The 66,473-nt window shown below is 48.0% G+C and overlaps 2 pseudogenes across 1 annotated transcript; one reads left to right on the plus strand and one right to left on the minus strand.

The window, feature by feature from the left end:
• Positions 1-25,388: 25,388 nt before the first annotated feature.
• On the minus strand, positions 25,389-31,636 carry LOC126937269 (uncharacterized; annotated as a pseudogene). The gene is made up of 4 exons (XR_007719695.1): positions 31,543-31,636; positions 30,713-30,788; positions 30,358-30,583; positions 25,389-30,272 (listed from the first exon to the last, which is right to left on the minus strand). The product of XR_007719695.1 is annotated as an uncharacterized LOC126937269 (transcript).
• A 3,860-nt stretch (positions 31,637-35,496) lies between these two features.
• Positions 35,497-36,742, plus strand: LOC126937270 (uncharacterized; annotated as a pseudogene).
• The last annotated feature ends 29,731 nt before the right edge of the window (positions 36,743-66,473 follow it).

Below are 66,473 nucleotides of genomic sequence, written 5' to 3' on the forward strand. Positions count from 1 at the left end.
TTGTTCTGCATATGGTTCCACAGGCTAGTGATATATATTAGTTAGATATATATTTCTATAAAATGAAAGCATATGTTCACAGAATCACTTGTACATGAGAGTTCATTGTTGCTGGAAACAACCCAAATACACATTGACAGGGAAACTGTATCTACACAGTGGAACCCTACTCAGCAATAAAAAAGACCAAACCTCATAGCTCAGTCTAATCTCAGAGACATTGAGTACATACTGTATGATTCTATCTAGATGACCTTCCAGAACAGACAAAACAAAACTGTCTTGTCTTGAATAGTTGTTCAACCATCTCTGCATCTCAGTTTCTAGCTTGTAAAATGGAGATGTAAACTAAATAAATGAGTTTATTTATACACAATTGTGTATAAATATTGTATATTGTATACTGTAAAATGTCTTGTACATTATAAAATGGAGATGTAAACTAAATACATACATACATATATATATATCTCTCTAATATATATCGCTAACCTTTGGAACCATATGCAGAACAAAGTGTGTGAGTGAATAGAGTTATAAGGAAAACATTTTCCTAAAGTAACTCTTGCTCTTTCCTCAACTTGGACTTTTAAAAATGAAGTATAATTTTTAATAATACTAAAGAAGTTTAGTATTAAATATTATTATTTAATACTAAATAATAATACTAAATAAATAAATAATTATTAAATATTTAATAATACTAAACAAGTTATAACATACACTTTGGTGAGCATTGACAAATGTATACATCTATAAAACTATCATCCCAAACAAGATATAAACTTTTCCATCACCTTAGAAAATTACCTTGTGCCTCTTTCTAGTCGATTATTCACACAACCCCTCCTCCCCTCTACAACCATTGTTCTGATTTTTATCACTATAGTTTTTACTTTTGTCTGTTCTGGAAGGTCATCTAGATAGAATCAAACAGTATGTACTCATTTGTGTTTGGCTCCTTTTGGTAAACCCAGTGTCTCTGAGATTAGACTGAGCTATGAGGTTCAGTCTTTTTTATTGCTGAGTAGGGTTCCACTGTGTGGATATATTTTTGCTGTCAGTGTATATCTGGGTTGTTTCCAGCAACAATAAACTCTCACGTACAAGTGATTCTGTGGATATATGCTTTCATTTTTATTCAGTAAATACCTAGGAGTGGAATTGCTGTGTCAGGCTATTTTCTCTGACACTCAGAGGTCCTTTGTAATTCTTAGAAATACTGCTTTATTTAAAAATGTGATTACTTAAAATGGCAAGTCATCACCATAGGGCCTGGAGATTTCCTGGAGCACAAATGCTTGTGATCCTTTAATTATATTGAAGGGCTCCATTCCAGCACATGAGGCAGTATATTCAGGGCTCTGTTGTAGTTTCATGATAGCTCACAGTAAGCACAGAAAAACAGAACAAAGAAAGACTATGACCTTCACACAGAACTGTATAAAACTTCTCAGAGTATTTATTATTTGAGTCGAGCAATGGAAGACACTAAAATCACTTGGTCAGTATAGTCCTTTGGAGAGAAAACTTGGACAGGACTATAAGGAATCAAAAATAATAGTTTGGGTCTTGGCTAAGTTGTATCCTAGCTGCGTGACCTTATATAAAGTTGTTCAACCATCTCTGCATTCAGTTTCTAACTTGTAAAATGGAGACGAAATCTTGTGAGATGATGACAGATATTCTCTGTCCCCTGCACAGGGATTCTGTAGGGATGAGGTAAGATAAAGTCTGCCTAAGTCTTACTCTGGATAAACTGTAAAGTGCCATGCAAAATGAGATCGCATCATGTGAAGAGAGGCAGGAACTCATACAGAGCTTGTTTTGTGCTCTGATGACTGGCATTGATTGTCATGAGAACTCAGCTGCCCTTGTTTCAGGGACGTTGAACAAGGTCAGACACAATGACAATAACTCTTTGTGAGCTGCCTGCTGGGCCCGGATGTCCCTCTCCATTGTGTTCATCTCTGCAACAGGGGACTGTTGGGCTCTGGATTCTTCTACATCTGTAGGAGAATCTTTCCCAATAGCACAGATACCTTCCCACCTCCCAAACGACAGGCCCTCAACTCTCTCAGCCCTCACTCATCTTTGTTTACCCAACCTATTCTCAGTTCCCCACTGCAGGTGACAAAAAGTTGAATATTTTATGAAAAGTCTATTTGGGGTAGTTCTAGCCAAAGATGTCATGGATAAACCTTCAATGGATATAGAAGGTAGTGCAGGCAGCATCCTATAATGGCTGTTATTGATTGAGAGTTTATCTCTAAGTGCTAAGGGCTCACAACTACCCTATGAGTTGGGCGCTATAATTAGCCTCAGCTTACAGATGATGAAATGGAAGCAGTTTTATGGGAAGAACTCGGGACTAGGAGTCTTAGAACCTGAGGCTTCCACCATTGTCGCTACCTGGGCCTCAGTTTCATTATCAATAAAATGACAGTGAGGATTATCTTCTTTTAATCTCTGACATCTTTTCTAGCACTGACATCCCGTGAGTCCATGTCTGACTTTGAGTGAGTTATACAGCCTCTCTGAAACCCTTTCCTCGTCTGTAAAATGGGAGAACCATCACCACCTGGCTGCTCTTTCCCAAAGTGCCATTGTGACAGTGCCCGGTAGGGAAGGAATTATGCTGAGATGTTAAGTGTATGTCTCTGTTTTCTCCCCAAGGGACCTGAGCCCATAAAAAATGAAGGGTACCTGTGATAAGCAGAAATCAGGCACTGCCTTAGAGGTTCCCACATTTGCTTGGTAAGGAGTGAATAAATAACAGAGATTATGAGACACTTTAATATGAGAAAGCCTTAGGGATCATTGTGTTAAATACTTTCTATTTGATACTAGAGAAAACTGATGCCAAAAAGAGAGTACCTTCCCGGAGGACACTTAGAGGGCAAAGGAAGAGCTGGGGCTGCAGCTCTGGCTCACTGACTTCAGGTATTCTGGTCTATCAGTAATACTTCCAAGCTTCTTCTTTTTATTTATTTATTTATTTATTGAGACAAAGTCTCCCTCTGTCACTCAAGCTGGAGTATGGCGATGCAATCATAGCTCACTGTAACTTCCAACTCCTGGGCTCAAGCAATCCTCCTACCTTGGCCTCCCAAAGTGCTGGTATTACAGGTGTGGGCCACTGTGTCCAGTTGAAGCTTCTTACCCTTCAGACACCGACCCAACGTGAGATCTAAATCTCCAACAGGACACCAAAGTGGGGACAATACCTTGGCTTCAAACTTTTGGAAGGCTGATGGGGGTCATTTTCCATTTGTATCCCTTTTTAGGGACAGTACAGAACATCTGTTATGCTCTGTGAAAGAAAGCACAGTGTGAGCTCCACACCTGCACTGTTGCCCTTCTCTGAGGTTCTTGGATGTGGTGGAAGCCTTTATTCAAGCTTGGATCTCTCCTAGGAGGCAGCCTGTTTCCTCGAGCGTGACTTTCCAGGCGTGGCTCTACAGATGAGCCCACGGCAGTGGTACAGCACAGGGAGGGAGGAGTGCTGGCCTGGGATCAAGGGACCTGACCTGCCAAGGACACAGCAGCACTGGTGGCAGAGCAGAGCTGGAAACCAGCCCTGATTCAACACCAGAAGGCCTCTCCACCTGCCTCTGACTGCTTCACAATTGTACCTATTCCCACACCAGTGCCATGTGTTGAGGGCAGCTGAGAGTGTCTGAGGAGCAGCAAGGGTGAGGGAAGAGCTATTCAAAGGCAGACTTTTGCCTGGACTGTCAACTTTGGTAGGTCTGAACTGAACATTCCCTGGAGATAAACCAGAAGTTGAGAGACAGGGAAGGCTACTGGCACTGTCTAGACTGGCTTAGCCAGTGTAATCAAGGATCATAATCTTGGCTTCTGAGATGCTTCAGAGTTCAAGCATTCCTTTTCTGGATTGTTGCAACCCGGATTCATAGACTTCCAGGTGTAAAACAGCCACAGAAGTTATATGCAAAACTTTATGTGTGTCAGTGCAGGGGCTCTTCTCTCTCGAAAGGATCCATAATTTTAATCAGATTTACAAAAAAGAAAATGGCAGCAATTCCTGCGTTAAATATTTCTGAGCAAAGGAGAGAAATGATCTCAGAGGGTTGTAGAAATACCATCTTGACAATTCTTCAAGGAGTAATGAAGTTCTACCAGTTTCCTTTTTCTTCTCAGAAAAATGGGCTTTGTGAAAGATAGGGTGTAAATATTTAAATTTCAACAGTTGAAATTCAACTGTTTGAATTTCAGTTGAATTTCAACTGTTGAAAATATTTAAATTTCAACAGTTGTCTGGTTGAACATGCTTTTTTTTTTTTTTTTGAAACAGGGTCTTGCTGTGTTGCCCAGCTTGGTCTCGAACTCCTGGGCTCCAACGATCCTCCTGCCTCAGCTTCCTGAATAGCTGGGATTACAGCATGCACTCCTGTGCCCAGTTTAGGAATCTACTTTTCATCTGTATTGTCTCACTGAGCATCCCAAAGGTGATAGTCCACAGAGGCTAAACAGATTTTCTAGGTTGCACAATTTCTAATGACCAATTTCCAGATCTTCTGACATGTGTTAATAATCTTTCAACTCCAATTCTGAGACCTGGGCTCGTCCTCCCGCCCTGGGCTGCAGCTGGCCCTCCTTGTCCTGATTGTGAAGCTGAACCAACTCTTCTCTTACAGAAGAGATACTAAGGAGGGACTGGCCTGCACAGGGTCTTGCTGCTGAGGTGTCTGGAACACTCCTGAGTTAAAAGAGACACTGAACTGTGGCCTGATGTGCCCAGCATGGCAGTGGCAATTTTTCATTAATATTAAGCAATTATCTCCCATGCACATGGAGAGGGGCTGCTTGTGTCCCTGAGACAGAGATGTCCTCACATGCGTGCTCTGGATGGGCACCTGGGAAGGGAAGGGTGAGAAGGGCCACGGAGCCTGTGTCCTGTGCCTGGACCTGTCTCAGCTCATGTAGCTACTTTTGCCACCTGGAAACAGAACAAGCTTCCTGGCTCCCAGACCACAGAATTTCCCCTCCCACCAAACCACGCCTCTGAAGTGTCTTCCCTAAACTACTTGAGTAAGCCCAACAGTTGGAAGAATGACGCTTGATCTCAACTTCCACACCACCCCTCTACTTTCCGTGTCATTTGAGGAATGTGTGAGTAACCTCTGAGGTGCAAGAATATCCCCAGTGGAGAAAAAAAGACAAAATAAGATCATGATTTTAGCTGAAGCCACTTAGTTTTATGAGTAAAAGTGTCCTTTATTTCTAAAACAGTATTCTAGAGCAGATGAGATACATTCACATACTTTAAAAATCTCTATGGAGCGTACCTATGTGCCAAGCACAGTACTACGTGATTAGAATTCAGTGGTGAATGAGGCATTTACAGTCCCTGTCTTTGTGGATTCACAGCCTTGAGAAGAAAGTCTGGAGGAGAAATGGCTGGTCCAAGGTCACACGGTTGCTGGTAAAGACAAAGGCATCCTCTGAAGGTGGATCATCCTCGTATTGTCTCCTCTGGCCAGGCTGCGGCAGATGGGGTCATAACCTCCAGACTGTCTGTCTCCATTATGTATTTCCCAAGCCAGAGAACACAATTCCCATCATGGTTGGAAGCTGAAACCAGGTTTGGCTAGGAAGGGCATTTCCTCCCTCAGGCACTGGGCTGGATGCTGGAGCTGAACGACCTGCCTGGTTCCATGAGAACGGTTGTGTCCCTATCCAGGTGTTTCATCCTGGCAAAGGAATGAAGCCCCGAGCCCTGGGCAGGTTTCAGCAGCTCATGGGGAAGCCACCTGACCTTGCTGGCTGGCAGGGCTTCTCTGTCCCTTCCCAGTTGTCAGGCCACTTTCCCTGCCCCAGGCACCAGGTAAGGACTGCACAGTGAGCAACCGCACCCGCACCGTCATGCTGAGGCCCAAACATGTGCAACTTCTGCATCTGTACCCTGTCACCAGCTTATTAAAATGATGTTTTAAATTTCTGTATTTTTCACTACACTATGAGACCCCAGAAGGGATTAAATGTTACTTGCCTTAATCAGAGGGAGGATGTGTGTACTCATACCTCAAATACAGGGGAATGAATGCCCAAAGCTGAGGAGCCATTTCAGATCAACAGTACACTGAGACGTATTAAATGCTTGGTACTAGACCAGATGGTGCAAATGCAAAGATAGATAAATCATGCTTCTCATACACATGAGAGGCAGGTATTCACATGACTACATTACAGTGCGCCAAGATAGAAACAGTGCATTGGGAATGTAGTGATACATTTAAACTTGGGAGAAGAGGAGGCGGAGAAGGCTTCCTGAATGCAACATTGTCACCGGAGCTGGGCCCCAAACATTGAGCAGACATTCCAGGAAGGAAAACTACTAGAGCAAAGTCATGGAGGTCTTACAAAAGGGAAAGACCACCACTGTAGCTTGTAACACTCTGGTACAACCTAGGGGCCTGGTAATTGTGTGTGCTGAGTGCCCTGCCTAGTCTGCTGGGTACTGATGCTGCTGGTCCCTGGATTAATAGAGGCAGTGATGGCCTCCACCCCAGGCAGCCATCTCCCTCTCCACATCAATCGGGGAACAACTCTCTTGAGGATTTCTTAGGGGTCATCCAACCAACAACCAGTTGGCTTATGACCAAAGATATGAACAGGGTCCGCTCACATACCAGTGGGTTTGCTTTGAGGAGCACGTTGTCCCCTGGATGCTAGGATGCCTAAAATTACCAAAATGTTCTCCATGTAACATTCAGTATGTGACACTGCAGGTATGGACCTGTGCATACTTTTGTCCACATGTTCATATATACACAGGCATTTAATACACATACACATTTGTGTTCATAAAGACATCTTAATGCAAACGTATACATGCAAATGTAATTGACCATGTGCACACATGCCCATACCTGCAGTGTTTGCAATATGCAGTATTGATCCAGTACCATATGTACATGCAACCAACCTCTTGTGCCCAGGGTGGGGATAGCTGCTGCCCTTTGGTCTTGCTCTGTGCCACCGTCCACTCAAGTTTCTGCTCTCTTTTACATTTGGTCTCCTTTCCACCTCTCATCTCATTGCCTTTATTTCAGTCACTGCTTACATCTGACTGTCTTTGAATTCTCTTTTGAAGAGTCCTCTGAAAATGCTATAGGCTCAAGTGAGACTTTAGGGAGCAGAGGAATACTTCCTAGATTCACTCCTTTAGTTGTACCTTTTCCTGTGTGTGGTGGTGGTGGTGGTGGTGGCAGCTACTTCTTCATTCCTGACCTATAGGCAGAATAAAGATGTCTGTTTCCTCACACTCAGGGGACAATGGAGGGTCATGAAAAGATGGCTTTAAGAGAGGTTCCTGAGATGTGGTCTCTCTCCTTGGCACAGCTAGGTTGGCCTGTCCTTGTCAAGTCACTTGGAACCAGCGTGGTAGGGATCTCTATATTTAAAGTGCATCACCAACCTGAAACTGCCATTCCTGGAAGCAACCTCTATCTGGTTCTTCTTGTAAAAGAGCCTCTTGTGAGGGGAAAATGAGGAAGATCCACACTGGCTGCCTCAGACAGGGATCTCCACTTGGAAAGTTGCACCAGGAGCTTCTCACCTTCCTCTCCTGAAGGGTGGACCCACAATCCAGGATGGCTCCTTTCCTTCTGGAACCTGTGTGCCTCCCTGGCTCCCATGAACTCTAAAGCTGGTATTTAAGATGTTTAAGAGGAAGACATAATACAAAGGATTATTCCTAATTCTGAAAATTAACTCTTTAAATCTAGTGACTTTATCCACTGTTTAGTGGCTAAAATGTGTGTGTGTGTGTCTGTTACCCACTGTTTACTGGATAAAGTGTGCGTGTGTGTGTGTGTGTGTGTGTGTGTGTTGGGGGGTAATCTAGTATGTCTTTACTTAAAAATATTAGGTTCCCATGAACTTTATAGATGTAAAGATGAACTTCAGGTATACTTTTTATAACGGAATAATTTGATTGAGCTGAAGAACCACATTTGTTGCTACTGTTTTATGGTGCCAGATTATGAGTTAGTTCAGAGACAAGAATATCTAAGTGCATTTGTTTCCTCACAGTCCCAATGCTTCTTTCAGAAGATTAGGAAAAGTGGCATATTTTATTTTATATTTCTTTAACTGCTGGTGAAAGTGTCATTCTTCTCACCACTTGAAGATCTACAATCTGTGTTTTGTCTAACATGCATATTATATATAAATTTGGTATATATTTGAGTGGGAACCTTTATTTTTGAGATGAAGTTTCACTCTTGTTGCCTAGGCTGGAATGCAATGGCGCTAATTTTGTATTTTTAGTAGAGACGGGATTTCTCCATTTGGTCAGGCTGGTCTTGAACTCCTAGCCTCAGGTGATCTGCCTGCCTCGGCCTCCCAAAGTGCTGGGATTACAGGTGTGAGCCACCATGTTTGGCCGAGTAGTAACCTTTTATCATATCAGCTCTTACAACTTTTACCCATTCTGTTCCTTTATTTTATACATTCCATTATATTTTATATTAATAGTCTCAGAGAATGTTAATTGCTAGGAGCATACTACTCACCAAATATTTATGGACTGAAGATGTGTTGAGTTAGAACAGATAGGGGGCATTGAGGTCATCTAGTTCAGGAGCCTAAACATTCACACATAGAAAATAAGGCTTAGCAGTCCCAGCTACTCAGGATGCTGAGGCAGGAGAATTGCTTGAACCCAGGAGGCAGAGGCTGCAGTGAGCTGAGATTGCACCACTGCACTCCAGCCTGGGTGACAGAGTGAGACTCTGTCTCAAAAAAGAAAGAAAGAAGAAAGAAGGAAAGAAAGAAAGAAAGAAAGAAAGAAAGAAAGAAAGAAAGAAGGAAGGAAAGAAAGAAAGGAAGAGAGAAAGAAAGGAAGAGAGAAAGAAAGAAAGAAAGAAAGAAAGAAAGAAAGAAAGAAAGAAAGAAAGAAAGAAAGAAAGAAAGAAAGAAAGAAAGAAAAGGCTTAGAACAGTTTAGTGACTTATGACTTAGCCAAAGTTATAATGGTAAATCCAGATCAGTGAGCCAGACCTATGTCCAGCAAAGTTCTAATTACTGCACCAACTGCCTCAACTCTAAGACATGGTTTCTGTTTTGGTGCTACTCATGTTTTGGGCCCGATTGGCCAGATAATTCTTTGTTGTGGGGAACTATCCTGTGTATTGCAGAATGTTCAGCAGCATCCCTGGCCTCTATCTTCAGGAGCCACCAGCAAATGCCCCCTACCTCTGAACTGTGACAACTAAAAGTATCTCCAGACATTGCCAAGTGTTCCCTGGGGGACAAAATTGGCCCTGGTTGAGAACCACTGCTCTAGCAAGAGCTAAACATTTCCTATGCATTTGTGGGAGTGATGTGAGTTTCCACGGCAGAAGTTCAGAAGGGGAGCCCGGCACTCCTCTCAGGCAGCTGGAGAACATGGAAAAATCCATCAAGTTGCTGGCTGGAGGCAACAGTTCAGACCCCTGCAAAGTGACATGGCAGAGAGCCAAGCAGGCTTTCCCAAGAAAACAAGAGTTAAGCTTTGGTGAGATCAGAACCAAGGACAGCTCCAAGGACACTGGCTTTTCAGACACTTCGAACTAGAGTTCCTTTAAGCACAGGCAGTTTGGATTTGAATATCCTTTCCCCTACTCACCCACTCCACCAGAAACTGTCTGCTCTTTAATGTTTCCATGTGGAGATCCCTGTCTGAGGCAGCCAGTGTGAATCTTCCTCATTTGCCCCTTTACAATGGGCTCTTTTATAAGAACCAGAAAGTGATTGCTTCCATTAATGGCAGTTTCATGCTAATGATGTGCTTTCAGAGCTAACCAATGTAAGCTTCACCCCTACAGTATGAGATTACTATTATTATTCTAATGTTACAGATCTGGAAGCAGGCTTAAAGGTTACACAGCTAGAAGATTCTGGGCTTCAAGGTTGGAAAAAGAATATTGGCTTCAATGTCTGCTCTTTCCCCAATGCCTCTGCCAGGCAAAGTTTAAGCATCGTATCCTCTATGAAGAACTTCCAGAAATTCCTTATCCTCATTAGAATTGGCCACTCTCTTCTCTGCCCCACACCTTAAACACACACACTTCACACCACCACAGCATCTATAATCCTTTATGGCACTTGTTTCTACACCTTCCTGTGCTAAACTGTAGACCTCCCTAAGGACAGGTCACGTGTCCCCAGTTACTAATGTGGCATCTGACACACATGAAGGACTTAATAAACGTTGTGAATAGATAGATTTGGAGGAGCTACTGAATCAATAATACAGACAGGCTTCCACGATCAAATCCTTTATAGGCAGGTCCGCAAGAACAGTTCTCTAATTCCTGATACTGAACCCTTTTCTTTTAGTCTTAAAAAAACATGACTCAAGGGATGATTTTGGTAAATGTGGAAAACAAAGACTACTGACTCCTAGTATGATTTTCTACATTGTTCACACCACTGTCAGAATGACAAATTAAAATGAAAACGTGAAAGCTACTGAACAATGTAACAGATTTAGGTTATTGAATTTCCCATTTTTAAGATTAGAAAAGAAAATCCTTAGAGACAAAAAACAATAAAGGGCAGAATTAGTCCCTGAGTATCTCTCTAAGACAGGAAGGTCAAGCTTTGGAGAGAGTCTGGTTGATCTTTGGGGTTGGATACTGCTCTTCAAGGCATGACAAGCATCAGTTGACGGAGAACAGGCTCTCTTGTTTGTAGGGCAGCTGGTCTCACTTATGTCAGATCCTTAGCCCCTGTGTAAGGTGGTGCTCAGGTGTGCCACCCACACAAGCCGTCTGTCCTGAGGGAGCACCTATTTTTAGGCTACAGAAAGACAACCTAAGGGCCAACTATGGCCCGGAGACCTGTTCACTCCGGAGTCTTGGACAGCCCTTCACCTTTCCTGTCACCCAGGCTGGAATGCAGTGGCTTAATCTCGGCTCACTGCAACCTCCGCCTCCCAGGCTCAAACGATTATTATGCCTTAGTCTCCCAAGTAGCTGGAATTACAGGTGTGTGCTACCAGGCCCAGCTAATTTTTTGTAGAAACGGGGTTTTGCCATGTTGCTCAGGCTGGTCTCGAACTCCTGGGCTCATGTGATCTGCCTGCCTCAGCCTCCCAAAGTGCTGGGATTACAAGTGTGAGCCACTGAACCCGGCTGCTATTCATCTTTCTTACTTATTTACCTTCTAGCTTAGATGTCCCATATAGAAATGCCTTTCCACTCCAGGATTATATAAATATTTATTTCCTTCCTTCCTTTCTTCCTTCCTTCCTTCCTTCCTTCCTTTCCTCCCTCCCTCTCTCTTTCTCTTTTTCTTAGACGGAGTCTCACTCTGTTGCCCAGGCTGGAGTGCAGTGGCACGATCTAGGCTCACTGCAAGCTCTGCCTCCCGGGTTCATGCCATTCTCCTGCCTCAGCCTCCTGAGTAGCTGGGACTACAGGCGCCCGCCACCATGCCCAGCTAATTTTTTGTATTTTTTTTAGTAGAGAGAGGGTTTCACCATGTTAGCCAGGATGGTCTCGATCTCCTGACCTCGTGATCCGCCTGCCTCGGCCTCCCAACGTGTTGGGATTACAGGCATGAGCCACCACGCCCTTCCTCCCTCCCTCCCTCCCTCCCTCCTTCCTTTCCTTCCTTCCTTCCTTCCTTCCTTCCTTCCTTCCTTCCTTCCTTCCTTCCTTCCTTCCTTCCTTCCCTCCTTCCTTCCTTCCTTCTTTCGAGTTTTGCTCTTGTTGCCCAGGCTGGAGTGCAATGGTGCTATCTAGGTTCACTGCAACTTCCGCCTCCCGGGTTCAAGCGATTCTCCTGCCTCAGCCTCCTGAGTAGCTGGGATTACAGACATGCACCACCACGCCCGGCTAATTTTGTATTTTTAGTAGAGACGGGGTTTCTCCATGCTGGTCAGACTAGTCTTGAACTCCCGACCTCAGGTGATCTGCCCGCCTTGGTCTCCCAAAGTGCTGGGATTACAGGCGTGAGCCACCGCGCCTGGCCACCATTTTGTCTTCTGTTGAAATTCCCTCATAGTATGAGCTGGGACTCATACTATCCCTGTAGATAGTACAGATGCCTGTGCTGTTATTCGGGATTGTCTTGTGGTTAGTGCATCAGCTAGGTTTCTCTTCTGTGTGGGCATGCTGATGACCTCAAATGATAAACTGAGGCTTCGCACTGTAAATGTTTTCACCATCACCATAGCCACAGGGCTGATCCAGGGGCTCTCTGAACAGGGTACGGTGGCAGAATATGTCACGCTTGAACAACAGAGAGGTTTGTTAAACTAAGCCAGTCAGATGCTGAAAATGGAGTTTCTCCAAATCACTTTCCATGGGAGGGCTTCCCGCAAAGATCCAGCAAGGATTTCCTGGATTACAAAGTGCTCTTCGTGTCGCTGAAAAGTCTTTGCCTCACTGTCCTTCACAGAGTGGCAGGTGAGTATCTGTGAGCTTTCCAAGAGCTTTCCAAAGTACAAACTCCTGCTTTTCTAATTTCATGGAGTCACCCTTTTGAGGGTTCATATCATTCTCATTTCTTTCAGTTGCTGAACAAGACACCCTTCCCCATTATTTTTAAGGAGGAAAGGATTCCACAAAAAAAAGTCCCTCTCATCCTTCCCTTTGACAATTTCCCATGTTGTTTTCATTCCAGTTTTCTGTAAGGACAAGCTAGATTTTCGTAAGGAGAAATACTAAGTGCTTTGTTCAGATTTCAAATGACCCACGGGCTAATTTTTGACGAGGAGTGGTTAAAGCATGAAGTGTTTCTAAAGTAGGGAAATACTCAGCTTTGTTTCTAGATTTTAAGAAAGGAAAGTAATAGACACTGGTTCTTAGGAACAATGGGAAAGAAATACTAACATGACTCCACTAAAACTACTAAAAGCCACAAACTAAGAATTCAGAATGTTCAAAGCAGTTAGAGATGCCCAGAGAAAGTTTTACAGACAGAACTCACCCCCTGCCTAAAGGAGGAGTCACCAAACATCCCTTTCCTTTTTTTTTTTGCAAAAGAATTCTAAAATGTAAAGAATAAATTCTAGGTTTTGATCTTTGTCTATTTCTTTCTACAATTCAATTTGCATCTTTAATTTCCTTCATGTTAAATTTACATTTATTCAGTACATACAGAATGACAAATTCTGTGAAGCTCCAGGAATATGACAGACATGTAGAAAGCTGAATGGGGACAGGCATGGTGGTTCATGCCTGTAATCCCAGTACTTTGGGAGGCCGAGGTGGGTGGATCACCTGAGGTCAGGAGTTCAAGACCAGCCTGGCCAACATGGTGAAACCCCATCTCTACAAAATACAAAAATTAGCTGGGCATGATAGCGGGCACCTGTAATCCCAGCTCCTCAGAAGGCTGAGATGGGAGAATTGCTTGAACCAGGGAGGTGGAGGCTGCAGTGAGCTGAGATCGTACCACTGCACTCTAGTCTGGGCAACAGAGCAAGACTCTGTCTCTTAAAAAGAAGAAAAAGAAAGAAAGAAAGAAAGAAAGAAAGAAAGAAAGAAAGAAAGAAAGAAAGAAAGAAAGAAAGAAAGAAAGAAAGAAAGAAAGAAAGAAAGAAAGCAAGCAAGCAAGCTGGATGGATAAATGGATTGAAGAATGAATGGAGAGAGATCAGTCAGGAAACCAGTCCTGGGTAAGAAATAAGGCACAAACTATGAACAAATGGCAGTTGGAGTGGGTAGAGGGACACCTCTTCCCCATTTGTGAAATTTCCTTCCAGGGTAAACTATGATTTGCATGCCCTTTCTCCACCCTTTTGTTCTTCCCCAGGGAGAAGTAACTTGATATGATTTGGAGAATAAGAAACTCAACTCAGCTCCTCCCTTTGCCCTCTTGGAATCAAGCTGCTCCCAACTGCCGTGACGCCCTGGGTCCTCTGCTTCTCCTCTGTGTAATCGGTCCAGGCAGTCTTCTACATAGGAGTCTTAACCAGGTCCACTGCTGCCTCTGATGGTGGGAAGTATGTCTTCCAGGCTGCAGGCAGTTGGCTCATTTGGTTCTTACATTCTGCTATAGCCTCCAACTTAACTTACTCTTTTTTTGTTTTTTTGATGCCACTTGTCTTTGTGTTACTTCTCAGCTTGTTAATAACCGGGGCTTGGAAGGGGATGCTACTGATTGACTACCTTCTATAGCCTACAACAGGAAGTACAGATAGAACAGGAGAGAGCCCAGAAATATTAAGGAGAAATAATGTGTTTATTCAGCAAATATTAACTAGCTCCCATTAATGTCAGGATCAGTGCCAGGTGTTAGGGAATCAGCAGAGACCAAAGAGGCAGCATGCCCTCAGGATGATTACAGTCAGGCTGGAAAGTTAAATAAGTAAATAGTTATGGCAACATGCAAAAAGCATTTTAAGAAAGGAATGTGTTCCAGGCAGAGACTAGAAAGCCACCTAATCAGAAATAAGAATTTACATTTTTGTTTTTAATTCAAAAGTAACACATGCTTACTGTAAAACTGTAAAAAAAAAATCAAGTAATGCAAATGAAAAGTAAAAAGTTTAGAATATCACCTCCTCATCCCATTCCCTAGAGGAAATGACTATTAACAGTCTGGTATATGGTCTTTAGGAATCTTTTCTTTATAACCACAAAGACAAAATGTATTTATAGAAAATGGGAACATACCATACTTATTGAACTAGAATATTTGCGTTCTTCATTTAACATACTGTGGTCCCCTTTCCAAGCCCGTTAATAGTGATTTAATTATTTTTAAAGACCTGCCTTGTATTGCATATCCACATCTTATTATATGGATATGCCATAACTTATTTTACCAATCTGACAGGTGAATGAATCTTATTCCCTTTAGTTGTATTTCTTTTTGTTTTCTTTTAATTCTTTTTTAGACAGAGCCTCTCTCTCTCACCCAGGCTGCTGTGCAGTGGTGTGGCCTTGGCTCACTGCAACCTCCTCCTCCGGGGTTCAAGTGATTCTTGCATCCCAGCCTTCCACGTAGCTGGGACTACAGGCATGTGCACCACACCCGGCTAATTTTTGTATTTTTTTGGTAGAGATGGTGTTTCACCATGTTGGCCAGGCTGGTCTTGAACTCCTGGCCTCAAGTGATCTGCCTGCCTTGACCTCCCAAAGTGCTGGGATTACAGGTGTGAGCCACTACGCCTGGCTGTTATTTCTTTATTATTGAGCTTGAACGTTTTTTCTGTGACCTGCCTGTTCGTATTTGTAAGTATAAATACAAGGTAGACACAAAAGAGGTGAATTGCTCAAGCTTAGGAAATACCTGGAATGCCAAATAAGCATTCTTCTTTTCTCTGAAGACTTCTTGCACATTCTAGTCTTGAAAGTAGTGGGGGATAATATTGAATCTAGACACCTGAGAAGACAATGTACTTGGCTAATCAACAAATTTCTTTATTATTTTAATAACATTCCAGTATGGGATAAAATCTGGGATTGTCATCCCTTCATAATCCTGCAGTTGTTACCAAATAAACCACAATGAACAGTGATATGTCCTTTCAATTGTAGTTAGAGCTTTATGGATATGTACACACAAATGTCTGTATGTGTATGTACATCACAATTCTCTAACATATTTCATAAGCATCTTCCCAGGCTGTGTAATACTGCACCGTATGAATGTAATATAATTTATATAATTTGCTCCCTTAAGTAGGACGATTAATTTACTTTCCATCTTTCCCCATTATAAATAATGCTGTGAATGCACATGTCCTTTGGACCAACAATCCTGCTTCCAGGAATTTATCCTGTATATAAAACTAGCACATTTACAAAATGGCATTTTACACAAGATTGTACACTACAGTGTAATTTTGCTGTTACAAACAATCTAAATGCTTGATTATAAGGATCTGATTAAATAAATTATGGTCCATATTTTCATAAGTACAAGGAAAACATCTGAAATCATTTCCAAAATACCCCGTTAAGTGAAAAAAAAAAAACAAGACACATAGTCACATGAATAGCATGTCACCATTTGTATGAAAAAAGAAAGAATATGTGTGTATCTCATAAATGCACACTTATGTATTTGCTGGATATGTAAAGAGTACTTTCAGAAATATACATAAGAAACTGATAGGCCGGGTGCGGTGGCTCACGCCTGTAATCCCCACACTTTGGGAGGCCGAGGCGGGCGGATCATGAGGTCAGGAGATCGAGACCATCCTGGCTAACATGGTGAAACCCCGTCTCTACTACAAATACAAAAAATTAGCCAGACGTGGTGGTGGGCGCCTGTAGTTCCAGCTACTTGGGAGGCTGAGGCAGGGGAATGGCGTGAACCCAGGAGGCGGAGCTTGAAGTGAGCTGAGATTGCGCCACTGCACTCCAGCCTGGGTGACAGAGCGAGACTCGGTCTGAAAAAAAAGAAAAGAAAAGAAAAGAAACTGATAACACTGGTTACTTCCAGAATAGGGAAACTAAATGCGGGGGAGACAGGTGTGGGTGGGAGATCATTCTTTGAAGTCTTTTGTACCTTTGGAATTCTGAAGCTTGTAAATGTGTGACCCCTTCAAAAAGTTAGAATTTATTTTAATTAAAATTAAAAGACAAAAATTATGCACAGAATTATTGATCTGTATTTCTGACTCTTTCCTTAGGACTTCTAGAGATGAAATTGCTAGGTGAGAGTGGAGCTATTTTTAAGGCCCTTGATGCATAATTCCAAAATATTTTCCAGGAAGCTTATGCCAATCTAACACCTACCCAAATTTTCTTTTTTGGACAGTTATGGCAGATATCGCTGATTGTCTACCCAATATCTACTCTTTCCTCTTCCCTGCAGACAGACCCTGATTTTGTTCAGAATAGCAATGTACCCAACTTAAAACTTCTCAGCCTCTCCTGCACCCAAACTGGCCACATGTCACAGTTCTGGCCAACGAGATGTAAACCTAATTTGTTGGGTGGGCTTCTAGGAAAGTTCTTTACAAGGAGGCAAACTCAACTGGAGCAAGATTTTTGCCCTTTACCTTTTCTTTCTTTTCAGGCTGGAAGTGGGATCCTATGCTATAGGTTATGGGCATCTTGTAAGCAGAAGGAGATGAGCATGAGGACACAAGCCACAAGGTCAGCCTGGGCAGGCAGAAACAGAAGGAAGCAGAACTTTTGGTGGCACAGCAGAGCCATCATTCCAGTCCTAGACTGCCTGCCTCTATTCTCCTTGTTACCTAAGAAAAATAAAACCTAAGTCACTATAAATTGGGTTTTCTGTTGTGAGCATTCGTACCTATTCCTAATTGATATGACAGAAAGATTTGTGCATGTCTGAATTTAAAAAGAAAAAAGTTATGTATGGAGGAAGATCTGGGGATAAGAAAAATGAAGACATAATGGAAACACAGTTTCTTTTTGGAAAAATGAGAGAATAATGAGAGTCTGTATCAGGAACATGACATGTCAGCACTATACAGAGGTGAGGGGCAAGCATGGTGGCTCACACCTGTAACCCCAGCATTTTGGGAGGCTGAGGTGGGAGGAGTGCTTGAGCTCAGGAGTTTGTGACCAGCCCGGGCAGCATAGTGAGACCCTGTATCTACAAAATATAAAATTAGGTGGGCATGGTGGAGTGTGCCTGTCGTCCCAGCTACTCAGGAGGCTGAGGTGGGAGGATTGCTTGAGCCCAGGAGGTTGAGGCTGCAGTGAGTCGTGATTGTATCATTGCACTCCAGCCTGGGCAACAGAGCGAGACACTGTCTCAAAAACAATTTTTTAAATAAAAATGATATGGGGGCCAGGCGCAGTGGCTTATGCCTGTAATCCCAGCACTTGGGGAGGCTGAGGCGGATGGATCACATAGTCAAGAGATCGAGACCATCCTGGCCAACATGGTGAAACTAAAAATACAAAAATTAGCTGGGCGTGGTGGCATGTGCCTGTAGTCCCAGTTACTCGGGAGGCTGAGGCAGGAGAATCACTTGAACCCAGGAGGTGGAGGTTGCAGTGAGCCAAGATCGCGCCACTGCACTCCAGCCTAGCGACAGAGTGAGACTCCATCTCAAAAAAAAAAAAAAAGATATTGGGGTGGTCTGAAGATGTTCTCACCAATGGCCTAAGGGATCTTCACTGTCCAGGTAGGATTAAAGAAGCTCCCTTAATACTTCAAAGGAAACTGTTCTTCTGCACATTCTCATTTCCTTTTACTTTCTGTGTGGATCCTAGGTAATTCTTCCTTGGGCTTTTGCTTCCATATCTTCTACCTCACTGAAGGACTGAAGAAGGTTGACTGTGTTAGAAATTAAACTGAGGCACAATTAACAATTCAAAGAGTTTATTTGAGCAAACAAAAATCCATGGATTGGGCAGCACCCAACCTTGGCTTGGGGCTCCACTTGAGGGGCCTGAAGGAAAGGCTTTTATAAGGTGAATGAGGAAGCAAAGCATGGAAAATAATTGATTCTTTACAATGATGTTGTTGCCTTATTTGGATTATCCAGACAGAAAGTCCCCTAGTTATGTAATTAGAGGTTTGCTGTAGGTTTTGGATTGGTGAAGCTTAAATTTCATTTCCTCTCAGTCAGTCATTTATAAGAAATGCATTTGATTTAGGTTTTGGTTTGCTTCTGTGGGAACCCAAGGCATTACAACCACTTCAGTCTGATGGTTCCTCTTTAAGTAGACCAGGAGATAATGCTTAAGGATGGAAGAGTAGTAAGAGGCCCCGAGCCCAGAAAATGCCTGTCTACTCGCAGATGCTAGGTGCTTGGGATGCAAAAATGCTCAGGCATAGTCCCTGTCCTTAGGGAATCCCAAGAGGTTAGAAAAAGGGACATTAATTTTTCAGTGCCATAAACAAATGTAGTTGAGGTTACAGGAAAAAAATGGGAAGCATCTCCCCAATCCAAGGGAGACAGGTCTATGACTTGGAAGGAAAGCAGGAGTTGCCACTACAACAACTTTTGGTGGCCTGCCTGTCTCCGTGTTCTTTGCTGGCTCCTCTTTACCAACCCTGTCTCTTCTGAATTTTGTTTATTATTTATTTAGAGACAGAGTCTTGCTCTGTTGCCCAGGCTAGAGTGCAGTCTCAGACCACTACAACCTCTGCCTCTCAGGTTGAAGCAATTCTCATGCCTCAGCCTCCCAAGCAGCTGGGATTACAGGCATGCACCACCACGCTCAGGTGATTTTTATATTTTTAGTAGAGAAAATACAAAAATGTTCCCCATGTTAGCCAGGAGTTGGTCTCAAACCCCTGGCCTCAAGTGATCCACCTGCCTCAGCCTCCCAAAGTGCTGGGATTACGGGTGTGAGCCACCATGCCTGTCTAAACTTGCTCTTATTAACAGACAGGATCCTGGGATCCCAGACCTCCTGCCAGCCAGGTTACAAAGGCCAAGAGAGCATGGGAAACAGAGATGAATTCTGACAGGAGAATTCCTGGAGTGAAAAAAGAGATGTGGCAATTATGGGAAGAAACAGGAAGGTCCCTGCAGGGTTAGGAAAAGACTGAATAAAAATTCCTAAGTGTCTAATCAGCACTGTAACTGTAGATCACCCATAGAGTCCTGGTTCTTTAGGAAGAAATACATCTGGAGCATAGGAAAGCAATTGGTTAGCTTCTACAGCTTGGAAATATCCCTCCAGAATAACTACTCCCTTATGCTTTGATTTGGTCTCCACTAGCAGCATTGGGCTCTGGACCTGTTATGAGCTGGGCCCACTTGTGGGGCACATAGGGGGAAGCAAGTTACTCACCCGGGTCACAGAAAGAAAGGACTCACACCCTTGATGCCCCACTGCCTCCATGCATCCAAAGGGTCTGAATGTGTTTCCCAGGACATGACATCAGGTGTCAGATGACAATTCCCATGGCCATCCTGGCGATGCTTGGGCTACTAGTTTTGCAAGGAGCCTCTGATTATCTGAATGTATTCAGCAATGCGAGAGTCATACATCTACGATTTGCTTTGTGTAGTCAATATGGTGCAAGCTGGCCTTGTATAGAAATTTGTGTAAGCATTTCTGCTTAGCCCGAATAGGACGAGTAAACAATATTAATGAGTTTACTGTAATGACTAAATGTTATAATACTCAAATATCTTCTATCATTTAATAGCTCTCAGTGACAGCTGTTTATTTATTTAATACAAGTCTGTAAAATAAAATCAATGGAAAGTAAATGAAAATGAATCATAGGGAAAGTTCACCTAGGATACTCGAAATTTCAGTGACTGGTTATGGGTTGGGAAATAAGTTTGAATAAAAAGAAAATAATAGTATGTTATACATTGCTTAGAGATTAATTCTTTACATTCATTTGAATTTTTGAATCATTGATTTTTAAATTTCTATTTAAACAGAATTTAAATTAGAACATTCTTCAGGCCAGGCGCGGTGGCTTATGCCTGTAATCCCAGCACTTTGGGAGGGTAAGGTGGGAGGATCATGAGGTTAAGAGATCAAGACCATTCTGGCCAACGTGGTGAAACCCCATATCCACTAAAAATACAAAAATTAGCCAGGTGTGGTGGTGCGCACCTGTAGTCCCAGCTACTCAGCAGGCTGAGGCAGGAGAATCGCTTGAACTGGGGAGATGGAGGTTGCAGTGAGCCGAGATTGTGCCGTTGCACTTCAACCTGGTGACAGAGTGAGACTTGGTCTCAAAAAAAAAAAAAAAAAAAAAAAAAAAAAAAATTCTTCAAAGATATACCATTTATGCTGGTACAATGTAAATTGAAGCAGGAGATCACGTTTATTGAACTAAGGATAAAAAGGACATAGAAATGGAATAAAATGAGGCTTCTCTTAATTCCAGAGGTGTCTTCCTACAGGGAAAGAAAAACAAAACCCAAGCAAACAAACCAAAACAGCCCCACTCTCCAAGTTAAAGGGAATTTATTGGTATTAAAAAGGCACATCATGCCCCCAACAAAACAAAAATAAACTGTGCATCATGAGAACTAACACACTCTTAAGGATAATCTGAGATACTTTTCTCATTGTATGATACTGTATTACCACAAAGAGAGAATAGTGTATGAAAATAAACTGCTGGAGCTGTAGTTCCAGTCTTGGGTAAAGGATGGTGGGACCAGACACAGATCAAAAGACAGAAACTGGAAAAAGTTTTAGTTTCATTGCTGACAGTTCCCTGGGGAAATCACTGCACACTGCAGGGCCACTCGGGTAAGCCCAGGGTGGGTCACCAGGCCAGGAAGATGGGGAACATCAGACAAGTGCCTTTACTGTGGTCTCCATGGGAGGGAACAGGTGATGCAGGGTTAGTAGACTTAGGGCTGGCTCGTTGGAATAATTTCAGTGGGCTCCGGCATAGAGGCGAGTCCATGGTTGTCTGGTGCCTGGCTCTGGGCCAATCAGGGCCAACGTATACAGGCATGGAGTGTGGCCCCTAACAGAGGTGGCTGGGGATGTGGACTGCTCAAAAAGGGAAACTGGCCTCTACCTAGACCCTCAAAACTGGGTCAATACGACATTTAAAAACTATATGACAATCTGGGCATGGAGGCTCATGCCTATAATCCCAGCACTTTGGGAGGCCAAGGTGGTTAAATCATGAGGTCAGGAGATCGAGACCATCCTGGCCAACATGGTGAAACCCCGTCTCTACTAAAAATACAAAAATCAGCTGGGCATGGTGGCGCATACCTGTAATCCCAGCTACTTGGGAAGCTGAGGCAGGAGAATCGCTTGAACCAGGGAGGTGGAGGTTGCAGTGAGCCGAGATCACGCCACTGCACTCCAGCCTGGTGACAGAGTGAGACTCTGTTTCAAACAAAACAAAACAAACAAAAAAACGAAAAAAAAATTATATGACACCTGCATATTTGTATTCTTCTTCATATTTAACTACGAATATTCCCTTAGTTATCCATGGGGCTAAGTACCAACATTTGGGTAAGCCAGCCAATTATTTAAAAAGTATCTCCTGCCACAGTCATGGCCTCTGTTGATGACTGTGTGTGTGTGTGTGTGTGTGTGTGTGTGTGTGTTTTGAGACAGAGTCTCACTCTGTCACCCAGGCTAGAGTACAGTGGCGTGATCTTGGCTCACTGCAACCTCTGCCTCCCGGGTTCAAGTTATTCTCCTGCCTCAGCCTCCACAGTGGCTGGGATTACGGGTGCATGCCTGGCTAATTTTTGTGTTTTGAGCAGAGATAGTTTCACCACGTTGGCCAGGCTGGTCTTGAATTCCTGACCTCAAGTGATCCGCCAGCCTTGGCCTCCCAAAGTGTTGGGATTACAGGCGTGAGCCACCATGCCTGGCTGGTTTTCCTTATATAGGGGTCTTATCTATGTAAAAGCTAAGTTATATCTATGTGTGGGTGGGCTGACAGTGTGACGTAATTTATTATTTTTCCGATTTAAAGAAAACTATCTTTGGCATTTTAGTGTCTAAGTACATCAAAGCATGTCTGTAATCATCTGAAAAACATATACCGTTATGTGATATTGGGAGAACGGGACATTCTGCTGTCCTAGAATTTTATCCTTGTGGGTATTATTAAGCTGTTTACCCAGCCATAAACATCTTAAGACCATGGGTGGTGACTGGCAAGGAACGTGCCTTGCTAGTTTGAAGATGGAGCTGATTTTACACTTGATCTTAAACAAAAGGCCGAGAAACAATAAGATAGAGTTGATTTTAAAATGGTGTTACTCTGGCTCTCCTATTCTTCTGTTCCCCTAACAATACCACACCATACAATTCATCCTTTTAAAGTGGACAGTTCAGTGTCTTTTAGTACAGGTGTTCCTCGGCTTACAATGGGGTTATACCCTGATAAATCCACCATATTGAAAATATTGTAAGTCAAAAATGCATTTAATCCACCTCACCTACTGAACACCATAGCAGCCTTGCCTACTCTAAATATGCTACTTACATTAGCCGACAGTGGTCTAAAATAATCAGACACAAGCCTATTTTAAAATAAAGTGTTGAATATCTCATGTAATTTATTAAATATTGTACCAAAAATGAAAAACAAAATGTCGTATGGGCTCTTGAAGTATGGTTTCTACTGAACGCATACTGCGTTTGCACGGTCATAAAGTCACAGAATGGTAAGTCAGCTGGGCATGGTGGCTCACGACTGCAATCCCAACACTTTGGGAGGCTGAGATGGGTGGATCACCTGAGGTCAGGAGTTCGAGACCAGCCTGGCCAACATGGTGAAACTCTGTCTCTACTAAAAATACAAAAAAAAAAAAAAAAAGAAAAAAAGAAAATTAGTGGGGCTTGGTGGCGCACACCTGTAATCTCAGCTACTCTGGAGGCTGAGGCATGAGAATCGCTTGAACCCGGGAGGCAGGGGTTGCAGTGAGCTGAGATTGCGCCACTGCACTTCAGCCTTGGCAACAGAGCAAGACTCTGTCTCAAAAAAAAAAAAAAAAAAAAGTTAAGTGGAACCACGGAAAATTGGGGACCATCTGTATAGCTACTATGACCTGCAACATCTTTCCCTTTGCCAAGCATCTATACTTCCCACAAAATTATTGGATCGTTATACATCATTCACTCTGAAATCACCTTTCAGAGTTGGGGTTTACTTTGTGTCCACAATATTGTGCTCCATCACTGTTGCTATGGTTGTATGTTGACTTCACTCAACCACATGCATGAACACCAGAAACTCTTCTAGAAAAAAAAAAGCTTTTGACTATTTTCCTTAAAAGGCCTTAAAAATGGCCTTTAAATTGATAGGGGAGCATCTGGGTTTGTCGTTGTCTAAAAATAGCCTCTACATACAGCTTCTCTAAGTAGAAAAAAGGCCACCTTATCTGTGCCACTGTGCAGAGAGTAAACAACAACAAACTGTTCTTGGCAAACATCTCCCACGTAAGACACTTACTTCTTCCAGGTCTTAAAAGGAACACATGAAATGAAGAACCCCAAGGAAACGATGCCTTTAGCTTTTTTTTTTTTTTTTTTTTTTTTAATGGTCTTGTTCTGTCCTTCAGGCTGGACTGTAGTGGTGCAATCATAGCTCGTTGTAGCCTTGACCTCCTGGTCTCATGTGATCCTCCCACCTCAGCCTCCTTCCTGAGTAGCTAAATAGGTACACGCCACCATACCTGCGTAATTTTAAAAATTATTTGGTAGAAATGAGATCTTGCTATGTTGCCCAGGCTTGTCGTGAACTCCCGGCCTAAAGGGATCCTCCTGTCTCAGCCTTCCAAAGTGCTGGGATTACAGGCATGAGCCATGGTGTCCCGCCTGGCTTTCCAGTTCTACCAAGTGGTTGAGCGGTTCACAAGTGTGGATGTAGGACCTACAGCATCAGCATTGCCTGGAATTGTTTAAAATGCAACCACTCCACTTTGGGAGGCTGAGGCAGGCAGATCACCTGAGGTCAGGAGTTTTGAGGCCAGCCTGGCCAACATGGTGAAACCTGTCTCTACTAAAAATAAATAAATAAATAAATAAATAAATAAATAAAATTAGCTGGGCGTGGTGGTGGGTGCCTGTAACCCCAGCTACTTGGGAGGCCGAGGCAGGAGAATCGCTTAAACCCAGGAGGCAGAGGTTGCAGTGAGCTGAGACTGCACCATTTCACTCTAGCCTGGCAATAAGAGTGAGACTCTGTCTCAAAAAAAAAAAAAAAAAGCCAACTACTCAGCTCCATCAGACCTACTTGCTCAGAAACCTGGGGGAGGGCCACGCGATCCGTGGTTCCACGAGCCCCCCAGGTGGTTCTGATGATGCAGTCTCAGATTTGAGGCGGCTGAGGAAGGATCCTCAGGTGAAGGAGGGAAGGAACTGCCTTTACAGCCTGTGAAAGCATCTGATAGGTCTCTAGAGCAGGACATACTTCTTGTTTTATCTTTTAAATTCAAAATAAAATCACTTTTGTGTGGGTATACTCATATCAGTTTCAGAAAAAATAGCCCATTTTCCAGTGTGCAAACACTTTATTCCAAGAATACCTTACCCAAGGCAGAAATTCAAAAATTAAATGCCTAGAGGAAAACTAGAGTATTCTCCATCATTCCTGTTGAGGAAACATTATTAATATCCACATTACCTTTTATTTTTTGTTGTGTGTGTGTGTGTGTGTGTGTGTGTTTTCAGATGGAGTTTCACTCTTATTGCCCAGGCTGGAGTGCAATGGGACAATCTTGGCACACCAAAACCTCTGCCTCTCGGGTTCAAGCAGTTCTCCTGCCTCAGCTGCCCGAGTATCTGGGATTACAGGAAGCTGCCACGATGCCTGGCTAATTTTTTGTATTTTTAGTAGAGACGGGGGTTTCACCATATTGGCCAGGCTGGTCTCGAACCCCTGACCTCAAGTGATCCAGCCACCTCCACTTCCCAAAGTGTTGGGATTACAGGCTTGAGCCACCGTGCCTGGCTCATATTACCTTTTAAGCCATAATATTTTACAGAGAACTTGATTATGTCCATTGACAATAAAAACATAAATTAATTTTTAATGTTTTATTACACATTTCCTTTGAAATTTTCAATACAATAATGCATTTTTAATCTGCATAAAATGTTACAATGGTAGTATCTATGCACACAATAATATACACAAACATGTAGGAGGTGTGTGTTCACATGTTTGGAAACGGACACAACAAAGGGGAAGAAGCCTGCACCTCAATAGTCAGGGCAGAGACAGGCCCCTCTAGGGCTGAATTTGAGGTCAGCACCAACTGTGTGCAAAGCTGATCCGGGCCTTCTGCAGAAAAGAGGCTAAACTCATGTACCCCACCTGGCCTCACTTTCCTCCTGTCCTCTGTGAAAGGGACAGAGGAATAATGGTCCCTTACCTGCCATGTAGCAGCTGTGGCCCTTGGGCAAGTAAGTCCCTTTCCTGCTCTGAGCCTCCCACTTTCCCAAGGTTCTGAGCCACAGAGAGAGGCTAGACCTGAGGGGGACATGGAGACACCACACCTTCCCATGAAAAGCAGTGGGCATCCATCACCACCTCCCGCAGCATGCAGTTAGCCCGTTTTCCAAACTGCCATGATCTATTTCACAGCCCAGTGTAGTGGGGGAAGAACAGGACTGTGCTGGGGCTCCTGGCTGGATGCCCGCTCTGCCTTTTGCTGCCAGCAATGCCTTGGCCAGGACACAGCCCCTGTGTCCCCAAGCTTTCTCCTCTGTCATATGGGAACGATGATCTCATAGGGTTATGGGGATGATTAGATGGGACAAGAGCAAAGGTATAGAATTGTGCCCTGTGTAAGCAGTCAGCGGTGTAATAGGTCAGGAGAGGGTGACCTTCAGGGCTCAGCAGTGATCGGGAGAGGTGATCACAATTAGCAACTGGAGAGAGCCTCTAGGTCTTGGGAAACACTGGGTTTCGGCACAGGTGGTGGTTTCACAGGTATTCACTTTGAGACAACATACACACCACATGCTTAGATACCCGGACTAGATGCTGGTGCATTATTCCTTTCAGAAAGCGTTTTAGTTTTAGTTTTGTTTTGCGCAAGACATGAGAATTAGAAAACGATCCTGGGAAAGGTTCAGGCCTCTGTAGGCTGAGATGGGGCCCAGGACTATGTCTCTGAGGAGGAAAGAGGAACCCAGTGAATTTTGAAGAGCACAGGGGAGCAGAGGGAAATTGCACTGTGTGTGCGTGTGTGCGTGTGTGTGTGAGCGCACACACTGAGGGGCTGGAGGAGGAAATCAGCAAGGCCCAGAGAAGGGCAGAAGGATCTTCAGGCCCGAAGGGCTGCTGCTGCACGTGGCTGGATGGCAGCACAGCGGCCTGAGGTTCCTGGGTCATTTTTGTCCCCTCTTCATGCTCGTGGACTCTTGATGACTGTCCAGAGCTCTGAGATGCGGGCCCTGCAAGCTGGAACCAAGCATGCTCTCTGCCCGTTTCTGAGGCAGTCGTTGGGACTGTGAGGCCGTGGACCCCTGCCAGGCTCGCCTGTCCCCGGGACACTCAGGATGCACTGTGGCCTCCTGTCTCCTGCAGGCACCTGCACAACCCTCCTTTTGAAGGTAATTTCAGGAGTTGTTACAGCAACACCTGTGCACTGAGGCGGACGACAGGGCCACCACAGAGGTGACACTGTGTGCAGGGAGGGCAGAGGGGAGTCGCCTGTAGCTTTGCTTCCTGCACCCCCAAGGAGTTGCCACTCATAGTGGGCTCCACCCTCCCCCCGCCAACACGTTCCCTATCATCCTCCAACAGTCACTGCCACCGTGCCCAGGGCCGTCCTCACCGCTGAGTCCTACACACCAGGGACCATCGGTCACCCCATCACTTTGAGTTTCCTTCTGTCTGGGCCACATCCAGATTCTGGGATGTTTTCCACACTCAACCTCACTTTGTCTTTGACGTGCTATGGCCTAAATGTCAGTGTCCCCCAGATTTATATGTTGAAGCCTAATTCCCAATGGGGTAGAAAGAACAGGTGGGGCCTTTGGGAATGCCCTGAAACCAGACGGACATTCTCAATCATCTCCTCCTGAAGGAGGTTTAGTGCTCTCATCAAACAGGCTCCAGCAACCTCCCTTGTCCCCTTCGGCCACATGAGGACACAGCTGGAGGCACTGCCCTAAGGAATGGGTCCTCACCAGGCACTAAATCCTCAGGCAATTGATCTTGGACTTCTCAGCCTTCAGAACTTTGACAATACATTTCGGGCGTTAGTAACTCCCCGGGCTAATGTACTTTGTTAATGTACTTTCCCTTCTCACCTGACGTCACTTCCAGGATCCGCCCCTCACAAATATTCACCCGTTGAAGGAATGCTGTGGGTGAAGGGGCCAGGAGAGGCCCTGTAAACTGCTCACAGGCAATCAGAGGGTCCCTCAGAATGGGGAGGACAGCAAGCACGACCAGAATCTATCAATGATGCACGACACACAGGACTCCAGCAGACCCTCACAGAAAAGGATCAAAGAGGGGAGGCAGGAGAGGGTGAGAGCCTCCTGCCCAGAACAGAGCAGTGGCAGAGGACGCAGGGAAAAGAGCCAACAAGAAGAAAGTGAGCCAGAAGATGCATCTCACAGGCCCAGAGTGGCTCTTGCTGTGTGCAGAGCCCAGGAACACCAGAAATCAGAGCTGTGTATACGGTCCAGAGGGATATTGACACTCTGAAGAACGAGTCAGTCATTGACCACATCCTGCATCACCAAACAGGGGCCTTTTCCAGAGTGAAGGCAAGGAGAGAACGTATTCACCACCCAAGAATGTATTCACCACCGAGGTGAACACACAAGATTTGTGGGACTGCCAGGCCCACCTTTTCTCACAGAGGAACAGGCTGAAGCCGCATTCTGCAGGTTCCAGCAGGCTCCCAGGTTGGGGCTGTGATCAAGAATAGGAAGGTCACACTCAGGGTCGGAAAGGCCCAGAAAGCTAGGAAGTCCCTCCGTCAGCTACTGTGCCCCAGGACACCCCCGTGCACACATCCCAGTGCCTCCTGCCCCAGGGAGAAGAGTCTCTGGGCCCAGGACCCGAGGTCTGCAGAGACTCAGGAGACACAGAGCCCTGGGGTTCACCACAAGCTTCATCCAAGGGTAAAATGCAAACCAGGATGAGGCATTTGATTCAGGGTCCTCCTGCACTGAGAAGAGGGAAGGACAAGAAGAGCCATGGCCAAAGCAGGGCGAGTCAGGATGACGCACAGGCCGAGCTGCAGGCACAGCCACCTCCGTGGCCGTAACCCGGGGATGCCAGGTTCCTCCGGCCACCACCTCCCCATACTCCCTAGCTGGCTTGGGAGGAGGCTTCCCATCACTATCCCGAAATTCTGCTCCAACAGTAGGCATATAGAGCTTCTGACTCTCTAGAAGCAACGTCTGCATACACCGAGACAACTTGAATGACCCCCACGTAGCGCGGCTCTCTAGTGGCGCCCTCTGTCTGGCCTCAGCTGGACTTCTGTGTCTCTTCTATCAGCCATGCTGGCTGCCGTCGAGGCAGTGCCTGGGTTTAAGGGATCCCAGGACTTTGTGCTCAGAGTGAGCAAGGCTCCACCTCACCCTTCCTGAGCGCCTGCCTGGGCTGCCCACACCCACCTGCACTGGGGAGGGGCAGAGGCGGCCACACCCATCCACATCTACCTCTTCCTCTGGGCCAACTGTTCGCGGACCAATCACTCAACATACCACCCGTTCTTCATACATTTCCAAAAGAAGGAATGAAGAACACGGTGGCATGTCCAGAAGCCTTTTTCTTCTGGAGGAAAAACGAAACTTTGACCAACGACATAGATAAACCAAATGTCTGCCCCGCTCCCTGACAATCCTTCACTTTCTGCAGCCGCGTGCAGAGGGGGACACGGACCAGGCCGCTGAGGCTTCTGTGAAAACCAATCTCTCAGTCACCCTGAAAGATGGCTAAGAGCCATGGAGCTTCCTATTTCACCAAATGTGGAGGGGACGTTTGGGGGTGGCGGGCCCTGCATTCAGATAGGAAAGAAGAAACAGGACCCACTGCTGGGATCCAGGGCCAGCGGCCCCCAGGAGTCCCTGGGCACTCAGCTGGAGACGGCAGCCCCTGCATTGCCACCCACGGTGCAGCAGTCTCCCTGCTCTTCCCTTCTGTCCATCAGGACCCATGGAACTGGGCACCCGGCTCTGCGGTATGGAGAGCACACAGGAGGCCTGGCTCCTCCTCACCCCTGACTCCACAGAAATGAGTCTCAACTCAAGGTCCACTTAAAGGTCTTGGCTTTCTTTCCTGTTCCAGCTCCAGAGAGGGTGCAGATGTCCACAGTGAGGGGATGGTTACTTGACCACCAGGTGTGGAGCGGCCCTGGCCAGCTGCTGGGAACCCCGCAGACCGAGGCTGTGGCTGGTGCAGGGGAAAGTGAGATCCTCTCCTCCTCTCTCCTGCCAAGAGTGGGCCAAGGAGAGAAAGGCCAGGGAAAGGTCCACTCACAAAACCGAGTGGGAAGGAGGGGTGACAGTCACAGCTTTCTACACGGAATCCTGCATGCCACAAGAAGTATCCCCACTCCTCTTCAGGGCACCTACTTCCATGCTGGGAACACAGTATTAGACCTCGGCACGAGCCACACGTCCCTGCCCACCCCTCGCCCAGAAGGGATCAGGAACAGGAAGGAGTTTCCAGTGCCATGGACAAGCCCTGGGTGAGCACAGGATTCGGGGTCCTGCTGTGGCGGGTCCGGGGCTGACCAGAGCAGGTCCTAGAAGCAGGCGAGGTGCTGTGCAGTCTGCAGCGTAACTCTGAACTTGACAATGAGGTCTCCCCGCTGAGTGCATACCTTGAGGAAGGGAAGCACCTTTCCATGGAGTCTGCCAGGTTGCCCGCCAGTGGTATTCGTGCCCAGCTAGAGGGACCAGCCACCACCCCTGCTGGCCGCAAATGTCCTTTCAGGCAAACACGGCACCTTGAGAAAATGAGGCAGGGAGTGAGGGAAGGGTTTGGGTAGGAAAGTCACTGGCTGGGACTGACAAGGACGCTGAGGGTACAGTGGTTCCATCTGAGCAGAAGTGTGTGCCAGGGCTTCTCTTGGAGCACGAAGACAATGCTGCAGGGATGGCTTCTGGCTTGGAGACTCCCTTTTGGGAAAGTGACCTGTGGCTCCACGCAGCTGTTCTGCGTGCGACGGTGCTGAATCTCGTCCTTGTCCTTGGTGGGACCCCTTGTGCTCAGGGTGGAGGAGCACTCTGTGACCTCCCTGGACCAGGCAGCGCCACAGGAGATCCCCTTCAGGCACTCCTGCACACAGATCTGCCCCACCATCTGCAGGAAGCGTGTGGTGCTCCCGGCTCTCCTTAGACACTCTCAGCCGCTGAAGTCAACTCACCAAGCATCCAGGGGAGGCTTCTCCCTGTGCCTCTGGATCATGTGGTCAAGGCCAATGCAGGGCAGAGGAGTGACTGCTGGAAAAGAAGAGCCCGGATGAAGTGCAGTCACCTACCTGAAGTCGGGCTCCCCTGGAAGTCCCCAAGAAGTAAGTCTAGGAAGAAACCACCAGAGCCACTGAGGGCCGCTAGATACCCAGTGGGGAGGGAAATTTCGGGCAGCGCGGCTCGTCTTCATGGACGGATTGCTGCAGTGCTGGGATTTCATCACGCCTGCTATCTTCATTAATTTCTATTCCCATGAGAAAGTAAGATAGTAATGCAACATTTTATTTTATTATTATTTTTTAAGATGGAGTCTCTCTGTCGCTCAGGCTGGATTGCAGTGGCAAGATCTCGGCTCACGGCAACCTCTGCCTCCCAGGTTCAAAGAATGCTCCTGCCGCAGCCTCCCCAGTAGCTGGGATTACAGGCATCCGCCACCATACCTGGCTAATTTCTGTGGTTTTAGTAGAGACGGGGTTTCACCATGTTGGCCAGGTTGGTCTTGAACCCCTGACCTCAGGTGATCTGCCCACTTTGGCCTCCAAAAGTGCTGGATTACAGGCATGAGACACCCCACCCGGCCTTAATGCAACATTTTAAAAATCAAAATTCATGCTAAATAGTCCATTGTGAACAAAATATCCACATTTTAAATCAAGTCATCATCAGATCCTGTAACTGCAACACTCTGAGAGCTGTACAAGCGTTGGGCACGGTGGGAAACGAAATCTTGGCAAATTCCATTCAACGCATAAAATTGTCCCCAAAGAAAAGGAAAAGTACTCACTTGCGGAATGTTCCAGACAGCGCCCAGGCGCACTGCACTGCCAGAGATGGGGGATCTGCTCCCCGAGGACTGGGACTTTTCCAATGAAGGTCATTTTCCAGTTTCATCTAAAAGCACAGAAGGACTTCGTGAAATGTTTGGCTTTTTCCTAAGGGAAGGAGGTGCCTACAGCGTTGCCATCACTGCTGCTGGGCCACAGGAAGATGTGTACATATCGTCCCGCCGTAAGATCGTGTTTTGAAAAGGGGGGACTTGGAAATTAACCGAGGATGTAACTGCAGAAAAGAGCTGATGGGATCGGGGAGCTGCTCCGATGAGTCTCCAGAGCGGCTGGGTGACCGCAGGAGCTCTGAGTCATCAAAGACCGGGCCCAGGGAGCCTGGAAGAGGAAGGGCCCGCTGCTCCCGGGCCACCCCGGGGCGCATGAGTTACGGGCAAAATTTCATGCCGCAACAAAGTGACTCATTTTTTTGGAACTGAGGCTGTTTCAGAACTTTTTACTCACTCTTGGCTCCGCCCCAGCGCTTCCAGGCCCCAGGCCCGCCGCAAACACCGCTGGACTTGGACCCAAAGCGGGGTCCTGTCCCGCCGGGTCTGGTCATGCGCTGTTGGAAGTGGCGGTTGGGCTCAGCGCCAGGCGCGCGCCCTCTGGTGGCCGTTGGGAAGCAGCGAGGGAAGCGCTGAGCTAGCGGCCGAGCGGTTGTCGCTCGTCCCCTCGCGGCCTCCTGCGGAATCTCTGACATTCTCCGTCCCTTGCTCTCTGCTCCTTGGCTGGGGATGCTCCATTTACATGGATTGGAATAGATCTAAGCACCACAATTACAAAATCAGTTATACGTTAATCAAAGCCTCAAAACACCAGGTAACCCATGTTCTAAATCACTGGTTGGAAGTCAAACAGGTGAGTCACGTGATAAGGAGTACCTGCCCCAACCTCTTATAGGAAAGATAATTTTGTAATACAATCAAGCTACTGATCACTGTTTATCTTTATAATACCTACCAGTTTTAAGAAAATACTATTCTGAAGAAAGTGTCACAAGATAAATTCAAACAAAAGAACAACAAATGCTATTTTATATCATTGTAATAGATCAAAGAATGTTACAATATTTATTCAAGGAATACAAATTTTCTCTAAACATTTTTGTAACTCATAATGTACAAGATATTGTCAAAATAATTCCATGATTTTGGTACTAATATTTGCCACCTGGGGCAAAATAGTTGAGATTTCTTTTTGAGCTGGGCAAACAATCTATATAATTGATTAGAAAGAGCCACAAGTATAACTTCCTCTACAGTTTTCCTGTGGGGAATGTCAAATGAAGGGAAATAAAAACATATTTTCATGTAAAGTAATTTTTTTTTTAAAGATAGGGTCTTGTTATGTTACCCAGGCTGGTCTCAAACTTTGGCCTCAAGGGATCCTTCCCCCTCAGCCTCTCACCTCTCTCACCTCCAGCCTCCAAAATGCTAGGATTATGGGCATGACACACCACGCTTGGTGGAAAAAGAGCACTTCAATTTCACTGCTAAAACCTCCCAGGCAAAGACTGTATTTCTTTGGCTTCAGATGGGGGCAAATTTTTAGAAGAACCTTTAGACAGCGATTCCCAAACAGGGACAAAGTAAATTTTCTGCTTTCATCTTCCTGATTGTGATCAAGGCTGGAGGGTGGTTTCTCCAGGAGATCTTATCTCACACACCACCGTGGCCCTCCGTGTCCAGCCGGTTGAAGTCTGGAGAATGTGGTGGTGGGAACAGGAGTCTTGGGTCTTCCGGATTTTGAGGTTATGTCCTGTTTCCCAAGAGAACTAGGAGCACGTCTTTGCATTCAGGCCTGACTGAGAGGGGATACTATTCAGACATCTACTCTTCAGGTATCTCAAAGGCATGAAGATGTCCTTACTTTTAAGTCATGGCGCTAAGGCGTGTCCCAGGAAAGGGAGCGGGCAAGGTTGGAGCAGAGTGTCCCCAGCCGGGAGCAGAGAACAAGCGACGGAGAATGTCAGAGATTCCGCGAGAGCCCGCAAGGGGACGAGCGACCACCGCTCAGCCGTGAGCTCAGCGATTCCCTCGCTGCTTCCCAACGGCCACCAGAGGGCGCGCGCCTGGCGCTGAGCCCAACCGCCGCCTCTAACCGGAAAGGACCAGACCTGGCGGGACCCCACCGCTGTTTGGGTCCAAGCCCAGCGGTGTTTGCCGTGGGTCCGGGGCCTGGAAGCGCTGGGGCGGAGCCAAGAGTGAGTAAAAAGTTCTGAAACAGCCTCAGTTCCAAAAAAATGAGTCACTTTGTTGCGGCATGAAATTTTGCCCGTAACTCATGCGCCCCGGGGTGGCCCGGGAGCAGCGGGCCCTTCCTCTTCCAGGCTCCCTGGGCCCGGTCTTTGATGACTCAGAGCTCCTGCGGTCACCCAGCCGCTCTGGAGACTCATCGGAGCAGCTCCCCGATCCCATCAGCTCTTTTCTGCAGTTACATCCTCGGTTAATTTCCAAAGTCCCCCCTTTTCAAAACACGATCTTACGGCGGGACGATATGTACACATCTTCCTGTGGCCAGCAGCAGTGATGGCAACGCTGTAGGCACCTCCTTCCCTTAGGAAAAAGCCAAACATTTCACGAAGTCCTTCTGTGCTTTTAGATGAAACTGGAAAATGACCTTCATTGGAAAAGTCCCAGTCCTCGGGGAGCAGATCCCCCATCTCTGGCAGTGCAGTGCGCCTGGGCGCTGTCTGGAACATTCCGCAAGTGAGTACTTTTCCTTTTCTTTGGGGACAATTTTATGCGTTGAATGGAATTTGCCAAGATTTCGTTTCCCACCGTGCCCAACGCTTGTACAGCTCTCAGAGTGTTGCAGTTACAGGATCTGATGATGACTTGATTTAAAATGTGGATATTTTGTTCACAATGGACTATTTAGCATGAATTTTGATTTTTAAAATGTTGCATTAAGGCCGGGTGGGGTGTCTCATGCCTGTAATCCAGCACTTTTGGAGGCCAAAGTGGGCAGATCACCTGAGGTCAGGGGTTCAAGACCAACCTGGCCAACATGGTGAAACCCCGTCTCTACTAAAACCACAGAAATTAGCCAGGTATGGTGGCGGATGCCTGTAATCCCAGCTACTGGGGAGGCTGCGGCAGGAGCATTCTTTGAACCTGGGAGGCAGAGGTTGCCGTGAGCCGAGATCTTGCCACTGCAATCCAGCCTGAGCGACAGAGAGACTCCATCTTAAAAAATAATAATAAAATAAAATGTTGCATTACTATCTTACTTTCTCATGGGAATAGAAATTAATGAAGATAGCAGGCGTGATGAAATCCCAGCACTGCAGCAATCCGTCCATGAAGACGAGCCGCGCTGCCCGAAATTTCCCTCCCCACTGGGTATCTAGCGGCCCTCAGTGGCTCTGGTGGTTTCTTCCTAGACTTACTTCTTGGGGACTTCCAGGGGAGCCCGACTTCAGGTAGGTGACTGCACTTCATCCGGGCTCTTCTTTTCCAGCAGTCACTCCTCTGCCCTGCATTGGCCTTGACCACATGATCCAGAGGCACAGGGAGAAGCCTCCCCTGGATGCTTGGTGAGTTGACTTCAGCGGCTGAGAGTGTCTAAGGAGAGCCGGGAGCACCACACGCTTCCTGCAGATGGTGGGGCAGATCTGTGTGCAGGAGTGCCTGAAGGGGATCTCCTGTGGCGCTGCCTGGTCCAGGGAGGTCACAGAGTGCTCCTCCACCCTGAGCACAAGGGGTCCCACCAAGGACAAGGACGAGATTCAGCACCGTCGCACGCAGAACAGCTGCGTGGAGCCACAGGTCACTTTCCCAAAAGGGAGTCTCCAAGCCAGAAGCCATCCCTGCAGCATTGTCTTCGTGCTCCAAGAGAAGCCCTGGCACACACTTCTGCTCAGATGGAACCACTGTACCCTCAGCGTCCTTGTCAGTCCCAGCCAGTGACTTTCCTACCCAAACCCTTCCCTCACTCCCTGCCTCATTTTCTCAAGGTGCCGTGTTTGCCTGAAAGGACATTTGCGGCCAGCAGGGGTGGTGGCTGGTCCTCTAGCTGGGCACGAATACCACTGGCGGGCAACCTGGCAGACTCCATGGAAAGGTGCTTCCCTTCCTCAAGGTATGCACTCAGCGGGGAGACCTCATTGTCAAGTTCAGAGTTACGCTGCAGACTGCACAGCACCTCGCCTGCTTCTAGGACCTGCTCTGGTCAGCCCCGGACCCGCCACAGCAGGACCCCGAATCCTGTGCTCACCCAGGGCTTGTCCATGGCACTGGAAACTCCTTCCTGTTCCTGATCCCTTCTGGGCGAGGGGTGGGCAGGGACGTGTGGCTCGTGCCGAGGTCTAATACTGTGTTCCCAGCATGGAAGTAGGTGCCCTGAAGAGGAGTGGGGATACTTCTTGTGGCATGCAGGATTCCGTGTAGAAAGCTGTGACTGTCACCCCTCCTTCCCACTCGGTTTTGTGAGTGGACCTTTCCCTGGCCTTTCTCTCCTTGGCCCACTCTTGGCAGGAGAGAGGAGGAGAGGATCTCACTTTCCCCTGCACCAGCCACAGCCTCGGTCTGCGGGGTTCCCAGCAGCTGGCCAGGGCCGCTCCACACCTGGTGGTCAAGTAACCATCCCCTCACTGTGGACATCTGCACCCTCTCTGGAGCTGGAACAGGAAAGAAAGCCAAGACCTTTAAGTGGACCTTGAGTTGAGACTCATTTCTGTGGAGTCAGGGGTGAGGAGGAGCCAGGCCTCCTGTGTGCTCTCCATACCGCAGAGCCGGGTGCCCAGTTCCATGGGTCCTGATGGACAGAAGGGAAGAGCAGGGAGACTGCTGCACCGTGGGTGGCAATGCAGGGGCTGCCGTCTCCAGCTGAGTGCCCAGGGACTCCTGGGGGCCGCTGGCCCTGGATCCCAGCAGTGGGTCCTGTTTCTTCTTTCCTATCTGAATGCAGGGCCCGCCACCCCCAAACGTCCCCTCCACATTTGGTGAAATAGGAAGCTCCATGGCTCTTAGCCATCTTTCAGGGTGACTGAGAGATTGGTTTTCACAGAAGCCTCAGTGGCCTGGTCCGTGTCCCCCTCTGCACGCGGCTGCAGAAAGTGAAGGATTGTCAGGGAGCGGGGCAGACATTTGGTTTATCTATGTCGTTGGTCAAAGTTTTGTTTTTCCTCCAGAAGAAAAAGGCTTCTGGACATGCCACCGTGTTCTTCATTCCTTCTTTTGGAAATGTATGAAGAACGGGTGGTATGTTGAGTGATTGGTCCGTGAACAGTTGGCCCAGAGGAAGAGGTAGATGTGGATGGGTGTGGCCGCCTCTGCCCCTCCCCAGTGCAGGTGGGTGTGGGCAGCCCAGGCAGGCGCTCAGGAAGGGTGAGGTGGAGCCTTGCACACTCTGAGCACAAAGTCCTGGGATCCCTTAAACCCAGGCACTGCCTCGACGGCAGCCAGCATGGCTGATAGAAGAGACACAGAAGTCCAGCTGAGGCCAGACAGAGGGCGCCACTAGAGAGCCGCGCTATGTGGGGGTCATTCAAGTTGTCTCGGTGTATGCAGACGTTGCTTCTAGAGAGTCAGAAGCTCTATATGCCTACTGTTGGAGCAGAATTTCGGGATAGTGATGGGAAGCCTCCTCCCAAGCCAGCTAGGGAGTATGGGGAGGTGGTGGCCGGAGGAACCTGGCATCCCCGGGTTACGGCCACGGAGGTGGCTGTGCCTGCAGCTCGGCCTGTGCGTCATCCTGACTCGCCCTGCTTTGGCCATGGCTCTTCTTGTCCTTCCCTCTTCTCAGTGCAGGAGGACCCTGAATCAAATGCCTCATCCTGGTTTGCATTTTACCCTTGGATGAAGCTTGTGGTGAACCCCAGGGCTCTGTGTCTCCTGAGTCTCTGCAGACCTCGGGTCCTGGGCCCAGAGACTCTTCTCCCTGGGGCAGGAGGCACTGGGATGTGTGCACGGGGGTGTCCTGGGGCACAGTAGCTGACGGAGGGACTTCCTAGCTTTCTGGGCCTTTCCGACCCTGAGTGTGACCTTCCTATTCTTGATCACAGCCCCAACCTGGGAGCCTGCTGGAACCTGCAGAATGCGGCTTCAGCCTGTTCCTCTGTGAGAAAAGGTGGGCCTGGCAGTCCCACAAATCTTGTGTGTTCACCTCGGTGGTGAATACATTCTTGGGTGGTGAATACGTTCTCTCCTTGCCTTCACTCTGGAAAAGGCCCCTGTTTGGTGATGCAGGATGTGGTCAATGACTGACTCGTTCTTCAGAGTGTCAATATCCCTCTGGACCGTATACACAGCTCTGATTTCTGGTGTTCCTGGGCTCTGCACACAGCAAGAGCCACTCTGGGCCTGTGAGATGCATCTTCTGGCTCACTTTCTTCTTGTTGGCTCTTTTCCCTGCGTCCTCTGCCACTGCTCTGTTCTGGGCAGGAGGCTCTCACCCTCTCCTGCCTCCCCTCTTTGATCCTTTTCTGTGAGGGTCTGCTGGAGTCCTGTGTGTCGTGCATCATTGATAGATTCTGGTCGTGCTTGCTGTCCTCCCCATTCTGAGGGACCTCTGATTGCCTGTGAGCAGTTTACAGGGCCTCTCCTGGCCCCTTCACCCACAGCATTCCTTCAACGGGTGAATATTTGTGAGGGGCGGATCCTGGAAGTGACGTCAGGTGAGAAGGGAAAGTACATTAACAAAGTACATTAGCCCGGGGAGTTACTAACGCCCGAAATGTATTGTCAAAGTTCTGAAGGCTGAGAAGTCCAAGATCAATTGCCTGAGGATTTAGTGCCCATTCCTTAGGGCAGTGCCTCCAGCTGTGTCCTCATGTGGCCGAAGGGGACAAGGGAGGTTGCTGGAGCCTGTTTGATGAGAGCACTAAACCTCCTTCAGGAGGAGATGATTGAGAATGTCCGTCTGGTTTCAGGGCATTCCCAAAGGCCCCACCTGTTCTTTCTACCCCATTGGGAATTAGGCTTCAACATATAAATCTGGGGGACACTGACATTTAGGCCATAGCACGTCAAAGACAAAGTGAGGTTGAGTGTGGAAAACATCCCAGAATCTGGATGTGGCCCAGACAGAAGGAAACTCAAAGTGATGGGGTGACCGATGGTCCCTGGTGTGTGTAGGACTCAGCGGTGAGGACGGCCCTGGGCACGGTGGCAGTGACTGTTGGAGGATGATAGGGAATGTGTTGGCGGGAGGAGGGTGGAGCCCACTATGAGTGGCAACTCCCTGGGGGTGCAGGAAGCAAAGCTAGAGGCGACTCCCCTCTGCCCTCCCTGCACACAGTGTCACCTCTGTGGTGGCCCTGTCGTCCGCCTCAGTGCACAGGTGTTGCTGTAACAACTCCTGAAATTACCTTCAAAAGGAGGGTTGTGCAGGTGCCTGCAGGAGACAGGAGGCCGCAGTGCATCCTGAGTGTCCCGGGGACAGGCGAGCCTGGCAGGGGTCCACGGCCTCACAGTCCCAACGACTGCCTCAGAAACGGGCAGAGAGCATGCTTGGTTCCAGCTTGCAGGGCCCGCATCTCAGAGCTCTGGACAGTCATCAAGAGTCCACGAGCATGAAGAGGGGACAAAAATGACCCAGGAACCTTAGGCCGCTGTGCTGCCATCCAGCCACGTGCAGCAGCAGCCCTTCGGGCCTGAAGATCCTTCTGCCCTTCTCTGGGCCTTGCTGATTTCCTCCTCCAGCCCCTCAGTGTGTGCGCTCACACACACACGCACACACGCACACACAGTGCAATTTCCCTCTGCTCCCCTGTGCTCCTCAAAATTCACTGGGTTCCTCTTTCCTCCTCAGAGACATAGGCCTGGGCCCCATCTCAGCCTACAGAGGCCTGAACCTTTCCCAGGATCGTTTTCTAATTCTCATGTCTTGCTTTAAAACAAAACTAAAACTTCTAGTCTGGGTATCTAAGCATGTGATGTGTATGTTGTCTCAAACTGAATACCTGTGAAACCACCACCTGTGCCGAAACCCAGTGTTTCCCAAGACCTAGAGGCTCTCTCCAGTCGCTAATTGTGATCACCTCTCCCGATCACTGCTGAGCCCTGAAGGTCACCCTCTCCTGACCTATTACACCGCTGACTGCTTACGCGGGGCACAATTTTATACCCTTGCTGTTGTTCCATCTAATCATCCCCATAACCCTATGAGATCATCGTTCCCATATGACAGAGGAGAAAGCTTGGGGACACAGGGGCTGTGTCCTGGCCAAGGCATTGCTGGCAGCAAAAGGCAGAGCGGGCATCCAGCCAGGAGCCCCAGCACAGTCCTGTTCTTCCCCCACTACACTGGGCTGTGAAACAGATCATGGCAGTTTGGAAAACGGGCTAACTGCATGCTGTGGGAGGTGGTGACGGATGCCCACTGCTTTTCATGGGAAGGTGTGGTGTCTCCATGTCCCCCTCAGGTCTAGCCTCTCTCTGTGGCTCAGAACCTTGGGAAAGTGGGAGGCTCAGAGCAGGAAAGGGACTTACTTGCCCAAGGGCCACAGCTGCTACGTGGCAGCTAAGGGATCATTATTCTCCTGTCTCTTTCACAGAGGACAGGAGGAAAGTGAGGCCAGGTGGGGTACATGAGTTTAGCCTCTTTTCTGCAGAAGGCCCAGATCAGCTTTGGACACAGTTGGTGCTGACCTCAAATTCAGCCCTAGAGGGGCCTGTGTCTGCCCTGACTATTGAGGTGCAGGCTTCTTCCCCTTTGTTCTGTCCGTTTCCAAAAATGTGAACACACACCTCCTACATGTTTGTGTATATTATTGTGTGCATAGATATTACCATTGTAAAATATTTTGCAGATTAATAATGCACTATGCCATTGAAAATTTCAAAAGAAATATGTAATAAACATTCAAAATTATTATTTTTGTTCTCAATTATTAAGGGATATAATCAGGTTCTCTGCAAAATACTATGGTTTAAAAATAACAACGATAATATGGATATTAATAATGTTTCCTCGACAGGAATGATGGAGAATTCTTCAGTTTTTCTGTAGGGATTTAACTTTTGAATTGGGATTTTGGGTATATCTTTAGGATAAAATATGTGCACACAAGAAAATAGCGTATTTTTCCTAATAATTTGTTTTTTATGCATTATTATATACACAAGAAAATGGTTTTATTTTGGCTGAGCACGGTGACTCATGCCTGTAATCCCAGCACGTTGGGAGGCAGAGGCAGGTAGATCAACTGAAGTAAGGAGTTCGAGACCAGCCTGGTCAACATGGTGAAACCCCATCCCTATTGAAAATACAAAAAAAATTAGACGGTCATGGAGCGGGCACCTGTAATCCCAGCTACTTAGGAGGCTGAGGCAGGAGAATCGCTTGAACCTGGGAGGCGGAGGTTGCAGTGAGCCAAGATAGTGCTGTTGCACTCTAGCCTGGGCAGTAAGAGTGAAATTCCATCTTAAAAAAAGAGAAGTAGTTTTATTTTAAAATTAGAAGCAAAAAGAAAATAAATGTATCCTGCTATCGAAACTTGTTTTCGGATTCTTATGACCTCTTGTAAATGCAGTTCCTCCCTCATGCCCATCTAAATATCCTTCCTCAGCCTCCTCAAATTGGAGCCTGCATCATCAGAACCACGTGAAAGGCTCTAAAAACATTGACAGCATAGAGGGAGACCTTGTCTCCAAAAAACAAAACAAAAAACCCTTTATTTTTAATGGGATAAATAGTTAAATGGTAGTTAGATATTCAACTTTTGTATGCTCCATGAAAAAACAAACAAACAAAAAATACAACACTTGAAGGAGACTACAGACCTGCGTTCTGTACCTGACTTTGAGGCAGTGATTGGATGGGATGGTGTGCTTCCTGTGCCTGTCCTGTCCACTCTGTGTTTAATTTACTCTCAGTTGGCCATTGTTCTTTCCATGATCTTATTTCCTAGGCATTGTCCTAGGACCCAAGGTCTCTTTCATTCTTACATGTAACAATAAGAATTCTTACAATAAGAATTGAGAGAGTAGAAGCTATTTTTCCTATGACTTAGAACTTTGGGGGAAGTTTAAAGGGAGATACTGCATATATTCTATGTAATCATCCAACTTCTACAGACCCTTCTTAAGGAACTGACATTAATGTTGTACTTAATTCTTCAGTCAGTGTGGGCCAAAAATAAAGCCAAATATACATTTAGTCTAAAAGTACAAGTCATATTATTTCCATCAGTGGATTCCTATAATCCTATGAATATAATCTTATACTTTGGCTTATAAAAGACCCATTGACTCACTATTAATCACTATATTTATGTTCTCACTGGGCTGAAAAAAATTGAAATTTAACCTGATGTGTTTCCTGTGCTTTGAAATCTTACTTTTTTTTCATGGTTCTCTTGCCTATTTCCTACCCCACTGCACACATAGAAAAAAGAATATCAATGGTGGCAGTTCTTATCAATCAGAAAACAGGTTAAAAGCCATTCTGGTTCTTGGGCTAAGTCTCAGTAGCAGAGAGAAATAGAAGAGGAAAGGAATGGGATAGAAGTTTATTCACTACCACCCTCTCTGGTCAAACCTTGGAGGGGAGCAATGGAGTCCCAGATGTATCCAGGAAGAGGGTCTTGCTTATAGTTTTTACAGCATTTCCTGGGTTACAACAGATAATTCTTAGTTCCTATTGTGGGCTACGAATGAGCTAGAATGGGTCTATATGTCAATGTGGCAGGTGCTAGACAATTATGTTTAATGATGCTGTTTTCTTTGACATGTAGTCTCCATTGTTGCTACAGATGGAGAAGAGAGACAGGAGGATTGCATACAGAGAATATACATAGCCAAGTACAAACATGGCATCCATGACTTTTCTTCATGTTGTATTGATGCAGACTCACTCATGCGGCCCCAACTAACTGCAAGGGATGCAATATTTTGTTGTGTCCAAGGGGAAAGTGAATTGGGCTTGGTGAACATATAGCATAGACTCTGCTACAGAGTGGCCTTTAGGTCACCAAAGTTCATGTTTCTCTCTTCCCCTCATGTAGAGCACATTCACTGTATCTCCAGAGAAGAAGACGTGAGGAGCCAGCCAAAGCATTATCTAGTAATGCATCCACATCAATGATCTGCAGTGTGGGGTCGGTCATGTGTACTCTTCCCCATAGTGGCTGGATGTGGCTCTGTGTACACAGTGGAGACAGAGTAATGACGATAAAGACCCCCACTCAGATAGGGATGAATAGGAAACACACAGCAATTTTTATTGCCTACTAGATGAGCATTATAAAGGGTAAATATTTTCCTTGTTGAAAAGAAGAGAACTAGGTTCTCATGAAAAAGTGGCAAACTGGTTTTTACAAACTCCAGCTACTCATAAATTTTAAAGTTGCCTAATCAACTGAAATGTATGTATGTATGCATGCGTATATTAACTAAAGCCTAGAACTAATGATGACCTTAGCAGCAAAAGAATAAAAATATGTTCAATAATTAGTCAGATAGATTGAAATGTGTTTTCTTGTTTGTTTTTGAGACAGAGTCTTGCTCTGTCACCCAGGCTGGAGTACAGTGGTACAGTCTTGGCTCACTGCAACCTCTTCCTCTGGGTTCAAGTGATTCTCCTGCCTCAGCCTCTCAGATAGCTGGGACTACAGGTGCGTGCCACCACGCCTGTCTGATTTTTTGTATTTTTGGTAGAGACAGCGTTTCACCATGTTAACCAGGATGGTCTCTATCTCCTTACCTTGTGATCCACCCACCTTGGACTCCCAAAGTGCTGGGATTACAGGTGTGAGCCACCATGCCTGGCCTGAACTTTGTTTTTATGTGTTTATTTTGCAGATAGTATTTCTTAGAATTTATATTTTGTAGAACAAAAGGTACTTATGTACATGTATAATAGTTTTATTTTATAACATACAATTGCAAGCTCAAACTGAAAACTTTGAGGCCAGTATATGGAGTGACCTCAATGGACTCGAGTGACAGCAAGCTGAATTTGGTCCCCATCATATTTTTCTGTCCCCTATTGTTACTTCCCTGACTATATTACGTTTTGTAGCAAAACGGATTTTGCAGATGCAATTAAGGTTACTAATCAGTTGACAGAAAATGATCATCTCAGTGGGCCTAACCTAATCACATGAGCCCTTAAAAACAGCAAGCTTGCTCTGGCTGGCAGAGAAAGATTCCAAGTTTGAGACTCCACAAGTTGTTACTGCTTTGAAGATGGAGACAACTGTGTTAGAGAGAATACAGGAAGCCCAGAGGAGCAGATGTCAGCTCCCAGCTGACAGTCAGCAAAGGAAAGCCTGCCTCAGACTTGGAGGTGCAAGGAATTTGATTTTTCCCAACATCCTGAATGAACTTCTAAGTTGATTTTCCCCCAGAATCTTCAGACAGGAGCCCAGATAGCTGCAACCTGATTTCAACCTTGGGGATCATGTGTGGAGAGCCCAGTAGATTCCATCCAGTCTTCTGAATCCACCTACAGAATTGTGAGATAATAAATGGGTGTTCTTTTAAGAACAAAGTTTGTGGTGGTATTGCAGTGGCCATGGAAAATTAGTACAGTAGTTAATAGTATTACTATTATTATTATTAGTTTTTCATCTCCACAGAGTTACACCAGAGAAGGTACGTTGCATCTGCAGCAGGCCCAGCTCAGTCAATACCTCTCTGAGTACATTCTAAAGCCACAGCATGCATGAGGTTCTGAGGGCCCAGGGCCACTTCTGAACACAGCAGCCCCCCAAAGACTCACAAGGCCAATCACTGCCCACTGAGGCAGGGGTGGGGGATCCATCGGAAAGCGCTGAAAGAAGCTCCAGTAACCCAGAAGTGTCCTCCAGGACCTAATTTGTGAGGTTACACCTCCACTTCTTGTCTTCTGGAAGCCATGAAGGCAGAGCTCAGGTTCCGGAGGTGAAGCCTTTAGTGATCTCCACTAGACAGTTTGAGTTGGATACCTATCAGGCCTCCTTCCCTCCCCTTTTAGGATGGATCCATCCCAAGACATGACGGGCAAGCCCTATCCCCAGATACACCTCCCACCAGTCATTTGGTCCCCTAAGTGGTTCTTGAGTACCACATAAATGCTAAGCACTAGATGCTGGTGATACTAGATGCTCAGTAGATAGCAGTGAGCAACATACATAAAATGCATGGCCTATAGGAATCCATGGAGGGGAGCTCCCAGAATTGTATCAAGCACATGGAGATGGTAGGGAGCACCTAAACCCTCTTGGACCAATTATTAACACCATGGGCAACATTCTGCACATTTGTAATAAAGTATGGCAGGAAGGAAGGCAAAAATATCACTTATCCACAAAGAAATGTCCAAGCACAAAAACATCCATACAGACATTGTGTTTGTGTTCAAGACAAGCTCACACACCCTTTGGCCAAGATGGCACCATTATGTTCTATGGAGTCCTTTTTAGTCACAGCAAATAGGAAAACTAGGTCAGTGTGTGTGAGTTTATGTATGTGTGTGGTTTTGTGTGTGTGTTTGGCAGGAGAGAGAATGCCATAATTCGTGACTCTGAAAATATTCCTGTTTTCCACGAGCTGGGTCATTCTTTCTCCTCCTCACTGGTTTTCTTCCTTCCTAGGCACTCAAACCCCAGTATCTTCCTATTTGCCTGCAGGCACTGTGCAGGTGTCCTGTGAACCATCTCATTATTGAAGAGTATGTGACTTCCTTGCCTTTTGTCATCAAGCCAGATGCCATGTTGAGTCCCTGTAGGGAGGGGCTTCCCTTTTCCAAGATGTTGAGTTCCAAGTTTGTTTTAAGATAGATGAACCCCAGACATATAGAAGATCCTTAAGGAGCACATAACTTGTTCCTTGGCCTTGCTACCTCCACTGATGACCCACCTTAGCAATGACCCCCAAAATCTGTCCCCTTGAAGCTCACCCATCTCTGTGGCCACTGGACAGTGGCTACTTTTTCTAGCTTTCAAAAAACACTATTTTCTGGAAAATAATCTTATTCTTGAGCACTTTCAGAGTTCAGCTGTTTTGTGGTGGATGAGCAATTGGGCAAGGCGGCCCAGCTATAGACTGATTTTCATGTCCCTGGGTGGGAATCCAGCTAGCTTCCAGTGGCTGGAGAATGAGTTAAGTGTACTTGAAGATACATGGACACTTTTTGGGGGGAGTGTGTGGGTTTTATCTTTCCCAAGACGAGTAATAGTAAGTTCTTTCACTCTCAGCTTTGCTAAGACCTTACCCTTCCTCTTCCCTCTGGCCTCTTCCTCTGCCCACTTCCTAATCCACAAATAGAGCCAAGATTTCTCATTCCCTGATACTCCAGAATCTGTCACAAAGGGAGAGACAAGGGGAGTTGGTAGTCAACTGCATATTTTCATTAAGGCTATGTTAAGAATTAGGAAGCATCTCCCCAGCCTCCATCAGGAAAGGGATAGGATCTTGGGGGCAAGAGGTAGTTCTTCTTCACCAATGTATTTAGGTGGATTTAGTGTCTAATGAGGTCCTATCTTCTCACTGTAACCTCATATGGTGGAAGCAGCCAGCTAGCTCTCGGTGGTCTCTTTTATAAGTGAGTCCCTATAGGGAGAGGCTTCCCTTTTCCAAGATGTTGAGTTCCAAGTTTGTTTTAAGATAGATGAACCCCAGATGTACAGAAGATCTTTTATAAGGTCACCAATCTCACTTGTTCCTTATCCCCTAAGCTTAGGGCCTCAAGCCTCCCAAACTCCAGTTCCATGTTGAGACGTGTGAAGTTTCTTATCCCTTGCCCTGCCTGAGGGCTAAGTAGGATACTTGTGGCCCTGTGATGCCTATGCACCCCAATGAATAACACCATATGTCTGCATACAGTTCATTATGATGAAGGAGCATAGAATATAAGTCTAGACTGTGAGGGTTGTTCTTTAATAGATTTTATTCTCGTTATTTAAGCCTCTAAACACTTGTCCAGTTGGGTTTTGTGTTTATTAGAAAGGAGGTGTTCATTGAACAAATGATAGAACCTGGAAGAGAGAGAGGTGTGTGATGCTACTGTCAAAAGCCCTCCCAAACCCAAGAAGTCAAGTCATCAGTAAGAGCCGGACTTGACTTATTTTCTCTAAGCCCAGTCTTAAGATACTCCCAACTTCCTCCAAACATGGCAGAAACAGAAGAAACCACTTTCCTTTAAGGAGAAACAGCTATGTATGGTAAGAATGACTACCACTCTAAATGAGAAACAGAGACAAGACTCTTCAGAGGAACTATAATGTGAGCAACAATACATTCTCTCTAATTGGGTGGAAATATTTCTTGAGAGAAATGTTGCTGGGAGGAGGGGATGGAGGAGAACTCTCTGGCTGACCTGAGGAAACAAACCTTATAAACGGAGCCTGAGGAGGCATGGGGTGGCCTGATGTCCCTTGGATCTTTGGTTCAGGCTGCCAGGGCCTGCCCAGAGATACAGGCTGCTCAGAGAAGATGGAAGTGGATTGCCTCAAATTGCTCATCATGAAACCACACCACATTCTTTGGTTTTCCAAGCTATCTGTGACCTACCTATTATTGAGATCATGCAGACTCTCATAATCTACTTGAAAGCTGCAGGATGCATATGTCAGCCCTTTCTTTCTTCAGGAAATAGGGAGTCTTTCAGTCACAGGAATATCTAACTCTGAGTTCTGCCTGAGCCCTGAGTTCCTCAATGAGTGGACATCTTTCCCTTGCATTAATTACACTTCTCAGCCCTACTGTTTTCTTCAGGCTCTGGCCAAATTACTGACTTGCTCTTTGAGTTTCAGCATCCTTTTGTCCACAGAGGCAGCCCTGATTTCTGGTGGGCTTGGGCTTTGTACAAAAAGGCTGGCATGCTCCTGGCCAGCCTTTTCTTTTCTTCTCTGTTCAATTGGATAAAAGCACTGAAACAAACACCTCATGTTTTTTAAGATATGCTTTGGTGGAGTCCATAGCAAGAACTGTGCATCTTGTACCCAGAGTCTCTGCCAATCACCTCTCCTGTGCTGGATGACTCTTCTCCGTAGGGTGAATGGGCTCCAATCCTGCAACCCCTAATTTATCTCCTTCTGCTATGAGTATCCTAAGGTTCTCTTTCTCTTGATTTGTTGATAATACCTTGTCCAGGGTCACTTCTTCTTTCTGACCTGCTTGAGGTCTTCTTCCAGGAAGCTTCATGGGCACAGCTATGAAGTCAGCCCTTGAATCATATGTGGGTTGATGAGAAACAAAACTTAGACTGGGGAAGGGGTTGGGAGTGGGGTTTGTTAAACTTAAACAGTGTTTTGTATTTGAAGACTTCAAAAAGTGTATCTCAAGCCACGTAATTTGGGCTTCTAGAAACTTTTGAGGACATAGATAAAAAAGGAAAAATCTTGAGAATAGTTCTGATAATATTCCAGTCACAAGGCTGTCAAATGTCTGGTTCTGACTTCCTAGGATGAAGTTCCCTGGATTGGGTGGTGTAGGGTGCACAGCAGTCTATGAAGGACACATCCCCTGAGAACTGATCTTCCCATATTCTTGCCCAACTGTATGTTCTAGATGTTTTCAGTCTTTCTGGTTTAGATTTTCCCTTGGGCCTCCTGATAATCCATTCTTAGAGTACCTTACCAAGCCACATTTGTCCCTTCCCAGAGGATCTTTCATTGAATAGATTTCTAAACCCCTCATTAGGTTGCATTTAGGGCCCCTCGTGGACCAATTCAGGAGGACTTTGTCCAAGACCTTGCTTAGCTGGAACTTGGGTGGGCCTCTCCCATAAAGCCTTGTTACTGTAGGAAAACAAAACAATGAATTAATGGAGCCCATGGGCAGGTCAACTTGGTGAGAATTTGAGATCTTGAGAGAGTGTGGGGTCAGGTGAAGTCCAAAGACAAAGGCAGGTACTGGTTGCAAAATAGGATACCAAGTGTATTCTGAGTATAGAAGGATCTGAGTGTGTTCTGTGAGTAGAAGGCAAACAGGGTAGCAAAATATGGTCCATGAACAATCTTGGTACCAGTATCACAGAGTGCTGTGGTTGCAGAAAAGCACCCAGTGGTGATAATGAAAAGAAGGAAAGTGAGGGGATACTTCAATCCAGTCTGAGGTCAGAAGTATAGAAGCAAGAATGAATGATGACTCAATTGAGCCCATGGGTAGAGAGAGGGAGGGGGAGGGAGGGAGGGAGGGAGGGAGAGAGAGAGAGAGAGAGAGAGAGAGAGAGAGAGAGAGAGAGAGAGAATATCTTCCCTCAGCTCCTGGCACTAAACAATATGTGTGTTATGGTTTGAATGTGTGAGTCTCCCAAAATTCATAGGTTGAAATCATAACCCCCAAGGTGATGGTATTATTAAGAGGTGGTGCCTTTGTGGGGTGATTAGGTCTTGAAGGTGGAACCCTCATAAGTGAGAGTAGTGCCCTTATACAAGAGACCACCGAGAGCTAGCTAGCTGCTTCCACCATATGAGGTTACAGTGAGAAGATACGCCCTCATTAGACATTGAATCCACCTTGATCTTGGGCTGTGCAGTCTCCAAAACTATGAGAAATAAATTTCTGTGGTTTATAAGCCATACAGCTTATGGTGTTTGTATAGTCCACTGTCAAATGGACTCAGACAGTACATTTTCATGGTTGCTCTATCTTGCTCCTTAGAGCATGGATTTTGATGTAACTGCTCTATACATCTACCCTCAGAAGGAAGCACATGCAGGTGCCTATAGGATACAAGATGCAAAAAGTGTGTCCTGGAGGAGAATGGGGATAGTCTTGATTGGCAGGCTTAACGAGGTCCCATTTTGCCACGTTGACAGCTGTTGTGGGACCTCAAGTTCTTGCCTTCTTAGTTAAAAAGAATTTAAACAAGAGACACACAGCAAAGTAAATGCAGTATACAGTAGTTTATTGCAAAAGAAAAAGAATATTTTGAGAGTTAAGTGCAGAATAGACAGTACACCCTGAGGGAGAGAGGATTCAGGGTGGGCTACTCGTAAGAATAAGACAGTAAAGACTGGCACTAGGGCGACTCCCTTTGTGGGAGTTGGACATGATTATTCATAAGGGGTTGGGAAAAGTTGTTACCAGTAAGCATATTCTGGGTGGTGTTCTGAGTGTACAGACGCAGTAGCAGTACATATTTGTTCATAGATTGCACATCTCATTAGCATCTTAAATCTCCACCCAGGGGTGTGTTTTTTACTATTATAATGAGCAAAGAGTCAGTTTGAGGACAGGTGAAATCAAAATGCACATACTCTCTACAGGGGAAATTCCCTACTGGAGATAGTTTTGCTTGAATGAGCTGGACTACAATGGAATGCTGAGGCTTATGTGTTGACTGTACCATCATGGCTGCCATGTCCCGAGGACATTGCTACTTTCTTGACTAGCTATCCTGCCTCACCCGCATCTCTGAATTTGCCACACTCCCTTTATCACTTATCCCATGACTTCCTTTCACATTTCATTCCTATGGTTCTATTGTCAGGTCAACACCATGCTGCACAGGGGCCCTAGAATTCTATGAGGCAAGCAAGGAAGAGGGATACCTAGAATAACAGAAGAGATTAATCACCCTTTTCAAAGATAAAGTTGGTCTGGTACCACCTTAGAGACTTTCTGGTGAGCTCTCTGTGCTGGAATATTAGGAGCCCACGTAACATCAACTGAATGAAGGAGCAAAGGAAATCTGTTGGAAGCTGAGTCAAATGCTTTATTGGGAATAGACTACTTCAATAGCTACCCTGAGCACCAGGAATTACTTATTCTAAGTCAAAGGGTCAGTGTCAGTACTAGTAGGGGTTATGTGTGTACCATGCTTTGTCATTTGCAAGCCCTACCATGCTCATTGTTCCAGGGAATCATCACAACAACCCTGTGATGTTGGCAAACCAGCTGCTCTCTCAAATGAGGAGTCTGAAATTTAGGGAAGTTGCAACTTGACTAAAGTCAGGACCTCAAATTTTTGCCTGCCAAACAATGAACGCTTCTTTTATTACATCTCACAACATCATCAAGCAGTGAAGACCCATTGCCCTGCACCATCATTGTTTAATTCACACAAAGCGGCAGAACAAAGATTAGGACAAGTATTCCAGGTTCTGACTTCCTTCCTTTGAGCCTCTCCTTGAAGAGCTCTGTTTTCTGAGGACCGTGTCTAAAAACTGAGGCCCTCAGCCATTGTGGACCTGAAATTTCATGGAAAGGAAAAATTAAGTCTTGGGTTGAATAGCAAAACCTGACCTTTTCAAGCTCTAGCTCTAATGTCTTCTTGTCACTGAGTTGCTGCTGAAAGACAAAAATATGAGAGTTTGGGACCCATTTCTCACTCTCATTCTAATCAAGCAGCAGATATCAATTATTAATGAAATATATCACTATGATAATTTAATTGATATAGGTATTGTTTCAAGGATATTCATTTAAAAAATACTTTAGTTTATAAAGCAGTTTTAGGCACACAGAAAAATTGAGCAGAAAGCACAGAGAGTTCCAACATTCCCCCCTCCCCTCACCACACAGCCTTTGCACTGTCAACATCCCTCACCAGAGTGGTACATTTGTTGCAGTCGGAGAATCTGAATTGACACATCATTATCACCTACAGCCCATAGTTTACATTAGGGTTCACTCTTGGTGTAAATTCCCTGGGTTCTGACAAAGATAAAATAACATGTATCTACCATTATAGTATCATACAGAATAGGTTCGCTTCCCTAAAAATGCCCTGTGCTCTGCCTGTTCATCACTTCCTCCCCTTAACCCATGGCGACCACTGATCTTTTTGGTTGTTTTATTAGAGACTGGGTCTCACTCTGTTGCCTTGGCTTGAGTTCAGTGGCATAATAATAGCTCACTGCAGCCTCAAACTCCTGGGTTCAAGTGATCCTCCCACCTCAGCCTTCCGAGTAGCTGGGACTACAGGTGCACACTACCACATCTGCTAATTTTAAAAACCTTTTTGGAGAGATGGGAGTCTCACTATGCTGCCCAAGCTTGTATTGAACTCCTCGCCTCAAGCAATCCTCCCAACTCAGCTTCCCCAAGTGCTGGGATTACAAGTGTGAGCCACCACGCCTGACCAAAACCACTGATCTTTTACTGTCTCCATAGTTCTGTCTTTTCCAGAGTGCCATATAGTTAGAATCATACAGTATGCAGCCATTTTTTTTTCACTTGGTAATATGTATTTAAAGTTCTTTCATATACTATTTGTTTTATTTTATTTTTAATTGACAAATAAAACTTGTATGTATTTACGGGATACAAATGATATTTTCATACATGTATACATTGTGGAATGATCAAATCAGAGTAATTAGTATATCTGTCACCTCAAATATTTATCATTTATTTGTGATGAGAACATTTAAATCCTTCCTCTCTTTTTTTAAGAGATAGGATCTCAAACCCCTGGCCTCAAGCAATCTCTTGCCTCAGCCTCCTGAGTAGCTGGGCTTACAGGAACGAGCCATCATCCCCAGCTTTAAAATCCCATCTTTTAGCTAGTTTGAAATATATAATACATTATTACAAACTATAGTTACCTTGCTGTACAAAAGAACACCAGAACTTATGCCTCCTAACTGCAACTTTGTACCCACTGACCAACATCTCCCCTTTCTCCATGCAACCACCTCCCACCAGCCATTAGTAACCACCTTTCTAATTCTATGAGTTCAGCTTTTGTACATTCTACATGTAAGTGAAGTCATATATCTGTCCCTGTGCCTGGCTTATGTTACTTCAAATAATGTCTTTTAGGTTCATCCATGTTGCTGCAAATGACAGAATTTCCTGTTGTGTTTTTTAAAGACTTAATGGTTTTCCATTGTGTATATACACCACTTTTTTTTTGAGACATGGTCTTACTCTGTTGCTCAGGCTAAAGTGCAGTGGCATGACCATGGCTCACTGCAGCCTCAACCTCCCAGGCTCAAGCAATCCTCCTGCCTCAGCTCCCACAGTAGCTGGGACTACAGGCATCTGCCACCACACCCAGCTATTTAATTTTTTGTATTTTTTGTAGAGACTGGGTTTCACATGTTGCCCAGGCTGGCCTTGAACCCCTGGGCTCAAGCAATCTACCCACCTTGGCCTCCTAAAAGTGTTGAGATTACAGGCATGAGCCACCATACCCCACCTGACTCCTGAACGCTTGACCAAAACCTGCAAGGGTATAAAATATCTAGTCTTTCTGCTTTCAGCAGGCTCTCCTAAATCAATTCCTAAATATCATTCAGTCATCCAAACTGCTTAAAGAATATCATCACACTTTCAAGTTATCAGTCTGAAAAGAACTCTTACACTGATGAAGAAACAAAGTAAATATAATTAATATAAAAGAATCAATTAATTAAAAAATCATTCATTTCAACTTGCAAAAAGGATGACTACACATGTTGGTGGTAATCAAGTTTGCAGCCTATTTCTCCCAAAATGCATACTTCCTTAAAGTATATAAAGTTTATACAGTAGAATCTCATATACTCTAACCTAAAGTTGGAGGTTGCCCTCCTTGCCAGTGATGAGCACTTGGTAAACTTTGGAGAAAGAGTTGGAAGGGGAATGTCCCACTGCATGTCTTGGAATAGTTGCTTCTTTCTTATGAAGAGAGATGCTATAGAAACCATGAGAGCACTACATAAAGTAGCTGAAGCTGATTGGGTGACATGCAGGTAGACAGCTTGGGGTCAAGAGAGCAACCAATGCATCTACAATATTGAAGGGCAAGCTGGAGAGAACTTCAGATATAGATCAAAATATCCAGGTGGTAAATCAATACACATGAACTGCAGATCAGCCCTATTAATGCTGCATTTTCTTTTAGTGTATATCTTTCTTTCATTATCATCTTTGTTGGTAATGTAATATTTTTCCCAGATTCATTAAAGAAAACTATGTGTATATATATAATATATATGTACACATATAATATATATATGAATTATATACTCATTGGGGATTAAGTCAAACTAATTAATATTTATCATCCCACATGCTTCCAATCCTGTGGTGAGAATTCTGAAATCTGCTCTCATAGCCATCTTCAAGTGTACAATACATATGTATAAACTGTATTTACATTGCCATGTCCTAAATATCCAGAAATCTCTAAAGTTAACTTTCCGATAAATTGTACCCTTTGACCAACATATCTCCATGCCCATCTTGCCTCTGCCCTAGGCCATGAAGCGTAACTATCCACTCTCAACATCAATAGTTTTCACCTTTGTTGATCCCACATACAAATGAGATTACACGATATCAGCATTACAGGCCTGGATTACCCACTAGACATGAAGAACTTCAGGTTTATTCATGAAGTAAAAAATGACAGAATTTCCATTAAAAAATGTGAATAGTATACTTTTTAATGTCTCCACTGATGCCTAGGAAAATTTTGTACCTTACAAAAAGAAAAGAACCAACAATCAACATAACCTGGTAGATATTTGCTGTGTATACTGATTTCCTTAGGCAGTATGCCCAGACTGGGAATGCTTAGATCCCAGTTCCACTAATTATTAATTAAACGACTTCCCATTGCTGCTTACCACCACTGGGCTAATTGACCATCTCAGAAACATTGCACCAGGGTGCCCTTTTCACCACATGTTGGACAACAAATATCTTCCAGGAATCTAGGAGAACAAGCGGGACAAAAACCTATACACAGGCCACACTACAATACGTGCTGACTTCAGAGTGGAGGGCGCCTGAGATGTATATAAAAGACTTAAGGCCATGAATCAATCCCATGAAACTGACCCTCCAGTAATTGAAATTTCTTTTCAGCTCTTTCCTTTAAGGTTAAGCTCTTTGTACACGAATTTTCTACGGCTTGCCAAAAACAGACAGGGCCCCACAGGTCTGAATATCCTTTCACAACCTTCAAGAGGTTTGCAACAGATTCCTGCATAGACTTGGATTCTTTCTTTGACTCAAGAGCTGAAGTAGCAAAGTAGAAGTCTATGGAGATACACAGATGATCCTATCGGCAGCATGGTCTATCAAGTATGAAAGACAATAAATATGATACACATTTACTGCGTGTGACGTCTTCATTAGGTAGTTCGTTAGAATCAGCCGAATTCACACACTTATCGCCGCACATGCGTCCCCTGTCCCTGTTGGGAGAATTTTCAGGTCTACTCCCATGGGTATATTCAAGAGAACCTTACATTCCGATCCACCGTACTCACGTTGCCCTGCCATGGATATCCAGGAAGCACTCCACCTGTCTCTCGGACACTTTGTGCCCTTTGACCCACATCTCCCCGTTGGCATCGCTTCCCTGCTCCTACCCCGGCCCCGGGCCCAGCCAACCACCTTTCTACTTTCTACTTTCATGATCCTCACCGCTTTCCATCCCGCCTCCCAAGGAGATCACGCAACACGGGTCGGGTGGGCCCGGCTGATTTCACTGGGCATCATGACCTTTGGGTCCATGCAAGGCGTCCCAGATGACAGGCTTCCCTTTCCTTTTCCTGAAGCTTTTCTTCTGCGAACCCTATTCCTTTGTCCTTGTCTAGTCATCTGCTGACGGGTACTTAGGTCGATTCCACATCTTGGTTACAGGCAGCGCGCCTACAACCAACACGCCAGGACACGTATTTGCCCCACATCCCGATTTAGTGTCCTTAGGCGATAGGTCCAGAAGTGGGATGACTGGATCCCAGTTCCAGCGGTGATTTCTTGAGCAAGCCCCATATCGCTCTCGACCGCCGCTCCACCGACTCTTACTGTGTTGGCACCTCCCACAACCAGCTGGCCACGCAGCCCTGTCCTCAGGCCTCATTCCTCTCTGTGGCAGTTCCAAGGTGCAGACAGCGAGCTTGAGATGTCCATGAAAGCCTTCAGGGCGCGACCGGATCCCATGGCACTGGCCCTGCGGACAATCCTTTTCCTTTCGGCTGCTTCCTTTCTGGTGGAGGTCAGCGCGCACGTCCGTCTCGTGGTCACGTCATTTCTAAGACTGGCCTGGGACAGCCTGCACCTCGCACGTCTGACTCTCCCAGTCTTCTCTTACCGAGCTTCTCCTCCCCAAACCCCGCCAGGTCCTGCCTAGAGTTGTGCCCCTCCCTTGATTCACATGCTCGCCGAGCGAGGCAGAGGGCTGTGGCCATCCACACACACACACACACACACACACACACACACACACACACACACACACACACACACACACACGATCCCATCCGCAGCCCGGTGGGATGGTCCTGATCTCAGAGCAACACCCGTCCGGTACAGAAAAGGGAGGAGAAAATCAGATGGTGAAGCCTAGGAGGAACGAACTCAAACCTGGCTGGTCGTGGGCAAAATGTGGCCCTCTGGCCCACACTTCTCTGCCGCCTGTTTCTCCATAGAATACTAAGGTGGGAGGAAAGCACGCCCTGTCCTTTCCTAACATGGGCAGATGGATTCCGCCGTGGCAGAAACGAGTTTTTCCTGCGCAGACTGCAGGAGCAAGACAACCTGCAGGACTCGGTCTCCCTTCACTGGAAATTTGTCCGACTCTCGGCATAGTGTGCACACACCCAAACACACACGCACACGCACACGGACGCACACACGCAGGTGCACACCAGGAAGTGGAGAAATGGTGAAACGCGGAGGTAGAGAAGACTTCGCAATGGGCAACGAAGTAAGGCACTTGCTTTGAAATTACCGTGAAGCCCAGAGCTAATTTTGTCTCTGTTCTGCCACTCCGGAAAACTGCTCATCAGTCGCTGGAGAGGGAGTGGCAGGACCCAGGGAGAAAGCAGAAGCCCTCCAACCCACCTAACCTAATCAAGGTAGCCTGCCACTGTGGGCGTGTCCGCAGCAAACACTCCTGGGAAAACCCAGCAGGGGGTCTTGCCTCCCTATAAAAACCCGCTGGCTCTGCCCACCCTTTCATTTCCCCGTTTGCGCTGCTCAGGAGCCTCCTCACCGCCGGGAACAGAGAGCTGTCTCCTGGATTGGGAAACCTGTCCTTCGAAGAGAAGGGAGAAGACAGACCTCCCTGTGGAAACCAGGGAAGGATGGAGACCCGCAAGAACCGGGAGGGCTCTGAGAGAGGACGAGGACGAGGTGAGGCTCGAGGGTCTTGTCTGTGAGGATTGGTGTGGGGGAGGGGGTCGCAGGGGGCCAGGGAAGCAGGAGAGTGAGAGCTGGGGTGACAAAGGCAGCGGCCCCCGCCCCATGGGCCCTGATCTGGCAGGTGGTGGGGAAGCCTAATGTCAAAGAAAGGCAGACTTTTTGTGTGGTGGGTGGCTCGGCCAGCTGAGCCATCCTCAGGGTGCGCCCGCAGAGGAGGGTATGCTGGAGGGTGCCAGGCAGCTGGGGAACAGCCAGAGTCCGGAGACAGGAGGTCTTGGGCAGCTGGAGAAAGAGGAGGGGGTGGGGGGCACCCGGGAGCAGAGCCATTCCTGACTCGAAGTCACTCCGGGAGCTTGGCCTTTGCAACCCTCCCGCAGCCGGTCTGTGGACGGGTCATGGCCCACTCACTGTCGACCTCCTCTTCCCCCACAGGTTTCAGCGGGCACAGCCGGGAGGCCTCTGCGTCCAGGCACAAACGGCGGAGAAGCCCGGATGGCTCCCCTCGCAGTCCCGGCAGAGAAACCGGAAACCGAGGGCGGAAGGTCAAGCCACGAGCGGCCCCAGCCGGAGAGAGAGGCCACGACAAGCCCGAGCGCAGCGGAGCACGACGCCCCCATGAGCGCACAGGAGGCAGGTTTAGGGGCCGGGAGCTTGGAGGGGTGGGGAGGAGGGCGCAGGGTTCCGGGAAGGGGAGCGGGCAGTGGGCCCCGAGGGGGCTGGGGAAGCCCTCAGTGCGCCAGGAACCCAGGCCCCCGGTGGCCCCAGATGAGATGGGCTTCAAGTTTGAAAGGGCGGAGAGGAAGGCACCTCGGGCGGGGCACAGGAGTCCCCAGGATGCAGGAAGGGGCCAAGAGGATGGGGCGTGGAGGCGAGCTGCGGAGGGGTGGGGGATGGAGGGCAGGGGGAGGCGAGGTCGGGAGGGGCTTTGGGACCTTGGAAATGGGTCCCCTAGCGCCCCGCGCAGTCCCTCTGACACCTGCCGCTCTGTCTCCCGCGCAGGTTCTGTTCCCAGCCCGAGGCGCCTGGAGGAGCCAAAGCACCGGCCTAGATCGCCTGGGAGGACCAGCGGCCCGGAACGCCGCGTTGACGACCGGGAGGAGCTACCCACCTCCCCAAAGCGCCGCCGACGCCTCTCCCCAGAAGCCTGGGTCTCCCTCCCGTGCCCGCTGTCGCGAGTCGTCAACCACCTGGGCGGGCTGGAGGTGGCCCTGGGCGAGCTTCGGGCCCCGGGGGGCGCCTTCCTCCCGGGGCCCGCCGGCGGCACGCAGCCCGGCGCCTCGCAGCGCGCCTGGCTCGCCTGGCAGCTGGCGCACGCCGGGGCCGCCCTGCACTGGGCGCTGGCCACGCTCGACAACCTGCTGGCTGCGGGGCCCTGGCCCGCGGGCCCGCCGCCCTTTGCGCCCGCTCCTGGGCGGCCTCAGGTGCGCACGGGAGCCAGCACCGTCGCCTTGGAAAAGCTTGACCCCTCTGCCCCAGAGGCGATCCCGACTCTGCACTGCAAACTCTACGGCGCCCTGCAGGGCGGCGGCCTCCTGCGCTGGGACGCCAGGTGCTCCCAGGCAGCAGCAGAGCAGAAAGAAGCATGGCCCGGCCCCAGTTCGGCGCCGGGCAGTCTCCCTCCCGCCCGCTCACGGAGATAGATGGCTGCCTCGCTGCGGAAGCCTAGTTCTTGTTCCGGGTCTCCAAAGGAAGACACGCTTTTTCCTTCTGGGGGCTCCCAACATCTGGGACTTTGACGACTCGGGACCTCTCTCCCATTGAATTTTTGCGTGTCTTCTGGGAAAGGAAGAGGTGTGGGCTCTGGGATTTGACGTGCGATTGAGCTTCTCGGAGCCGAGAGCGTTGAGAAGCCTACCCGGAATGACACCCGGATAGAGACGGAGCCATGTCGATTGGCGGAAGTGGGGGTGGGGGCTTGGGGAGGTACCTCGCCATAGGTGATTTGCAGGGGGAAGAGAAGTGCCCCCGCCAGAGGTCATTTGCAGTGGAAAGCAAAATGCCTGGTCCGTCAGCTTCTTCGTGTGACCCAGGAAATGTCCTTAATGTTTCAAACCTCTGCCCCCAGGGTCAAGAAAATATTCCTGAGAGGGTTTGGTGAGCCTGTGGAATCTCTCCACCATTCCGTGTTTGCACCCTCGGCTTTGGCATGGATGAACCGCGTCCACTTGTTTGGAAAACAGTTTACAAGTGTTTAATGACCCATGTGGCTACCTCCTCGAGGGGTGTGTGTGTGCGCGCGCGCGAGAGAGTGTGTGTGTGTGTGTGTGTATGGCAGCGTCCTATGCCTTGTGATTGAAACCTGGGAGCTTCTCTCCCTAACCAGTGATGAACACCTGGGCAACTCTGAAGAAGGAGGTGAAAAGGGAATGTCCCACTGGGTTTCTTGGAACGGTGGCTTCTGTCTTGGGCAAAGAGGTGGGATGGAGAGAATCCACCTGAGCTCTTTACAAAGCACCTGTACCGATGGGTGATAGGTAGCGTGTGCTCGGGACAGCAGGGAGAGTGAGGGGAGACACGCACGTGCCTGCAATAGTGGAGGGCCATTGGGAACAAGCCTCAGATGGAGAGCCACATATCCTGGTGTTCGGTCAATCTTTGTGAAACTGAGAGTGTTCCTACGGACGTTAGACTCTCATAGAAGTGATCTCTCTTGGAAGTTTTGTTTGGCGATTTAATATTTCCTCCCCCCTCCGGTGCCTTCAAGTGTGAATGACAATAAATATGATACACATTGACCGCGTGTGACGTCTTCATTAGGGAGTTCATTAGAATCAGCCGAATTCACACACTTATCACCGCACATGTGTCGCCTGTCCCTTTTGGGAGAATTTTCAGGTCTACTCCCACAGGTATATTCAAGAGAACCTTACATTCCGATCCACCGTACTCACGTTGCCCTGCCATGGATATCCAGGAAGCACTCCAATTGTCTCTGGGACACTTTGTGCCCTTTGACCCACATCTCCCCGTTGGCATCGCTTCCCTGCCCCTACTCCGGCCCCGGGCCCAGCCAACCACCTTTCTACTCTCTACTTTCATGATCCTCACCGCTTTCCATCCCGCCTCCCAAGGAGATCACGCAACACGGGTCGGGTGGGCCCGGCTTATTTCCCTGGGCATCATGACCTTTGGGTCCATGCAAGAGGTCCCAGATGACAAGCTTTCCTTTCCTTTCCTTTCCCTGAAGCTTTTCTTCTGCGAACACTATTCGTTTGTCCTTGTCTAGTCATCTGCTGACGGGTACTTAGGTCGATTCCACATCTTGGTTACAGGCAGCGCGCCTACAACCAACACGCCAGGACACGTATTTGCCCCACATCCCGATTTAGTGTCCTTAGGCGATAGGTCCAGAAGTGGGATGACTGGATCCCAGTTCCAGCGGTGATTTCTTGAGCAAGCCCCATATCGCTCTCGACCGCCGCTCCACCGACTCTTACTGTGTTGGCACCTCCCACAACCAGCTGGCCACGCAGCCCTGTCCTCAGGCCTCATTCCTCTCTGTGGCAGTTCCAAGGTGCAGACAGCGAGCTTGAGATGTCCATGAAAGCCTTCAGGGCGCGACCGGATCCCATGGCACTGGCCCTGCGGACAATCCTTTTCCTTTCGGCTGCTTCCTTTCTGGTGGAGGTCAGCGCGCACGTCCGTCTCGTGGTCACGTCATTTCTAAGACTGGCCTGGGACAGCCTGCACCTCGCACGTCTGACTCTCCCAGTCTTCTCTTACCGAGCTTCTCCTCCCCAAACCCCGCCAGGTCCTGCCTAGAGTTGTGCCCCTCCCTTGATTCACATGCTCGCCGAGCGAGGCAGAGGGCTGTGGCCATCCACACACACACACACACACACACACACACACACACACACAAACACACACACACGATCCCATCCGCAGCCCGGTGGGATGGTCCTGATCTCAGAGCAACACCCGTCCGGTACAGAAAAGGGAGGAGAAAATCAGATGGTGAAGCCTAGGAGGAACGAACTCAAACCTGGCTGGTCGTGGGCAAAATGTGGCCCTCTGGCCCACACTTCTCTGCCGCCTGTTTCTCCATAGAATACTAAGGTGGGAGGAAAGCACGCCCTGTCCTTTCCTAACATGGGCAGATGGATTCCGCCGTGGCAGAAACGAGTTTTTCCTGCGCAGACTGCAGGAGCAAGACAACCTGCAAGACTCGGTCTCCCTTCACTGGAAATTTGTCCGACTCTCGGCATAGTGTGCACACACCCAAACACACACGCAGGTGCACACCAGGAAGTGGAGAAATGGTGAAACGCAGAGGTAGAGAAGACTTCGCAATGGGCAACGAAGTAGGGCACTTGCTTTGAAATTACCGTGAAGCCCAGAGCTAATTTTGTCTCTGTTCTGCCACTCCGGAAAACTGCTCATCAGTTGCTGGAGAGGGAGTGGCAGGTGTTGGGGTCCGTGCCGGGGGTGGTGGAGAATGAAAGAACACACAAAAGACAAAGACACACAGAGAACATGGCGGCCACGCTCAGAGCCTCCGCCTCACTTTATTTATACTCCATAAACCCCACGTCAGCAGAAAGAATGCAATGCAAAACAAACTTTCTTTTCCCAGATGTAACCTTCTACTCAGTTCTTTGTTTCTATGCTCTTCCTTATCTGCCCGCCTTCTTGGCGCCTACGGGAGTTCATTAAAAGTTCAATTGGAGATACTGTCCTTGAGCCCTAACTATTCTCAGCATACTGTTTTCAAAGGCCCCTGCAGGCAGGGACCCAGGGAGAAAGCAGAAGCCCTCCAACCCGCCTAACCTAATCAAGGTAGCCTGCCACTGTGGGCGTGTCCGCAGCAAATACTCCTGGGAAAACCCAGCAGGGGGTCTTGCCTCCCTATAAAAACCCGCTGGCTCTGCCCACCCTTTCATTTCCCCGTTTGCGCTGCTCAGGAGCCTCCTCACCGCCGGGAACAGAGAGCTGTCTCCTGGATTGGGAAACCTGTCCTTCGAAGAGAAGGGAGAAGACAGACCTCCCTGTGGAAACCAGGGAAGGATGGAGACCCGCAAGAACCGGGAGGGCTCTGAGAGAGGACGAGGACAAGGACGAGGTAAGGCTCCAGTGTCTGTGTGGATCGGTGTGGGGGAGGGGGTCGCAGCAGGGGCCAGGGAAGCAGGAGAGTGAGAGCTGGGGTGACAAAGGCAGCGGCCCCCGCCCCATGGGCCCTGATCTGGCAGGTGGTGGGGAAGCCTAATGTCAAAGAAAGGCAGACTTTTTGTGTGGTGGGTGGCTCGGCCAGCTGAGCCATCCTCAGGGTGCGCCCGCAGAGGAGGGTATGCTGGAGGGTGCCAGGCAGCTGGGGAACAGCCAGAGTCCGGAGACAGGAGGTCTTGGGCAGCTGGAGAAAGAGGAGGGGGTGGGGGGCACCCGGGAGCAGAGCCATTCCTGACTCGAAGTCACTCCGGGAGCTTGGCCTTTGCAACCCTCCCGCAGCCGGTCTGTGGACGGGTCATGGCCCACTCACTGTCGACCTCCTCTTCCCCCACAGGTTTCAGCGGGCACAGCCGGGAGGCCTCTGCGTCCAGGCACAAACGGCGGAGAAGCCCGGATGGCTCCCCTCGCAGTCCCGGCAGAGAAACCGGAAACCGAGGGCGGAAGGTCAAGCCACGAGCGGCCCCAGCCGGAGAGAGAGGCCACGACAAGCCCGAGCGCAGCGGAGCACGACGCCCCCATGAGCGCACAGGAGGCAGGTTTAGGGGCCGGGAGCTTGGAGGGGTGGGGAGGAGGGCGCAGAGTCCCGGGAAGGGCAGTGGGCCCTGAGGGGGCTGGGGAAGCCCTCAGTGCGCCAGGAACCCAGGCCCCCGGTGGCCCCAGATGAGATGGGCTTCAAGTTTGAAAGGGCGGAGAGGAAGGCACCTCGGGCGGGGCACAGGAGTCCCCAGGATGCAGGAAGGGGCCAAGAGGATGGGGCGTGGAGGCGAGCTGCGGAGGGGTGAGGGATGGAAGGCAGGGGGAGGCGGGGGTCGGGAGGGGCTTTGGGACCTTGGAAATGGGTCCCCTAGCGCCCCGCGCAGTCCCTCTGACACCTGCCGCTCTGTCTCCCGCGCAGGTTCTGTTCCCAGCCCGAGGCGCCTGGAGGAGCCAAAGCACCGGCCTAGATCGCCTGGGAGGACCAGCGGCCCGGAACGCCGCGTTGACGACCGGGAGGAGCTACCCACCTCCCCAAAGCGCCGCCGACGCCTCTCCCCAGAAGCCTGGGTCTCCCTCCCGTGCCCGCTGTCGCGAGTCGTCAACCACCTGGGCGGGCTGGAGGTGGCCCTGGGCGAGCTTCGGGCCCCGGGGGGCGCCTTCCTCCCGGGGCCCGCCGGCGGCACGCAGCCCGGCGCCTCGCAGCGCGCCTGGCTCGCCTGGCAGCTGGCGCACGCCGGGGCCGCCCTGCACTGGGCGCTGGCCACGCTCGACAACCTGCTGGCTGCGGGGCCCTGGCCCGCGGGCCCGCCGCCCTTTGCGCCCGCTCCTGGGCGGCCTCAGGTGCGCACGGGAGCCAGCACCGTCGCCTTGGAAAAGCTTGACCCCTCTGCCCCAGAGGCGATCCCGACTCTGCACTGCAAACTCTACGGCGCCCTGCAGGGCGGCGGCCTCCTGCGCTGGGACGCCAGGTGCTCCCAGGCAGCAGCAGAGCAGAAAGAAGCATGGCCCGGCCCCAGTTCGGCGCCGGGCAGTCTCCCTCCCGCCCGCTCACGGAGATAGATGGCTGCCTCGCTGCGGAAGCCTAGTTCTTGTTCCGGGTCTCCAAAGGAAGACACGCTTTTTCCTTCTGGGGGCTCCCAACATCTGGGACTTTGACGACTCGGGACCTCTCTCCCATTGAATTTTTGCGTGTCTTCTGGGAAAGGAAGAGGTGTGGGCTCTGGGATTTGACGTGCGATTGAGCTTCTCGGAGCCGAGAGCGTTGAGAAGCCTACCCGGAATGACACCCGGATAGAGACGGAGCCATGTCGATTGGCGGAAGTGGGGGTGGGGGCTTGGGGAGGTACCTCGCCATAGGTGATTTGCAGGGGGAAGAGAAGTGCCCCCGCCAGAGGTCATTTGCAGTGGAAAGCAAAATGCCTGGTCCGTCAGCTTCTTCGTGTGACCCAGGAAATGTCCTTAATGTTTCAAAACCTCTGCCCCCAGGGTCAAGAAAATATTCCTGAGAGGGTTTGGTGAGCCTGTGGAATCTCTCCACCATTCCGTGTTTGCACCCTCGGCTTTGGCATGGATGAACCGCGTCCACTTGTTTGGAAAACAGTTTACAAGTGTTTAATGACCCATGTGGCTACCTCCTCGAGGGGTGTGTGTGTGCGCGCGCGAGAGAGTGTGTGTGTGTGTATGGCAGCGTCCTATGCCTTGTGATTGAAACCTGGGAGCTTCTCTCCCTAACCAGTGATGAACACCTGGGCAACTCTGAAGAAGGAGGTGAAAAGGGAATGTCCCACTGGGTTTCTTGGAACGGTGGCTTCTGTCTTGGGCAAAGAGGTGGGATGGAGAGAATCCACCTGAGCTCTTTACAAAGCACCTGTACCGATGGGTGATAGGTAGCGTGTGCTCGGGACAGCAGGGAGAGTGAGGGGAGACACGCACGTGCCTGCAATAGTGGAGGGCCATTGGGAACAAGCCTCAGATGGAGAGCCACATATCCTGGTGTTCGGTCAATCTTTGTGAAACTGAGAGTGTTCCTACGGACGTTAGACTCTCATAGAAGTGATCTCTCTTGGAAGTTTTGTTTGGCGATTTAATATTTCCTCCCCCCTCCGGTGCCTTCAAGTGTGAATGACAATAAATATGATACACATTGACCGCGTGTGACGTCTTCATTAGGGAGTTCATTAGAATCAGCCGAATTCACACACTTATCACCGCACATGTGTCGCCTGTCCCTTTTGGGAGAATTTTCAGGTCTACTCCCACAGGTATATTCAAGAGAACCTTACATTCCGATCCACCGTACTCACGTTGCCCTGCCATGGATATCCAGGAAGCACTCCAATTGTCTCTGGGACACTTTGTGCCCTTTGACCCACATCTCCCCGTTGGCATCGCTTCCCTGCCCCTACTCCGGCCCCCCGGCCCAGCCAACCACCTTTCTACTCTCTACTTTCATGATCCTCACCGCTTTCCATCCCGCCTCCCAAGGAGATCACGCAACACGGGTCGGGTGGGCCCGGCTTATTTCCCTGGGCATCATGACCTTTGGGTCCATGCAAGAGGTCCCAGATGACAAGCTTTCCTTTCCTTTCCTTTCCCTGAAGCTTTTCTTCTGCGAACACTATTCGTTTGTCCTTGTCTAGTCATCTGCTGACGGGTACTTAGGTCGATTCCACATCTTGGTTACAGGCAGCGCGCCTACAACCAACACGCCAGGACACGTATTTGCCCCACATCCCGATTTAGTGTCCTTAGGCGATAGGTCCAGAAGTGGGATGACTGGATCCCAGTTCCAGCGGTGATTTCTTGAGCAAGCCCCATATCGCTCTCGACCGCCGCTCCACCGACTCTTACTGTGTTGGCACCTCCCACAACCAGCTGGCCACGCAGCCCTGTCCTCAGGCCTCATTCCTCTCTGTGGCAGTTCCAAGGTGCAGACAGCGAGCTTGAGATGTCCATGAAAGCCTTCAGGGCGCGACCGGATCCCATGGCACTGGCCCTGCGGACAATCCTTTTCCTTTCGGCTGCTTCCTTTCTGGTGGAGGTCAGCGCGCACGTCCGTCTCGTGGTCACGTCATTTCTAAGACTGGCCTGGGACAGCCTGCACCTCGCACGTCTGACTCTCCCAGTCTTCTCTTACCGAGCTTCTCCTCCCCAAACCCCGCCAGGTCCTGCCTAGAGTTGTGCCCCTCCCTTGATTCACATGCTCGCCGAGCGAGGCAGAGGGCTGTGGCCATCCACACACACACACACACACACACACACACACACACACACACACACACACACACACGATCCCATCCGCAGCCCGGTGGGATGGTCCTGATCTCAGAGCAACACCCGTCCGGTACAGAAAAGGGAGGAGAAAATCAGATGGTGAAGCCTAGGAGGAACGAACTCAAACCTGGCTGGTCGTGGGCAAAATGTGGCCCTCTGGCCCACACTTCTCTGCCGCCTGTTTCTCCATAGAATACTAAGGTGGGAGGAAAGCACGCCCTGTCCTTTCCTAACATGGGCAGATGGATTCCGCCGTGGCAGAAACGAGTTTTTCCTGCGCAGACTGCAGGAGCAAGACAACCTGCAAGACTCGGTCTCCCTTCACTGGAAATTTGTCCGACTCTCGGCATAGTGTGCACACACCCAAACACACACGCAGGTGCACACCAGGAAGTGGAGAAATGGTGAAACGCAGAGGTAGAGAAGACTTCGCAATGGGCAACGAAGTAGGGCACTTGCTTTGAAATTACCGTGAAGCCCAGAGCTAATTTTGTCTCTGTTCTGCCACTCCGGAAAACTGCTCATCAGTTGCTGGAGAGGGAGTGGCAGGTGTTGGGGTCCGTGCCGGGGGTGGTGGAGAATGAAAGAACACACAAAAGACAAAGACACACAGAGAACATGGCGGCCACGCTCAGAGCCTCCGCCTCACTTTATTTATACTCCATAAACCCCACGTCAGCAGAAAGAATGCAATGCAAAACAAACTTTCTTTTCCCAGATGTAACCTTCTACTCAGTTCTTTGTTTCTATGCTCTTCCTTATCTGCCCGCCTTCTTGGCGCCTACGGGAGTTCATTAAAAGTTCAATTGGAGATACTGTCCTTGAGCCCTAACTATTCTCAGCATACTGTTTTCAAAGGCCCCTGCAGGCAGGGACCCAGGGAGAAAGCAGAAGCCCTCCAACCCGCCTAACCTAATCAAGGTAGCCTGCCACTGTGGGCGTGTCCGCAGCAAATACTCCTGGGAAAACCCAGCAGGGGGTCTTGCCTCCCTATAAAAACCCGCTGGCTC

The sequence above is a fragment of the Macaca thibetana genome, chromosome 15 (genome assembly GCF_024542745.1).
Source record: "Macaca thibetana thibetana isolate TM-01 chromosome 15, ASM2454274v1, whole genome shotgun sequence".
Taxonomy (NCBI): Eukaryota; Metazoa; Chordata; class Mammalia; order Primates; family Cercopithecidae; genus Macaca; species Macaca thibetana.